The 71471-nt window shown below is 36.4% G+C and overlaps 12 protein-coding genes and 2 non-coding genes across 14 annotated transcripts in view; 6 read left to right on the top strand and 8 right to left on the bottom strand.

The window, feature by feature from the left end:
- EV154DRAFT_364 (uncharacterized protein) overlaps positions 1-2923 on the bottom strand; it is a 5116-nt gene extending 2193 nt beyond the window's left edge. Inside the window, exons 1-8 of the mRNA XM_051595017.1 lie at positions 2809-2923; positions 1932-2747; positions 1814-1876; positions 911-1756; positions 799-855; positions 588-749; positions 434-532; positions 1-357 (exon numbers count right to left, since the gene is read on the bottom strand). The exon at positions 1-357 is cut by the window's left edge and continues 881 nt beyond it. Of these exons, the coding sequence (XP_051463588.1) occupies positions 1-357; positions 434-532; positions 588-749; positions 799-855; positions 911-1756; positions 1814-1876; positions 1932-2549 (2202 nt within the window). The 5' untranslated portion in view covers positions 2550-2747; positions 2809-2923. The remainder of the gene's footprint in view (positions 358-433; positions 533-587; positions 750-798; positions 856-910; positions 1757-1813; positions 1877-1931; positions 2748-2808) is intronic.
- Positions 2900-5585, bottom strand: EV154DRAFT_489225 (P-loop containing nucleoside triphosphate hydrolase protein). The gene is made up of 7 exons (XM_051599273.1): positions 5502-5585; positions 5369-5445; positions 4664-5318; positions 3520-4614; positions 3422-3458; positions 3219-3365; positions 2900-3163 (listed from the first exon to the last, which is right to left on the bottom strand). Exons 1-7 carry the CDS (start codon positions 5547-5549, stop codon positions 3081-3083), a joined length of 2142 nt encoding a protein of 713 aa, XP_051463587.1. The 5' UTR covers positions 5550-5585; the 3' UTR covers positions 2900-3080.
- Positions 5586-5735: 150 nt separating this feature from the next.
- EV154DRAFT_475498 (uncharacterized protein) lies at positions 5736-6473 on the bottom strand (the record flags this gene model as incomplete). The annotated part of the gene is made up of 3 exons (XM_051597980.1): positions 5736-5887; positions 5986-5995; positions 6246-6473. The coding sequence occupies 3 exons, from the start codon at positions 6471-6473 to the stop codon at positions 5736-5738; spliced, it is 390 nt and encodes a 129-aa protein (XP_051463586.1).
- An 8392-nt stretch (positions 6474-14865) lies between these two features.
- On the top strand, positions 14866-16077 carry EV154DRAFT_597570 (uncharacterized protein). Its single transcript, XM_051606999.1, has 4 exons — positions 14866-15127; positions 15184-15504; positions 15558-15746; positions 15832-16077. Exons 1-4 carry the CDS (start codon positions 14891-14893, stop codon positions 15982-15984), a joined length of 900 nt encoding a protein of 299 aa, XP_051463585.1. The 5' UTR covers positions 14866-14890; the 3' UTR covers positions 15985-16077.
- A 13538-nt stretch (positions 16078-29615) lies between these two features.
- Positions 29616-30611, top strand: EV154DRAFT_557493 (uncharacterized protein; the record flags this gene model as incomplete). The annotated part of the gene is made up of 2 exons (XM_051605433.1): positions 29616-30190; positions 30245-30611. 2 exons carry the CDS (start codon positions 29616-29618, stop codon positions 30609-30611), a joined length of 942 nt encoding a protein of 313 aa, XP_051463584.1.
- A 126-nt stretch (positions 30612-30737) lies between these two features.
- On the top strand, positions 30738-31938 carry EV154DRAFT_597569 (uncharacterized protein; the record flags this gene model as incomplete). The annotated part of the gene is made up of 3 exons (XM_051606998.1): positions 30738-31029; positions 31085-31504; positions 31613-31938. The coding sequence occupies 3 exons, from the start codon at positions 30738-30740 to the stop codon at positions 31936-31938; spliced, it is 1038 nt and encodes a 345-aa protein (XP_051463583.1).
- Positions 31939-37436: 5498 nt separating this feature from the next.
- On the bottom strand, positions 37437-39210 carry EV154DRAFT_557490 (uncharacterized protein; the record flags this gene model as incomplete). The annotated part of the gene is made up of 2 exons (XM_051605432.1): positions 37437-38876; positions 39205-39210. 2 exons carry the CDS (start codon positions 39208-39210, stop codon positions 37437-37439), a joined length of 1446 nt encoding a protein of 481 aa, XP_051463582.1.
- A 1324-nt stretch (positions 39211-40534) lies between these two features.
- Positions 40535-41835, top strand: EV154DRAFT_475493 (uncharacterized protein; the record flags this gene model as incomplete). Its single annotated transcript, XM_051597979.1, has 7 exons — positions 40535-40694; positions 40739-40975; positions 41048-41220; positions 41283-41355; positions 41458-41496; positions 41548-41584; positions 41712-41835. 7 exons carry the CDS (start codon positions 40535-40537, stop codon positions 41833-41835), a joined length of 843 nt encoding a protein of 280 aa, XP_051463581.1.
- Positions 41836-45096: 3261 nt separating this feature from the next.
- EV154DRAFT_t1 lies at positions 45097-45168 on the bottom strand. Its single transcript has one exon. It is a non-coding gene; the product is annotated as a tRNA-Asp (tRNA).
- A 1461-nt stretch (positions 45169-46629) lies between these two features.
- Positions 46630-47208, top strand: EV154DRAFT_410077 (uncharacterized protein; the record flags this gene model as incomplete). The annotated part of the gene is made up of 1 exon (XM_051595381.1): positions 46630-47208. A coding segment is annotated over one exon (579 nt), but the record flags the coding sequence as incomplete, so codon positions are not given.
- A 1420-nt stretch (positions 47209-48628) lies between these two features.
- EV154DRAFT_394239 (uncharacterized protein) lies at positions 48629-49036 on the bottom strand (the record flags this gene model as incomplete). The annotated part of the gene is made up of 1 exon (XM_051595160.1): positions 48629-49036. A coding segment is annotated over one exon (408 nt), but the record flags the coding sequence as incomplete, so codon positions are not given.
- Positions 49037-49186: 150 nt separating this feature from the next.
- On the bottom strand, positions 49187-49600 carry EV154DRAFT_398925 (uncharacterized protein; the record flags this gene model as incomplete). Its single annotated transcript, XM_051595244.1, has 1 exon — positions 49187-49600. A coding segment is annotated over one exon (414 nt), but the record flags the coding sequence as incomplete, so codon positions are not given.
- A 2584-nt stretch (positions 49601-52184) lies between these two features.
- Positions 52185-54134, bottom strand: EV154DRAFT_572975 (uncharacterized protein; the record flags this gene model as incomplete). The annotated part of the gene is made up of 2 exons (XM_051606374.1): positions 52185-52738; positions 53699-54134. Coding segments are annotated over 2 exons (990 nt in total), but the record flags the coding sequence as incomplete, so codon positions are not given.
- Positions 54135-63398: 9264 nt separating this feature from the next.
- Positions 63399-63470, top strand: EV154DRAFT_t3. The gene has a single exon. It is a non-coding gene; the product is annotated as a tRNA-Pro (tRNA).
- Positions 63471-71471: the final 8001 nt, after the last annotated feature.

The raw sequence follows: 71471 nt of genomic DNA, 5'->3' as shown, positions 1-71471 counted from the left end.
CACGGCATCAGCTTGATGATGGTTGTTATGCTTATTCACGCGAGGGGGCAGTTGAAATAATTGTTTTGTCGGCGGGAAAGCTGTATCCCGTCTTTTTTTTTTCTCGACATTTATAGGCTCAGCTGGAGTGGCCGCTACTGCAGGTTCTCGATCAAAAATTGTGATTCCCTTACTAAGTGTAGCGATAACAGCTTTATAACAGTCGCAATCATCTATTATCCACTGACTGACAAGGATCCACTTCATCATGCAATCGTAAGCTTGTACGATTAAAGGATACGTTTGAACTAGCTTGCCTTGACTAATTAATGTATCGACGTAGCGACTGAGAGCCAGTACAAGTTCCCTTGCTACATTCTAGATTAACTTTTTTTTAATACAACATGTATGGGGGTTTACCATTGGAGAGGAAATAAGCATATATGCCATATACCTTACTGTCCCGCTTTACAAAATCATAAAGGTCTACAAAATCCATCAACACATCAAAAGCTACAAGAGTAACATCAGCAGGCAGCTGCATAGTTAAGATCTACAAAATAAAAGTAAATTCAACAAAAGACTTTACGCGAAACATTTAGTCTAACCTTATCCTGGATCAGTTTTACAACAGTCCCTACTAAACCGGGGCAAAAAGGTACATCTTCAATAACATACACATTTATAAGATGGAGAATATATCTCATATTATACGATGATGTTTCAGTACGCAATGACATTAAAAGAACCTCGAGTATATAAAACTTGAGCTAGTACAACGTATCAGCTAACGTAATCTCTATATTTGGGGCAACTTACAGATAAGAACGGATGATCGGAATCACCTTCTACAGGCTCAGCATAAAGGACACGAATCTACAGTAGTAATTATATTGATAAACTTGTTACTATTCGATAACTGGGGACTTACTAATTGAGTGACCAGCTGCTCTTGCTCTCCTACTAGTGATACATTTTCAGACGAAACATTTTGTTCAAAATCCCAACCTAGTTTGAGCTCTACTCGGTCGAAATGATTCGGTAGACACATTATTGTGCTTAATACCTTAATAGCAGCTAGTCTTAGGTTATCAATAGAAACATTTGTTTTACAATCAAAGCGCATTTTAGGTAAAACCATCCTAATAGCCGAAATAAAATCCGGAACCAGCATACGAACACCTTCCAAATCGGTGGCAAATAGTTCTGTACATGATAGTAATATTGTGGGAAGACATGACTCTGATTTTAATCCAACTGTGAGCGCAGCGTAAAACCTTTCGACATATGTACGCAAAAACGGCTGTCTTCTTTGAGGTTTCGAAAAAATTTTACATAAGGTAGCTAATGATTCGGCACATCCACACTGTGATTCCTGATCAGCGTTAGCGGATTGGGATGCTGCATCAAATAGATAAGTACTAAACATATGCAAGATTGTGTTCCCGTCTGGATATTCTGTGGGATTAATCTCAGGTTGAATATTTTCCGTCGCATTTAAAGTATCTATGAGGTTTCCAACACCAAGCATAGCTAATGAAAAATTACTTGGTGGTAATTGCAATGGATGAGGTATCAGGTAGATGACTCGATGCCAGGCGTAATAAACAAACTCCGAAGGCAAATCCAATTTAACGTTAGGTCCATTCACATATACCCCGTCTGTTCCTTGTCGATCTCCATACATTAGGTTTTGTATTCTTTTTGTCAATGCTAACGAAGTAGAATTCCACTGTTGGATTGCTTTGGATCGATGTGTCCAGCGAGTAAAACAGGTCTGTATTGATACAAATTAATATACTCCCCTAAACTAGGATCCACACATGTGATTTACCTTTAGAATATCCCACATTTCGACGTCCATTGTTGTTGACTTTAACCATAGCTCAAATAAGACCTGGCTCAATCAAACTATTAGTTTTTTTTTTTTATAAAATAAAATAAAAATGTACCTGCAATAAACTGTCGCATAGTTCATCAGCCATGTTCATAACGCCTAAATTCGACGATTCTCCAGTTGGCTCCTTCAATAAATAATCAGTGACGCCTAGCATAACTTTCAACAAAACAGCCCAAGTCTCTGTTGAAAGTACTAAAGTTCGCCCAGCCATTGCGAGGACTTTGAGTGCCTTTTTACATAATTCAATGTGACGTTGCACTAACTGAGAGAGTGTCTCCTTTAATGCAGTTGTTTGTAAATTGTTGCCACTGTTATTATGGCTGCTGCTTGCATTATTATTGCCAGTAATTGGTGTAGCTGAATTAAATGTAAGAGGCACAATGTGATTATGTGCGCTTACAGGTATGTTTATATGGAAAGATGCGTTGTTTCTAATGTTGTTGTTTGCTGTTGAGGTAGAATTAGATTGACCGAGCCCAGATGAGCTTAAAGGGACACTTGATACAGCAGGTGTAGTTGGAGTGGAGGTGTTTCGAGCGATGCGAGGTTGAAAAAGTAATGAAAATTGATGAAAAATAATTTGGTAAAACTCTTGCTCTAAACCTTCTTTAGTCACCGAAGCAGGTCTAGTATTTTGTTCGAATAACCATCTAGCATATATCGATGTCATCGTTTGTCGTAGCCATGTCTTCTAAAGGTAAATTGAATCCTTGTCCAATGACTTCCATGAACCATTTTACATGGGCAGGTGAGGCGAATATACTTGAGTCAGGTGGTTGTTTTCCTGAAGCTGGATGAAGATATCCTGTAATCTCTGAAATTAATACTCTTCTAATAGATAAAGGAAGAGAACCAAGAATATTTGTTTCTAAAATAAAAATATTAAAAAGAATTGAGTTAAAGTTACACCTGGCTATTCAACTATTTACGTGAGTCATGCTGCAGTAATCGAAGTTGAGCTATCCAATCTAAAAACATCAGATATTTCTACAATATTGTAAAAAAAAAAAAGCGTTTTTTCAATAAAGAAGAGCAGAAATTTGATTTATGCGTTTCCCTCAGGCCAATACGAGATTGACCACGTCACGTGGGACATATCGAAAGGGAGAATACCAATGTAAAAGATCGAACATGTACTAATCTCTTAAACTATCTATCAGGGGGTTTATTTTACTTGTGTAATATATACTACTTTTTGTTGTTATTGTAGGCTTTCGGTACTGACTAACTGATTATGAAGTCTAAAGTAAGTGGATTGATTATCCATCAACTCAAAATGTGTCCCTAAATATATTATATAAGTACAAAAAGATTCAAGCGAGACTTTTGAATTTGTTACCTTTCTCAAGAATATTTCCAGGAGTTTTACCCATAACAACAATCATGTCTGCTTTTCTGATAGTAGACAGTCTATGTGCAATGACAAGAACTGTTCTTCCGTACATTAATTTATCAAGCGCATCCTGTACCATTTTTTCGCTTTGAGCTATAAAAAAACAGTGTGTCAAACTTTTTTTTTCTTATTTCCAAATATGTACTTACTATCTAAGGCAGACGTGGCCTCATCCAATATAAGAATCTGGAAATAGCATTCTTAATGTCAGCATATTGATAGATACAAATATAATAAAATACATTACCTTAGGATTTTTTAAGATGGCACGAGCAATAGCAATTCGCTGCTTTTGACCACCAGAGAGTGCAGCACCACGTTCACCGACAATTGTATCATAGCCATCTGGGAACCCTTCAATAAATATTTCGGCGTTTGCTTGCCTAGCTGCCTCTTTAACTTCTTCCATAGTGGCTTCAGGACGTCCATAACGAATGTTTTCTAAAATAGATGTAGCGAATAAAACTGGTTCTTGATTGATGAAACCAATATGATGTCTAAGCCAAGAAGGGTCTAAAGTTTTTAAATCTTGGCCATCAAGAAGAATACTACCATCAGATGGTTCATAGAAACGTTCCAAAAGAGATGCGATTGTGGATTTTCCGGAACCAGAGGGACCGCATAAAGCAACCGTACTGCCCTGAGGCACAACAAGATTAAATTTATCCAACACAATTTGATCAGGACGAGTAGGATAGCTGAATTCGATATCCTTAAAAACAACATCACCTTGAACATTCTTTAGAATTAATCCGCCTCTTAAAGGTACATCAGGATGTAAATGGATGAATTCAAAAACGCGATTGGCAGAAGCTGCAGCTTTAATTGACTGTCCAAACAAAACACCGAGCGAAACTAAAGAGTGTTGTGCAGTTTGGGTAGAAAGCATATATGACATAAGATCTCCACTTGTAAGTTCATTTTTTACTACGAGTGAGCCACCATAATAAAGAACAGTTAACACCATACATCCAACAGAGATATTAGTCAGACCTTGGAAGAGTCCAACATGAAGTCCCATATTTTGATTCGAAACTGCAACTTGGTCACATGCTTCTCTGTAAAGCTCCATTTCACGGTCTTCTGAAGCAAAAGCTCTTACAGTCCGAATATTAGAGATTACTTCACCGGCTACGCCGCCAGAGTAACCATCCAATTGCTTATTATGCTTGCTTAATTTTCTTAAATACGCTCCGTATAAATTCAAAAGAACGTATAGAATGGGCATTGTGCCAAGCATGGTTAAAGTCAAAGAAGTTGAGATCTTAAATAGCTGAATTGAAGACCCAACAGTTTGTGCTACTGATTTGAGACCTTGCGTAACAAGTTGTTTAAATGTGCTCTAAATGGGCGTTATTTATCGTATGAAGGTATCGCTATTATATACTTACTTTGAATTCAGCCACGTCAGCTGTGAGACGACTAACAAGTTCACCACTGCGGTGACAATCAAAGAAAGAAATATCCTGTCTAATAATAGCATTGAATAATTTTGCACGAAGCCTCTTTGCGACATTTTCACCGAAAGTAGAAACGAGAGAAATGTGAGCAAAGGTCAAAAATCCTTGAGCCGTTAAAAGTCCAAATAACTTTAAAGCAGGCCCATTTAAATCACGAATTGCTAAAGCCCCTAATCCATCAGCAGCAGCATTAACACTCATCGACAATACATTAATTAGCTGTCCCGTTACCAGTGGTGTTTGAAGTTGAACAATAGCTGCACCAATAGCTGTCAAAATAATAAATCCAAGCAAAAACATGTCAGGTTTCACTAAATCCCAGATATCACTGGCGATCGTCGTTGGTTTTTCAACAGGTAGTATCTTGTTTAGTACTGTCTTTTTTGTTACTGCTTCTTGAACGATAAAGCTTTGTTGTGGAGTTTGAAACTCGCAATAAACTGTCTTCATTTTAAAAAGCTCAAAGGAGTGTGCAAATTTAAGTCCTGCTGCCAATGAAAATATGGGTAAGCCATTAGCTTTTAAGGATTTCATAGTTCCAAGAATCGTTACTGATTTCAATTTAAAATTGGATTGCTTTGAAGTACTGCGACAACATTAGGTTAAAAATAGATGAAATGGTCACTGGATGTTTACCTCAATTTCGTGATGAGTTGCTCAGTTGACAATGTAGAAACTTTCCTCATGTTTGGTGACCGAAATACAGCAGAGACCTATATTCGTATGTATTAAGGCGTGATTCAAACTAGGTATATTATCATAATTTTACCACATTGCTACAAGGCCGAAGCGCAATTCTAGCTAACAGCAAGGGCATAAATATTTATGGTCGTGGTGCAAAAAGTAAATTAAAATGAGAAGCTGGGATAAGATAGCTGGGGGTTACTCAGACCTTTGGATCCCGCATTGGATATTTACAGTTTCCGTACTTATAAAATCAGTTTTCAGACTAAGTTAAGAAAGGATGTTTTTATTTTACCTGCAGGTATATTTAAGTTATCACCTATAAAGGTACAAGAACTACATCTGGGGTGCTGCTTTGTCGTTGAAACACATTTGGTCGACTGTTGTCGTTCCAAACGGAGGTAGCCATAGAGTCTAAAGGACACCACTTTAATACCTGATGGATTCTGTGACCACCACACTTTAGATTATCTAAGAAAACCAGCCATTCCAGACTCGGTTAATATTGTAGTAATTAGGGCCAGAGAGATGTGCCAGCACGGTAAAAAAGTGAAACAGTTTCTTCCTACCTATCAAGATCTATTATAAGTGGCCTAAATATATGTTCAATCTCTTCACTATTGAAGTTATTTAGCGTAAGAGTGACTTTATCCTAAAATGAACCAATGGTTTTTTTTCCCTCAAAAAGAAGACTCTACGCGTATAATTATTTCGGCATAAAAACTGCTTGTCGTGTTCTTGCAATGGTAGTATTTCTGTCAGCCTTTTAATGCTGAAAATAAACAAGTTGCATATGAAGTAAGAAACAAATAAAATATTGCAGGCTTACCTCTTCATTTGATGTTGAAGCATACAAAGAAATATCTTTGTGTAAAATGAAGTTGCATCTCTCCCTGTTCTTGGCGGATTCGCTTTTCCAAAATCTCTTGTAGGTTTCGATTATAAATTTTAATGAATCGCTATTGTAAGCTTGGATTTGGAAAGAAACTAAACAGCCTTGGTGACTGAAGCCTTTTATTTTTATCTTTATGCTTAGCTTCTCATTCTTTGAAGACATTTTTTTCTTTTCGGATCTTTTCTGTGACTTATTTGAACGTGTAATAATTGCGAATAAAAAGGGAAATTAAAATGGAATACAAAGCAACTTTTATTGTAAATTGGTCCTTTTTATATTCAAAATTTCTTCTGGGCAGATCCAATTAACAGCTTACCCAGAAACTGGAAAATCAGTTACATATGAAACATGGCTTATTGTTATATGAACTCATATCCGGCACTTCTAGGTGCTATAAATATTCAATAAACAACAGAATCATCATCAAAAAAAAAAAAAAACCAATCACGTACCTTTTAGACAAAGAGATAATCAAGCGTGTCCCAAAATACCTCGAACTGTAAAGAATTCTTTGGGATGTTGAGCCGTTTTGCGGACTTTGCTGTCAACACACCATCCTTTCACTCAAGCTCATACATATAACCACTGCTTCCTGAATACAAGCTTGTAAGTTCTACTGTCTTTTGATATTAGATATACTTCCTTATGAAATCAATCGCCATGATGTGGTCAAAAGTGATATTTGTTTTTTAGGATGTTGCGAAAAATTGAAGAATTTGATAGTATATTTTTAGTTTGTTGCTTCAGGTTTATGGCCTCAGAGACTTTCGTGCGCTTCCATTCATTAGCACACATTACAACCTTACCCTTATCGTATTCTGTGGTCATGATTAAGTTAATCTTTCTTCCGTGTCCAAAAGTTCTTCTTCGGATATGTATCCATTTTTTTTTTTTTTTGCCTAACTGGTTCTTCATGTTTGCAAATGCGACTAATGCTCAAGGGTGTCGAGCTCCGAATCAGTAGCTACAACTACCATTTAGAAACACAAAAGCAATTTGATGCACCGATGGATGGCAGCAACAACAGCTAGACTCATGTCTTGTTAAGAAAAAAAAAAGTCGAACAACCTAAATAAACGTCAAAGAACAGCTACATTCAAAGAGAGTGTTGCCATTAACCAAAGTTACAGCACATTGTTAAAAAAATACTTTCATCGCTTACTGATTTGTCAAGCAGATATCTGGAATGAATTTAGCAGCAGTAAGGTCGAAGAATATGACGGTAGTTTTTAACAAGTCGGGGGAAGCGAGTAGGGCGGACTAAGAGGATGAGAAAGAAGATACTTGTGCTGAAGAGAAGATCGAAACCAGTGCTGATCCTGCCAAAGCCAATGCAGAAACTAAAGCAGACATGTCAAAAAATCAATGTCAAGGATGAAGCTGCTGACACACTTTTTCAACTTTTAATGATTGGATTAAAGGATGTAAACGCTAGGAGTAAACCTGCTTTGTATAAGTTGCTCAAGTTATCTGAGAAGAATTCAATAAGGGACAGATTGCTAGTGTTATCCCGCTTACTGTAGAAATAATTTTTTTGGATGGAATTAATAGTATATCCTGTTACAGATTATATTTTGGGATGGGTTTTGCATATATGCAATAAGAAAAGTGAGTGAAGCATAAATTTTAGTTGAAATTATCACCAGCGGTGGCACTTATTCTGTAAAATAAAGCTTTCTCGCCTCGAGCAATGACAGAAATGTTTTGTTTGTCTTACTCAATCTAACCTGATCTAACAGTTGAGCTCGAATGAAGAAAAACATTCTTTCTCCTTCTTCTAGGAAATAAACAATATTACGTTCTTATGAAGGAGATGTGATCTGATTTGTTAATGCTTACCATGATATGTGATATACAATTCTGACTATTATATTCTTATTAAGCAATTCTTAATTGTGGGAACGGTCCTCGATAGTATCAAGTAAAATATTATGGCGAAAACGTCTACAAAGGCCTGCCACTTCTTTTCTATGCCTTGTACAGATATGTTCTTCACTTTGGCTGCTCTTACATATAATTGAGTATTGTTTTGTGTAAAATAATCATGAAATCATAAGATTATTCCTTATAAAGAAGAAAATATGCAAGGACTGTATCTTTCACAAGGCACCCTAAATTGTTCGTTTTCAAATATATCCGATATCTTTGGCTATATTTCTATCCATCCTAAACTTACTGGATAATGGTTTACCGTAGTAACTACCACAGCAAAAAAAATATGTCCGATATGTCGTATAATGGTATTTTGATGTCTTTTTGATGTCATTTTTGTCAAGCGACATAAAAAATAAGTCTCTTTTATGGAGGAGCACAAAAAATAATTTAATAAAATAGAAATTCTATGTCGGCCGCAAAAAGAACATGTGTGATATGAGAATTTGATGACCAGGGACATAAAAGTAATAGTAATATTATGATCGCTTTCAAAAGGACACAAAATATATGTCTCTCATACGTTCTTTACTTATATGTTTTTTTTTGAGGCTGTATAAAAAAAAATATTGATGGTATATATTGTTCAAATGATAATTAGAGCCAAAAATATGGAAATCTACTAAAGGCTTTAACTTTTGCAAGGTACTGTGCTATATGTATTACAACAGGTTAATCATAGTTAAGGCATACTGTATATTCGACGAATTATACAAAACTAGTGAAGGGCATCAAGAATAAACGATTGATCATATTTGAGTAGGCTTTGGATTAAAATTACAGAACAAGATACTTCTTTTTCGGGAATGATTCGATAATTGTACGCAACCTGATCTATTAGCCTCTCGGTAGTGTCCAAAGTTCGACATATTTTTATGTGATTATGTGAATCAGTTGTAAAAGGGATCTCTCTAACAAGGAATATCGTTGTCTCGTTAGATCTCCAAATGCTGTACACCACACCAACTTTTTTTTCAGTGGCCCCATCGAAAGTAACTATTCTTGAACTACCCGATTGATTTATATTTATCCTTAATTGTCGAGAATCTTGTAATCGTTTGTATCCTCCAAACAAAGTAACCAGCATATTCATATCAAAATCTTGGCCGTAATACTCAAAAGCAGCTCTTTTTTTATACGCGTTGTTCCCAATAATATCTTTTAGATTGCAGGTCTTCTGTTTTAAGTAGCATGATCCTGATTCAAATTTATCTTCCAGTTGAATGTTAGCTGTTTTAGTATATTTCGCCTGTATGTCCTCAGCCACAAAGTTATTGATGCATTCAGACGGCTTCGATGATGATCTGATTGAACTCTTTATCATTCCAATGCTCCTTTCTAAACACCTCGCGCTGGTATAACGCATGGGCCCTAACTCTCTGATCGTATCAGCGACATGATTTAGATAATGTTGATTGATAGTAAAAACATTGATGTTTTGAGAGAAATTAACTTTTAAAAAGTATTGCCATTCAATAATACAACTTGATAAATATTTAGTACTGTATATGTATCAAAGGCTAAAGATATGTACACGTACTTTTCTATCTCTTCAACGTCTAGATGTGAGATCGATTTTTTTAAGCATAAAAAGCAAGCTCTTGATATTCTACTTAACGCTTTTTTTATACTTAAGTTCTCTTCATTAAAACGTGTACCAGGGCGTTGCTTTTCATACATTTCTGGCAAGATGGTAGGCACAACATATAATAGAAATTGTATCCAGTCGACACCTCTGCTATATCCAGATTTACAAGATATATCTACACAATATCATTAATTATAATTTATACTTACTTATAAATATGCCATGTTCGCTTACCGATAAATTTGCCTGTCAGCATTTTTGACTCAGAGATCTGTAGCTTTGCCATATGCGAGCCTAATTCAACTCTAAATCGCTTCTGCAAGAACAAGATATTTTTCCTCCCGTATTTATAGTTGTTATTTTCAATTACTTGCCATATTTGCCTGGCAATATTATGACCAAAAAGATGTAGCTCGTCTATACTGTAAAACATTGGCCCATGGAATGACTTAAGAATGGTAAATGGCGACGGATTTTTGAGTCCTTCACGCTAAATATAATTTCCACAAATATTAAGTCACTTATTAATGCAATAACCAAGTATATCTTACATTGTTAGCCAGTTTGTATTCCTCGATGGTTCTTAGCGGTGGCATTTCAGACATATTTTGAGGCGGGGGAAAGAACATTCCTACTTTTTTCATAGTGCTCTGGTCTTCTGAGTCTTTTTGGTGACTGACCCCTTCCATAGGGCATATTCTACAGCCATATTTGCTAGTATGGGATGAGCTTAAGCATAATTCGGCCTGACCCGGAATGTCTCCAATACAATTTAAAACGTGAACGTTAATCTTGTAACTGGTATTTTCATTGATAATTATCATTCCCTTAGATTCTAAAACTAACAGTTCCTTAATTAAAGGAGTCAGATAGCTGAATATATCCGCCTTTTTTGGTCCAGGAGTCACACCCAAGATCAATAGATTTTCTTTTTTATATCTAAATGTGCACATATCAGTCTTTCAATAATTATAGCGGATAACTATACCGGGCTAGTAATACCTTATCTCTGGTGGAAAGTTATAAATAACTGCCATTATTAAAGTCATTGACCTTCCATTTCGTTTAAAGGGTGCAAACCCATCCACGCATAGACCAATAGCTATGTCATACGGATTTTGAAAGAGACTTGTTTTCAGACTTTTGTAAGCATTTCCATCAAATATATCTTGCAACTCCTCGTGTGATTCAGCGCGATTTGTACGGTATAATAATTGTCTTCTACGTTCATTGCACTTGAAAAGCATCGCAATCTGTTGGTGTAATGGAAACATTATTGTTTTACCTTCATGATGAACCCTGCATTTTGTGTTTTTACAAGAATCGATCCCATCTGTAAAAAGGGTGCAACCGTTTTCACATGTTCTATACCCCATTGGAACTATGGGACAAAGCTGCTTGATCAACTTTTTGCCTTGGTATTTAGACATAAGCAATCTGTTATCTACGTTGCATTAGTGGGAAGTCATAAATTTACAATATGGTTGGCCTTACAAAAAAAACTTACCAGGACTAAGCAATGTTATATACTCGTTCATTAACGTGCGCAAAATTTCTTCATCAGCATTGCTTATGTTTGAGGTTGCCAGTTGTTGTTTTATTTGAAGGTCCTTATTTTCCAGCACAGTTAGCTCTTCTTGATTTTTGTCATTTAAATTTATTTTGAAACATTCAGCAATACGAGATTTGTATCTAGTAAACAAAGCGAAATATTTATCGTATACATCGTTATCAAGGAAACCCGAAATATCATCTTCGTAGTTCATATTTTCGTCATCTTTATTAATTACATCGTCTACAAACTAATGGTATCAATAGTCTAAAAAAAGCATAAGTCACGAAGATATTACCTTCATTCAAATTTCCCGAATGGGAGACAGTATAATAGAAGTTGTCAGTAGTTGGCATATCCCAGATAGTATTATCAACATTTTCGTTTGTCTCAAGTAAGCTATCGCCAATGATATTAATCTCGTTCCGACTCATTTCGTTATTTAAATGGTTATGTATATCATGGACAGAGCTGTTGGTTTCATCTGTATTATTCGTGGTATCATCCACTTTAATACTTATTAGTATATTGATTATCTTTTTGTATGGCCCATGGTTTATACTTTTAATGCTCATATTGTTGTTACTCCCATCATAATTTGGATTATATTCATCGAAGGTGTCACTTGTGTTATCGTTTGAGTTATCATGTGAACCACATACTATAGAATCGGTCTGATTAATATACATATTATTCTCTATATGGTTGTCAAAGTGGCATGCAGTGTCTTCTTTAACATCCTACGTGTATGTCAGCACTGTCAGATCAATAAATTCTGGATTAGATTATAATTATTTTTAACCTTATTGTCTTCACCCAGGATAATCCTTCTTCTTCTTTTGGAATCATCTTCTTTTATATGAGCTTCATAGGCTCTTTTCCCTTTGATTGTAATTTTGCAATTTTCACAATATTTCATTTTTGGAGAAAAGCGTAATAAGCAGCTTGGTGCTGCAGAATAGAATTTATAGATGTGACTTGACATCTTGCAGATCAGGAATAAATTTTGTTCACACACCTTGTTTTAACTTTTTGTTTTTTTAAAACCTTTAACAGAAATGACTAAACACGACGAACTTGTTAACCTTATAACTAACTTAAAAGAACAGAATAGCCAAGTTTTACAACTAAACCGAGAGCTAAAAATCAAAGTGGAGGCACTTGAAGCAAAGGTGGACTCATTGGCTGGCGCAAATGATATTTTGAACGCAAGTCTTTCCGAGTGTATAAACAGAACATCGAACAGTAGCGATGACAATTGTGCAGGATTTGTACGTATACCTGAGCCATCCGAGTTGAACAAAAGGGAGGCAATAAGACAATTGATAAAAAAGTATGTAACTGATGACGAAGCTGTATACCATTTTATTTTAAAAGAATGTCGCCAAAACATTACGAGTATCAAGGCTAAATATCCAAATACTAACTGGGGGGAATTGAACGTAAACATAAAATATTCTTTAATAGCAAAAACCACTGGCATTATCGTCGAGACAAATGCAGAGTTAAACTTTCTGAAAAGCTGTCAACGCTTATGGCCTGTAAGATTCATTTGTCAACAGCACTGGAGCTCAAAATCAAGCAAGTTCAGACGCAACAACAAAAATAATAATAATAGTGCTGATGATAACAATACCACTCCTCCGAATGTTCCAAGTTTAGAAGAAGAGGTATGCTTATATTGATGTTTTTTTATAAATGTCATTGCTTACTATTTTTTTTATTTTTACAGCAGAATTAAGCAGATGCATGTAAGAATTTTTCTAATAAAAAGACTGGTCCTTCATTAGCTGGAGCATTTTTGGTTTATAAAATGAAAAAAAAAATGTGAATAAATGGGAGGGGCGATGGGAGGAGGGGAAATAGCGATACCATAAAATAAATCCAAAAAATATTACATAAATATAGGACATAAAAGTATCATAATTTACATGGAACTTACGTATACATAACTATATTGTAAAAAATATGGTAAAATAATGGTAATAAAAAGACATCAAAATTGACACTTTTTACCATATTTCTGAACATAAATTTATGTTCTCAAGGACATAATTTTTACAGAAAAAAGCCATATTTTTTTTTGCTGTGTACTATAAAAAAAAAAAAAATTCAAATGAAAATTTTTCTAGATCCCAGAGAGGCCTTTTTTTACCCTGAATTGCATGCAAATCTTGCAATCATTCAGAGCCAAAAGCGGGAAACCCGATCTACCACACTTTTATAGAACTCCTGCCTTTGTATCTAAATAATAAGTTCTTTCTGAATGCATTGTACCTCCATTTGGAGATAGTTTAGGCACAATTTTGGGGCTATTCAGGATTAAATTCATACTCATTTGGATGTTGGTCAGGTTGAATTTACTGCTGATTTTGATATAGTTCATGAAAATAATCAGTGCTCTTCAGGCATAAATTTACGTCACTTTTGCCTATGTTAAAGATCGTACATTCCCTGATATTGGTATTTCTCAGCTATTTGAGTTTCCATTCATTTGTTTTAATTTAATAAATGAAACCATGGTAATGATTCGATTTCTTATGATCAATAATGAAGCTTCGGGCCTTATTAGCTTGATATTTGCCTTATTCTTTACACGATGTTGCATTATTGGCTATTCTTTTGAAGATTAAATGACATTATTTTTTATTATTGGTTCATTATTAGCGCAAACAAGGGTATCAGTAATATAAAGCGTATCCGGCAGAATAAAAATATATGATTTATAGTCTAAAAAGCAAATTTATTTCATAGAAACAGCGTCGGCAATTATAGACTTGGCAGCAGAGTGGTCTATTTAAAGAATGAGTGAAGGCTTCATTTACATAAGTAGTTCAATAAGCTATACCTGAATTTTATAGCATGAAAGCCGTATATAGCGCGTAGCTGTATGTTAAAGAAAGCATGAGAATAATTTCTGTCAATAATTGAAAAGAAAGGTAGCACTCTTGTAAATAAACCAGGCTTGAGCTCATTCGGTAAATTAAAGCATTTTGATTAGGAATTGGGCGGCTTCCTTTACAATTGGAGATTAGAGACTCAACACGCTTCGCATTTCCAGAGTAACCCACATAGTAAAGACTTGACAGAATAGTAAGGTGAATGAACAATCTCGTTGCCTATAAAAAAAAAGGGGGAGAGGGAAATAGAAATCCGTCCAGACAACATAGAATGAGTGTTAAATTTTTTCGTTTACTTGAATAAGCTGGGACTAGTCTACATAACGCCTGGTTGTAAATTAGAGCAATGTCATTTGAATGTAAACATACAAAAATATATTTGAACTTACTTAATTCTAGAAATGACACCGAAAATTATAAAGAGAGGCGATGAAAAATAATAACAATAATTAAAAAAAAACTGGGACCTGAATAGAGTTCAAAATAAGAGATTGTTATGATGGAGTTTCCTTTATGAGTAAAAAAAGAGGTCCCAATGTCAAAATAAATAAAAATAGACAAAAAATAACTTTTTACCCCTTATTTTTTTTTTTAAAAAACAGTAACAATGTCAAATCAACAAACCCCCCAAAGCCAAGGGGTCAGGCGCTTACCTCCCGCCGTTAAAACTGGCACTACTAGACGTACACCAAGTAACGGTTTTACACCACCTAGTAAACCATCAATAGTGGATACCATGGCAGAAGAACTGGCTGATCTCCGCGAAAGATTGGATCTGCTTGAGAACCCTCCTGTTGCCGATAGAAATGGCCCAATTACAACTGGCACTGATACTGAGATGTCTGTAAGTAAATCTGACGTGCACAAAAAAAGAAATGTCAATAATCATATTAGACATAGGCTGCTATTCGTCAACATTATAGGGACTATATCACTGAAAATGGGATTTGTGGATGGGACTTTTCGATGTCACTTATGAATGGGGTTAATCACCTTATTCTAAAGTACATTTTGAGACAGTTCGAACGACAGGAAATTGCTCAGTTAAATTCCCTTCACCGTCTCCATAAGATGTCCATTACCAAGGAAAAATGCATCAAGCTGCGTGTCAGACGTAATTTCGAAGGTCAAAAGCGTGCTTGGACACAGGCCAATACTCTGAATGATGAAGAGAGACGAATAATTAGTAGAGACAGAAACCAGAGGTCTAGGTTAACTGCTGTAAATATATTGTGTAATTACCAGTGATATACATCTAAAATTACCTTCAATAGAAAATCACAAGGAGAAGAAAAAACTTCCGGTTGTTCGAGGCAGACATTGTAGAATTGTTTCATCCAAAGGAAAGTTGCAAAGCATTTCTTAAAAAGGAGTACATGTCCGAAGACGAAGATGATCAGCTGAATCGCCATGGGCAAACCATCTCATACACCACTCTTCGACCCAGTTGGAGATCCACCCAGGTAAATATACATATATAAAAAAATGCACATACATACATACATACATACATAGTGTCTAATATACCCGTTGTCAATTGTGCCCTAGTTGAATAAAATGTTCGAAGAGCTGGATTCTCCCGCTGGGCGGAGAACTGCTGGACGGCCTTTGCCTCGCAACATCCGAGAGGTCGTATCGTCCTTACCAACTGAAACATTGGCTCGTTTGCCAAGTTGGGGTGTACGACATATGATTGAATGAATAAAAAGCTTTCTTCTCTTCGAAATGTCTATAGTTGTTTTGCATGGAGAACAAAATTAAAAATAAACCAAAAGTGATAATGTTAGAACTTGGATACTACTTTATTGTGGACGAAAAGAATATAATTAAAAAACGTGTTATAAAAATCTATACAATTCTTGATGGTCAATGAGAAAAACTATGGATATTTATATAAGGAACTGGGATAGTTCTAGGGAGAATATTAAGAGCCTTATTGGATCATGATGTAATAATCTGGTGATAGTAAATAATCAGCATGTCTTTAAATTTAGCCCTTCTGTCGTATTTGGGTACGATTCACTTAAGAATAATTAAGCAAATCGTTTAAATAAATAAACTATGAAATAAAACAACCTTTGATGTTGCATATCAGCATACGCTTGTATACTGCTATACAACTTCTCCTACTTCGAGTACATACTTCTATATAAAAGATTGCATGATTGGCCTAAATACGATATACGAATGACAGTTGGATACAGAATGCTATACCACTGAGTTACGATATCACCGATCGAGAAGAGAATCTTCTCAGATCAAATCAAGAATTATAAGATAGAGAAACTTAATGTTAATAGTTCTCTCAATGAAATAGCTAACCAGAGAGAGAATAGAACAGCTATTAATATAAATGGTTCATTTACTTATATATTGATATAATTATACTGCTGATAAAGAGTATAAAGAAATAGTGTATGAATTAATGGATACCTATCCTCTAAAACCAAATATACAAATAACGATAAGACATTTTATATTTGGGATCGTAATTTATTCATTACAAAGATAATGAATAAATGATCAACTATTATGTTCTATTGCCAATTACACTTGACAAACAAGTTTGTGTTGAGGATATCATAGATATAATAATAAAGTTAATTGTCACATCACCTTAAGGATGGATAATAAATATAAAAGTTAATCATGAATCACACATTACCCCGCTTGTTCTCATCCTACCGTTGGAGTCTGTACACAGGGCACATACCTGTGGCGAGTAAATATTTATTCTGCAAAAGCAATACAATCGAATGGGCCTGGACTATAGAATATTAATAGATCCTGAGCACAAATATTACTCTTGTCATTTGATGTTCAACTGTTGATCCCTCTGACTAATATTTATATACTCACTATGGAAGGGCTAAATTTAAAGACATGTTGATTATTTACTATCATCAGATTATTGTACATCATGATCCAATAAGGCGCTTAATATTCTCCTTAGAACTATCCCAGTTCTTTCTGATAGACCATGAAGACATTTTTAATACATTTTTGATACGTTTTTAATTATATTTTTTCGTCCATAATAAAGTGGTATCCAAGTTCTAACAGTATTACTTTTGGTTTATTTTTTATTTTGTTCTCCATGCAAAACAGTTTGCATCTTTTACAGTAACCGTTGCATGATCTGATAAATAAGTGTCTCGTAATACTAAAGATTTATTAGAATACTCATGCTCCCGATCCACTGATATGGGACAACATTAACTGGAAACAATTCTAACGAGTAGTGTTCATTTGACCCAAGGCGGAAAACAAAGTATAGATCTATTCCAAAACTAGAAAGGTTGACTCATCATTAAAACTCAGGAGAGTTGCGCAATATAAAAAGGATCAATTATTTCATAGCAGCAGAGTTCTTTTAGTCTATTCTTACCCCTAATAAAAATATACTTTTATCTCATTACTTTTCTATGTAATATTTTGTCAAATACCACAGCATTGATAAGCCAATGGAAACAGCCTCTGATAGAATTTTTGATTTTGAACTCATTCATCCCGATCTAGTTCATTCCACGTTGCAGTATAATAATCATCAATTCCGTTTTCAGGATCATCACAATTATTTTCAAGTAAGTTTAATTAATAATACTGAAGAACCTATTACAATTGAACTGAACACCCTAAAATAAATCAGCGATCAAAAATACTATAGTTGACGTAGACGAGTCTGAAAATGTGGTAAATGCTCCAAGAGCCACGCTTTTATTTTCCTTTTATGTAATATTTATAAAATAAACTATATAATCTAATGTAACTTTAAAACTGCCTTTCCTCTTCATACCTTCAAAAGGCACGCTTGTTATCAATTTTTTGTATGTGTTATCAATTTTAAGGGTGGGGATTCAGAACCAACTTCTGTACCATGGTGTGGGATTTACCACATTTTCAGACTCGTCTACGTCAACTATAGTATTGTTTGTCGTACCTTTAACAATCCCTATTGACTCCGACTCGTCTTCCAATGTGGTATGGTTTTCAGACATGGAAAAAATTGAGTTGACTATTCCTGTGCTTGTAGATTGTTGAGCTGTCGGCTTATAGTAAAAGTCCTCAAATGTAAATGCTTTTCTGCTCCAATTTGCATGTTGTTTTACTTCCTCAATTGAAGATCCTTTCTCTACTGCCTTTGTACTAGATGCTGACCTGATAGAGTGAGGTTTGTAATCCGAAGTATTAATGCCTGCTTCCGCCATCGAGTTCTTTATCCAACCAGACACTGTTGATGCACGTATAGACCCAACTTTGTTGTTATCGTTGATGTAAGCTAGGAACAAAGTATGTTCTTCTGGTAAATGTTGTCTAATCTGACTCGATTCTGACATAAACCATGCTAGGGTACGCACTGGACATAAATTTTCCTCGTCGATCAATCCAAGTTGGGATGACTTCACATTGGTTTCTTTTGCTTCTCGAAAAATAATGGTTGCTGTTACTATTTCATTGTTGTAAAATTCAAGATGTACATCTCGATGTTGTATACGACCTATGTCACTTCTTGGCCTTCCCATAGTACTCATACACAGAAGTAAAAGTGTCTTAATTTGCAAATCGTATAAACTAAGGTCCTTGGTGTTTTTCAACTTTTTGTTAATATAACTAATCAAAATATTTATATCCCAAGTAACTAATTGACTCTTTATTGGTATCTTAATTTCTTGGTGTCTTTTGGCTTTGAAAAATTCAATGATAATTGGTTGATTGGCCAGTGGCATTTTCTCTGGGTGTAATGTTTTGAATGTTGACGCTAATGCTGAACGTATCCCATTTAGGTGACTGGAAGAAAGATGTTTATATTCCATTAAAAAACGAAAAACTTGTTGTACATCATAATTTGTCGGTTCGATGATTGGTGTTTGTGTCTTGCACCAATTTACCCACTTTTTCCAACCTCCATTGTATACCTTTGTTGTGTTAGTACGTACTGATTTTTCCAGGAAATCTAGAGCGTCTGAACCTATCCCCTCTTGTTTCCTTTTTTTGCGGATAACAGCCAAGCGTTCATCGTCCATCCTTTCAGTCGAAACTGTTGCGGTGGTTGTAGTTGGTGTAATTGTGTGATCATCGGGTACCAATGTTGTGTGGGCCAGTTCGGTGTGATTAATACTACTTTCTGAATTTTTTGTTTGTGTATTTGTTGAATCACTTGAGGGATCAACTTCCATGGGGGAAACAGATACATTCCTTTTTTCAACCACTGTTGTGCCAGTGCATCCGTTGCTGATGCTGTTGGGTCTGGTTGTAGACTCCAGTACAAATTCAGCTGGTTGTTTGTTCTGGACGCAAAGGCGTCTATCTTCAGAGGTCCCCAATGTCTGTTGATTGTTCTGAAGATTGTTTTCGGGAGAGTTGCTTCGTACAATGGTGATTGATGACTTTGACGGCTTAATGCATCGGCCTGAATGTTTTGGATACCTGGTATGTGTTGATACATTACCTTGAACTGACGTTGATTGCATATCTCTTGTATCTCCACTGCTATTGTTTGCAGGTGAATCGACGAGGTCCCTCCTGATTTCGTTGTGTACTTCAGCGCTGTCATATTGTCGGTGAATATTTTGATTACAGATCCTTTCTTCACACATGGTGTATGGAGCTGTAGTGCAAATAGAATTGTTTTTAATTCCCTCACATTGATCGATTGTGAAAGCTCCTCTGCTGTCCATCTCCCCGATGTTTGCATCTGTGGTGATGTTACCCCCCATCCCAGGTCTGATGCATCTGTGTGGATGGTTATTGACGGAGTTAGGTATTGTTTGTGAATCGGTAATCCATTCTTGTGATTGATCCAATTGTTCCACCAGTTTAATTCCGCTATACTGTTTGTTGAGATGGTATAACTCGCCTCCCAATTCTGATGATTTTGGTGAAGACTGTGTGCCAAGTCTCGTTGTAGATACCTGATATGTAATAGGGCTTCTCCTATTGCTGGAATCATCGCTGTCATTTTTCCCATCAAACTTGCAAACCATCGACATGTTCGTGTTTTGGTTGATATTAAGGCTTGGTTTATGCGACTCTTTAATTTTGCCACCTTTTTCTCTGGGACTGAAATCTTCATCGTCTTCGTGTTGAATGTAAAGCCAAGGAACTCCTGAGTTTTCAATGGGGTGAGGATACTCTTCTTCCTGTTGATCAAAAAACCTAAATTCTCTAAGTGAGTAATTACCGTCTTTGTTACTTGATTCATTTTTTCCACCGATTTCTCTAGTATGCAAATATCGTCCAAATAATACACCAAGCGAATGCCCTGTTTCCTCAAAGGCTCCATCACGTGTCTCATAATTTTGCTGAAAATTCTTGGACTCACACTCATCCCGAAGGCAAGTGTCTTGTACTGGTAGACTGTACCTCTGTTCATGAATGTTAGATATTGTCGTGAGTTTGGGTGTATCGGAATGACTACGTAAGCGTCTTTCAAGTCTATCTTGCAAATATAATCTTCCTTTTCCATGATCTCGCGGAGAGCTGGAACTCCTTCCATTTTGAAATGCTGGCATTGAATAAAATGGTTGAGTTTCTGGCAATCTAAAATTGGTCTCCGTTTGTTGGTTTCTTGAATTGTGAAAAAGTTCGATAAGTAATTTGTTGACTGTGATGGGGATATCTCTATTATTCCTGCTTGCATGAATTTGTCTATCGCTTCGTTGACTGCTGTTTGCTCCATCTGGTTCAGGGTTAAATGTCGAATCCTCCATGGTGATGGTTGGCGATAAAATTGAATTTGGTATCCCTGGTTTACGATTGACAATGGCCAAGTGTGTGTTGTCATTTTTTGCCATTGTTGGTAAAAGTGTTGTAGGCGTCCCCCAGGGAGAATGCCGTCCTCCGGAATTGCGTAATTGGAGGGTTCTTCTATCTTCTTCAGAACAGGAGAATGAACTACTGTTGTGATTGGGTGTTGTTTGGGGTTGAGTTGTTGTTGTTGTTGTTGTTGTTGTGGTTGTGGTTGTGGTTGTGGTTGTGGTTGTCGTATTGACTCCCATTCGATCCTCCGCCCCTGGGTTGGCCTCGTCCAAAAAAAGATCCTCTACCGTATCCATTTCCTCCTCTTGAGCCACCTCTGGGCTGGAATCCACCTCGAGGTCCACCGCGGACATAACCTCGTCCTCGGTTGTTGCCTGCTTGTTGGAGAAGTCGTTGTTGGAATCTTGCTTCTTCGAGTTGTTGAAGGAATTGTTGGTCAAAGGCATTGTTTGACCTTTGGTCATCATCGTCTGTGGACTCCAAATGTTTAAGGCTGTTTGGAAGTCTAAGGGCCTTAAGTGCCATGTCTTTGGCTTCTCTTTCTTGCTTTTTGGCTTGGATGAATCCATAGACTGCCAGTTGTCTGCTCTGCTCTCTACATCTAAGGATGATTGATTGTACTTCTGCTTCTCCCAAAGTTCCTGTTGTGAGAAAATTGAGTTGTTCGAAAATCTCTGCTGCAATTTTGGCTTGGAAACGAGTACTTTCTGTGAGTTTGTATACATTGTTGACAACTTGGGATGTTTCAACGGTATGTCGTTTGAGCTCGGGGTAAATACTTTTGTTGATTTTCTCAGGTGTTGTCCATTCATCGAGGAGGTACCTGTGGCTTTCTCGTTTAAACTTTTTGAAGTTTGTTTCATGTTGGCTGGAAGATAAACTCTCCAACTCGGTAACGATTTCCACTGGTAGTGGGGTCTCGTTTGACTTGAGTTCATCTTTAACTGCGAGTCTTCTTTCGAATTCTTTAAATAAGGCTTCAACTTCTGACTGAGTAAATGTTCGTTCATTGTTTTCTGCCATAGTCTATTCCACGAATGCGCGGCTTTTGAAGGTATGAAGAGGAAAGGCAGTTTTAAAGTTACATTAGATTATATAGTTTATTTTATAAATATTACATAAAAGGAAAATAAAAGCGTGGCTCTTGGAGCATTTACCACATTGGAAGACGAGTCGGAGTCAATAGGGATTGTTAAAGGTACGACAAACAATTGAAAAATATCGCAAACAAATTAGAGCGGAAATAACGATCTTTTTTTAAAAAATATCGCGATTGGCGATATCGATAAAATTTTCTAAAATATCGTTATTGGCAATATCGATCAAACTTTCCAAAATATCGCGATTGACGATATCGATCCATAAATCAAAAAAACAAAAAAATATCGTTGGATGGGGTAAAAAAAAATGGGGTAATCGATAATCGATATAATATTACTTTTACACCCCTGCTGAATCAGGATACAGGCTTAAAATTGATACGTTTGTATATATTGGAAAAAAAAATTTATTTATAAAAAAAAACTAAATAACGTCGAATCTGACCATGATGAACCTCTTCAAATATGGAAAATGACCAGTAAAATATGACCAGAGACAGACATAATCAGAGGAACTACGATAGTGACCACACGAAGACCTCAGAAGAACAGCAGTATCACTTACCTGCAAAAATATGGTTTACGTTAATAAGAGAATAAATTATCATGTTTAGCAATGTGTACCTTTACAAAACCGTGGGATGTACGAGCCTCAAATAAACAGTAATATCAATCAGCTTTAAAAAGTTGGGTTAACTTAATAATAAACAAGTATACCAAAGTCAAGTTATTTACCTTTCCACAGGTAATCAATGTATTGATTCCTTTGGCTATAAAAATGCGCTAATAGATATAAGAAAGTAGTTAGAGTTCCTTACCGAGCAAAGAGCATTGGTCTGATCCTAAATTAGAAAGTGGATGACTTCCAAAACGCAAAACAGAAATTAAATTAACTTAAAATTAACTACGGAAATTCTATTTTCCGAGGTTAATTTCGCATGCCTTCCAAAACGCACAAAAATTAAGATTAATTTTTTTTTTAATTTTATTAATTCAAATAATTCATGATTTCTTGCTCCCTTTGCTTCCAATTAGCGTAGTAAACCGTTCTGATTTGGTTTACACCAACGGTTCTTACACGGAAGTTGTGTAACCTCCATACAAGGGTCAAAATATCTCTACGCTGTTCCTTATCAGAAGGAAGTTTTGCATGCAGCCTTCCAAATGACCCTTGTATGGCTCTCATTCCCCATTCTACTTGTGGTATTTTGGATAGTAGAAATTCAGAACAAAAGGAAATAAAACAAAAGTAAGAATACTTTGAGACTGTTGGTATGCTTTATTTCAGTTAAAAGAGAATTAGGGATTATCAAGGTCAAAGAATAAAGGATATATATAAGATGTCTGAATTTAAATTATAAAATTATTGCATAATGGAAGTACACTATTTTAGTGCGGTGTCTTCTTGCACTATTTTAGTTAAGGACTTGTAGAGACTAAAGAAGTGTATTTGCTTTATAAAGTAGTGATGCTGAGATATTAATATTTTAGTGTTAGATATATGATGTAAGTGTATCTGATGTTATTTTTATTATGGTTTTTATCAAGAAGAAAGTCAGATCATCACATTATCCCCACCCAGGTATTGACTAATACCGGCAAAATTTACTTATCAGATCGTTTGCTCCTTTTGTTGAAGGAGTTGTTACAATCTTCACTTATTCCTGCCGATCTTTTTCTTGTTACTGGTTCATGATTGGGAGTGATTCTTTGATCTTTTACGGCTTTCAATGTTTTCTTGTTTGCTTTGTTAATAGCTTTAATACTTTCAGGGATTTCACCTATTCTTCTCCAATATTCAGTGATAAATTTTGGATCAGTGAAGTTATCGGCAGGTTCCCATGTATCATGCGAATCATCATAATTTAACCATCTGCATCTATACAAGTATTGATTTTCTGGATCTTTCTTGTGACCAATAATAGCTTCCACTTCATAGAAAATGTCATCTTCAGGCATAATATCAGCTGATGTTACTTTTAATAAGGATGGAGGATAATTTCTGGGTTCTATAAAACCTTTTTCATTTTTCAGTACATATGTTCCAGCAGCTGTTTTTCTGACTATTTTATAAAATCCTTTATAATGTGGATCAAGTTTATTTTGTTTGTCAGTTATTAAAATCATTACTGTTGATCCTGCTGGTATGTCGATCATTTTGTGGCTTTTATCAAATATGGCTTTTTGTTTATCAGTGACGCGTTTGACTTGTTCGTATACAGCAGGATAGACCACTTCAGTCATAAATTTTATTTTATTTTGTAATTCCTTATTTATTTTATCTGAAGTTGGCTTGTCCTTTTCTTTGCTAAAATCTTCAAAGTCATTAGGATTTCTACCGAACATTAAGGAAAACGGTGTGCTTTTCGTACGAACATTATATTTACTATTAAGGAATAACTGGGTAGGTGCCACCTTCATGTCCCATTCCGCGACGTTACCAGTTTATTTGTTTCTTTATAGTTTTAACGGCAGATTGTACAGCTCTTTCACTTGCACCTATTTCCCCTAGGGTGATATTGTGAAATTAATGTGTGGTTGAATCCCAAGTTTTCTTTTATGCTGTTTACAAGGCTATTGATGAACTCAGATCCATGATCACTTTGAAGCTTACGCATAGGTCCGAAGGTGCAAAGGACATCAAGGATTTCAGTGGCCACACTTATAGCAGATTTATCAGGTATAGCTCTTAAAATGTAGAACTTGGAAGCTATATCGATCATAACTAATAAATAATGGTTTCCCCTTATAGATGTTGTGAATGGTCCTGCTAGATCAATACCCCAACTGTCACCAGGAAGAGTAGCTAAGACAGGCCTTAATGGGTTATATCCTTTTTGTATGATGTTGTGGCGTTGACAAGGTACACATGCTTGTAATAATTCATTTGCATCTTTTTTTAAGTTTAGCCAGTAGATACCGTTTCTTTTTGATGCTTAGTAATATCGCTTCGACACCAAAGTGTCCTTTACTATGTTCATGTGACAATAGTTTCATACGTTCTTCTGTGTTGGAGGTGTAAAGTATTCACCACTCTCAACTTTTGGCAGTTCTTCTTGTACTTTGCGTGCAACTCTGCTTCTCATGATGGATTTATCCCCACCTAGTTCGTTTGACGGTTCATAATCGGTTTCAAAGAGACGAGATAAGGCATCCGGAAGGATATTGGCAATACCCGGCAAATGAACGATTTTAAAGTCGTATTGTAGAATGGTGTTCATCTATGACATCATCATGAGATTAGCAACGCGTTGAGTATGTAGGCAAGTTAAGGCTTTATGATCTGTATATAAGGTAAATGTAGAACCGGAGACGTATTTATGGAAGCGTTTTAGAGAGAAGACTAGAGCAAGCAATTCTCGTTTCGTGGCAGAATATTTTCGTTCACTTTTAGACAGGCTTTTTGCAATAAAAGATATGTACTTTATTTTACCATCAATTTCTTGATACAATACAGACCCAATTCCAGTGAGTGATGCATCACAACTTATAGAGAAGGGGGAGCATTCATGTCAGGATATGAGAGAACAGTATCATTTAAAAGAGCTTTTTTAAGATTGTCAAAAGCTTGTGGATGTTGATTAGTCCATAATTTGTCAAGTGATTTTGCATGGCGCAATGGGTCAAGAGGACTCATGATAGTAGATACATTCGGAATCAAAGTTCGAAAGTCGTTGATCAGTCCACAATAGCGCATAATATCTTTGCCATTTTTAGGTTTGGAAAATTCTAAAACATTGGCCAGCTTACGACGATCCATACTGATACCTTTGGGAGAGATATGAAAACCCAATAGATAAATCTCACTTTGGAAGAATCTACATTTATCAGGGTTTAATTTCAGGTTTACATCAGTTAGGCGTTGAATGACTTGTTTTATGTGTTGTTTATGTTCTTCAACTGTTTGACTTGCACATACAATATCATCTACGAAAAATCGTACAAAGGATAGCCCATCGATAGCGATGCTCATGGTTCTTTGGAATTGAGAACTGACATGCTTTATACCAAATACAGTACCTATGGGTTGATATTGAACACCTCGCCATGTGAAGCTCAGTTTGTGTGCATCTTTAGGATTTAATTTTAAAGAATTAAATGCAGATTTTAAGTCTAATGTTGAATATATAGAGGCACCTTTTAAATCTTCAAACAGATCACTGATGATAAGTAGAGGCATACGGTCGATTGTTTTTAAGAGACTATTGATATGTCTCGGGTCATGGCAGACTCGATATCCTTTTACTTCACCTTTAGCATCAGTTTTCCTTACCACGGTTAAGGGTGTATTCCATTCCGTATTGGCAGGCGCTTTCTTTATAATGCCATTATTTAATCATTCCTTTATTTATTCGTCAACAACTTCCATCATTTTTAAAGGAACAGGATATGGTTTCTTGTAGGCTGTCACATTTGAAAGAGTGTCTAGTGATACAACACTCTCTGGAATTGTGCAAAATGATCCTTTTGCAATATTTTGGTTGGCATTAATATATGGTTGAATATAATCCATAGCTGATTTAAATTCATCAGGTTCGCATGCAGGACAATTCTCTAATAGTTTGTTATCTGCTTCAATTGATTCGAGGAGTTCACTAGTGTTATTGTAGCGTCTTTCGGATTCCATCATTTGCCCAATAGAATCATCATCGTCAAAGTTCACAGGTAAACCATAAATGCCTAAACCCAAGGACGCCATATAGTCAGTGCCAATGCTGATATGATATATATCTTCATCATCATCGGTTGAATTCATAACTTCAAAAGTACGTTCAATGGTCTTATTATTACATGTTGTGCTTAATACACATGTTCCAATTCTTCTAATATAACTTTCTTTGTCAAATGCTCTTATATAGTATTCATATTTATTTGTTTTCGTAATTAGATCTTTATGTATGTGATCGATGAAATTTATATTGATTTTATGAGTTAAACAAAAATTATAGTCTACAGAACTAATCGAGGCACCTGTGTCCAAAAGTGAATGAGTTCTGATAGAGTTATTTATAAGAATAGGAAAGATTCATTAGTTGGTTTATTTTTAAAATCTCGTGTTATACTATCTTTTTTAGGGTAAGACTTACATGCAAGAGATAACCCCAGCAATCTTTTCTCATTCTCATCTTCTTCGTCTGAATTCAGATTGTCCGGGGTGTCGGGACCATGGTTTCTTTTTTTAACCATGCGTGAAATTCTTTGCTTTTTTCTTTGTAAAAAATCTTCACAACGATGACCACGATACCAAGGCTTATTACAGTATTTACATTGATTGACGTTATTGGGTGCCTTATTAGACTCGAAAGAATCTTTATTGACTGATCCTGTCAGAAACAGAACAAGAACAGAAAGAAGACTACTTGGTGACACGAGAGTCAGAGTAAAAATGATAAATAAAGAAGTTTATTTCAGAGAAGGGGGAGGGGTTAGGACTAAGATCCAGAATAACGTTTTTCTAATAAATAACTAGCATCTATTTATACTATTTCTTATACATGGGAAAAGCTACGATGGGTTTAAATTATAGATTAACAAGGGACTTTACGGAACAGATATCATGAGCAGATTATTTGACAAGGATGAGTAATTGAGATTCGACGAGTAATAGCAGGCTGGATTTAGTTGACATTGAATAATTAGATGGTTCGGGGAATATCTCTGATTTGACACGGGCGGGAAAACTGGATTGGGATATGAAGTAATAGATGATCGGAAAAAGGTTTACTAAGGTTGAGTCAGACAAGAGGCGGGAAATATATTGGAATACAGATTGGTGGTAGGTTTTACAAGGAATTCAGAAAGCGGGCAAGATATACAGATATGATTTTGGGTACAAGGTTTTACAGGGAGTTTGGTAGCGGACAAGGTATACTGATATTAGATTTTAGGGCAAGGTTTCACAAGGGTTTAAAATCAAGGCATGATCTAGGACATGATGAAATGAGTTCATGACAGATCCCGTGTAGTTGGAATGGTGTTTCAGAGAACGTTCATTTTCTTTGTTTTCACCAAAGCGGTCCATTAGGTAGATGCCCGAGTCGTTCGTAGCCGCAACAACAATGCCAAAGATTGACTCAACGTTATCCGGAAGCTTTGTACCATAGCGGGACGAGAGAGCAACAGACGATGGCTTACGCACCGTTTCCAAAAGCGAGCACCAAAACGAAAGAACCAAAGAAAGACCATCTTCAAGACCTGCTTGTCTTCTAAGCTTTTGGAACTTGGCAGCATATTCACGTACAGGCTCACCAGGGGACTGCTTCAGTTTTCAGACTTTAACCATCATCAAAAATTTACGATATGGCGTATCAAAATGATCCATCAGAATGTTCTCAGCTTGACTCCAATTCAGTTGTTTCTTCTTCAAAGCTTCAGCAAACCAAGATCTATTATCTTATTCATTGACATAGGGAGAAGACGTTCCCAGCTTTCATCCAACGAAAGACCATGAGCTTCAAGGACTGTCTTGAATTGCATGCAAAAATCATATACGGACTCGAAAATGTCAACATTTTTCTTCCAAATGACAGTATCTGTTCTTAATTGCAGATAAGGGAGAGAATCAGAAACATAGGTGGCATTCTTGGATGGTGCTGGTGGATTGACCGAGAGGAAAACGAGATATGCATCACGTGTAGCTATGAGTTCTGTCTCAACTTCTTTATAGACTACCGAGGCTTCCTTAGTGGCGGTTGAACTTGCATTCTCATTCTTGCACTTGATCCAGTGGCCATAGGCAAAATTATACTTGCGTTGAACGATTTCCAGATTTTCCTTGGCTGACTGGAGGATTTTCTTACTATCAATGGGATCCACTGCGTATTTGGATTTCATGGTGTCGTGATGAAGATTTTGAGGACCTTCCTCCATGACTACATCATCATCCTCAACAATAACCGAGTCAGCGTCTAAAGAGCGTGTTTCCGAGACTAAGAGAGGAGAGGAACCAGGAAGAGAGGAACCAGGAAGAGAGGGACGGTTGTTTTGAGACATGTTCAACAAAATTCAAAGTAAAAAATGTGGTGTTTTGGATAGTATAAATTCAGACAAAAGAAAATAAAACAAAAGTAGGAATACTTTGAGACTGTTGGTTTGCTATATTTCAGTTAAAAGAGAATTAGAGATTATCTTGTTTATGAGTCGAGGATATATATATATAAGATGTCTGAACTTAAAATATAAAATTATTGCATAATGGAATTGTACTAAATTAGTGCAGTGTCTTCTTACACTATTTTAGTCAAAGAAGTACATAGACTAAAGAGGTGTATTTGTTTTATAAAGTATTGATGCTGAGGTATTAATATTTTAGTGTTAGATGTATGATGCAAGTGTATCTAATGTTATTTTTATTATGGTTTTTATCAAGAAGTAAGTCAGATCATCACACAACACTTATCCATTCCGGACAATACCCTTTGGCCTTTCACTGAGTCCAATGGTGTTTTCAAAGGTACTAAAACCGGTATTGAAATGGGCACGACACTCAGGGATAATACTCTCAGCTTACCTCAACGATTTATTGGTCATCGGCAAGTCAGCGGCGGCAACGTTAAAGAACACGACCAAGGTACTACAAAAACTAACGAGTTTTGGTTTCTTAATCAACCACAAGAAATCACAACTAACTCCTGTTCAGTGTATTCAGCACCTAGGATTTCTGATCAACACGGACACCACGACACTAACGGTACCAACAGCCAATATACGAGACATACGACGAGCGGCCCAATAGCTACTGCATCAGTCATCAGTCAAGTTGACGGCTTTGACATCATTCGTAGGGAAGGCTCTAGCAACATCATTAGCAGTGTTTCCAGCACGTTTGCACACCCGTCAATTAATACAACAGGCCAATATATTGCGTCATTCGAAACGCCCATCCATTACACTGATACCTCCAGCCAAGCAGAATTTACTATGGTTGATTCAACACCTGCAGCAATGGAATTGTCATTCCTTCATCCCGTAGAAAAGTCACCACGAACTGTACACCGATGCGTCTATGACCGGATGGGGAATAGTAGATGGTACCAGCGTTATGAACGGTACGTGGCAGCCCGAAGATCAGCAAAAACATAAAAATTATCTCGAACTATTAGTAATTTATTTCATCGTCCACAACCCAAATTACCATGGGCAAGCAATTCAAATCTATTGCGCCAATTTAACCGTCGTGTCTTATATCAACCATTTTGGCGGAACTCGATCCCAACCGTTACTAGACTTAACACAGCGATTATAGCAGGAATGCTTGAAGACCAACACCCGTATCAAAGTGGACTACGTAGCAACGATGTTCAACCCCGCGGACACGCCATCACGCCAACAACTGGACCAAAAATTGAAGTGGAGCTTGACACCCACCATATTTCACCAATTAGACCAACTTTGGGGACGCCACACGATCGACCTCTTTGCTACTTGGCACAACAACAAATGCTTACAATTCGTGACCTGGAAATTTGACCAATTGGCAATAGCCACCAATGCAATGTCCATTCGTCGGACAGAATTCTAAAACCCATACCTTTGCCCGCCGTGGAATCTCATACCTCTAATTTTACAGAAGATACAAATGGACCATGTAAAGGAATGCACAATCATCACGCCGAACTGGATGGGAGCCATCTGGTATCCCCAATTGCAACAGTTATCTCGACAGCATCCACCAACTTTGATTCCGAGAGTTCAGGTTCTAGCGGCACCAGGCCAATCTCAATCGCTTTTGGTGAAGAACCAACACTGGCAGTTAATGGCATGGCCTGTGGTTCAATAGACTCCACTAAACAACACAGGACAAACGAGCCTTCAACTCTCAGTGAGGAATTCTCCTCTCTTATTTTCAACCCTCACCGAGTCACACTTAAACCAAAACGATACAATGGTACACAACAGCGGTTTTTTAGACTGGGGTAACCAACACAACCGTAATGTATTAGAATTCGTTAATGATATTGGTATCATTAACTATTTAGCATATGGCCGAGTACATCACAACTGGTCTTACGCCACTATTTTACAATACAAACAAGCAATCTTACAATTACATGAACAAACTCAACGTGATAGTATAACAACTAATCCTGCTTTCATTGAATTCTTTTCCGCTTTGAAAAGTAACGCTATTCTATTTTTTGATTTTCCTATGATCAATTTACAACCAGCTATAGATGTCATGCTTTCTTGGGGTGATAACTGCGACATGGCTCTTCTACAAATAACACAAAGACTTTGTTTTCTTTTCGGTATCACCGGCGTCTTACGTCCATCTGATATTGAACGCATCGACGATAGCAAGACTTTGGTGGTCAAAGACGCTCTCCGTTTGGTGGTTTTGGCACCTAAGGAAAAACGGGCTGGTAGGCCAATCGAAAAAGTAGTGAATATTTCTGCCCACTCAAACATTATGCTTTGTCCGGTTACGTAGTATACACAATACAAAAATCGCTTCGCTTCTCTCCCCCCAGTTATACGTTCACATGATCGACTTCCACACCTTTTATATACGGCATTGGTTCGCAACATTACCGACCACCACAAAGCAATCGGGTCTGAACGCATTAGCAAACAAATCACGTCCATCTTGTGTAGAGCTAGCACTACATTTACAGCTTCCACTTCCAGTCCTAAGACAATTAAGGCTTGGGCTATCGGTTCCACACGAGCCATTCTTGATGGCGCTAAACTGGATGATGTGCTCACCCATGGCTCCTGGGCATCTTCTTCGATCTTTGATACATACTACCGCTTGAATAGGGCCTCCGCCACCAACTTTACGGATCTTATTCTGTGAAGTAGAGTCGCTTTACTCTGTACACACAGCAAGAGCCTCCGACCTATTGGAGGATAATAGTTACTTAAGTTCGAGGCATAGCCGAAGAACTAAACTTATTATCCGAAGGGAGGAGACTTTTGTTGTCCCACCCTTATTTATTTATTTTATTTTTTTTTCTGCATCGATAAGGTTTATAATTACTACCAAATGATCATTTATTACTATAATTGTTTTTTCTGAATATTCGAATTATTTAAGAAAAGATGGTAACAAAACAAGAGTCTCCTCCCTTCGGATAATCGGTTTAGTTCTTCGGCTATGCCTCGAACTTAACACACCGACTGATGTTTCTGAATTTTAAAAAATCAAATATGGATTAAGGTTTGGTGCAGAAAACCTTCTAAATTAAGAATAGGCCAGTTTTTAAGCAGCCGACTGCAAACATTTACTTTTTTTTATTTCTGTTTACATTATACAAAAAAGGAATACAAACATATTTTTATGTGGAAATGTATTTTAAAAAAATAGCGTGTTTTATTATTGTAATAAGAGAGAAATGAATAAAATGGGGAAAAAATAGATATATCTATGTATATTTGCTTGTAATGGAGTTATGATTGCAGGATTTAAAGAAAAACAGCAGATAGAAGGAAAATCTTACCTGTAATTATAATCATACATTAGAATTAATAATAAAAAAAGCGAAAGAGGACATACCTTTATATATATTTATGAACAATAGACCTATGCTTACGCCAATAGACCACTAAAGAATGATAAATGTTATTACTCTTTTTATAAGGCGTATACTTTAAGACTTACAGTATATATAGTCTCATTATCTTAAACATAGGATCAACGATGGAATGGTGCATAAACCTTGACTGATAGCCTTGTTAAGGGTACGTTATCATGCTATATATTAAACATTGAGTGTTGGATAATGGTCTATCTATAATTTATACCTAGCTTTCGTTTAAAAAGTGTTGAAGAAAAAGAAAGAAGAAAATTCAACTATATCAATGGAAGCCTATTTTGGTGGCTACAAAAACCAAGTGCCTTCTGAAACATAAATAAAAAAAAACTGTAAATAAGAAATTTTCGGATGATCACAATTGTTGTTGTTTGTAGTTTGTAACTACAACTTTATTTTTTATTTGACCATCAAGTATTGGCTGAACTTTGAACTTTATTTTTTTTGATTCAAAAAACCTTCCAAATATGGATTTTTCTTAGTTGGTGTGAAGTAACTACTACCGATGATTTATATGTACCACACTTAACAAATAACTTGGAAAGTCTCAAGTCGCGTGACAAAGGAAAAGCTCGTGATTATGGGAATACATCTCATATCCAAGACAATGTGAATCATCTATTGACATCATCATCGGCCGATATAGGACCTATTCGTTCAACCAAATTAAACAGTATATCCGAAAGCTCGATGCATCCATTTTTTTTAGAAAAAGGAATACATCTATGTCGTCTAATGGATCAGAAATTGTATTTGGTTTAATGCGCCGGATGTTACATATCCTGATTCCATGAATAGTGATCATATTTCTTACGGTAAACTATAAGTCTTGTTTGAAAAAAAATTCCCTCTTTTTAACGCAGTATTTACAAATCAAGATTCCTCTCAAACTAACCCATCCAAAAAAAGAATAGATTCTCCGAATGATGCAAAAAAACAGTTAAATACATTGGTTCGTATACAAACAAATGGATATATCAAAGTTGTTTTAACCATATTCACTTGCAGGGTAAACGAGCAAAAATGAACTATCCAATACAGCTACAAAACGAAATCAATGATGTGGCACAACAGCAAGTTAAAAGGAAACCGGGCAGGCCAAGAAAACAAAGCGAAAGTTCCCAATTACCAGCTCCTGAAAAAAACTTAAGTGACGTAAAGAGAGGAAAAGGGAGATCATCTAAAAAGAGTGTGGATGCTGAGTACCCAGAGAAACCAGCAGGAATAAAGCGCTTTGGCAACAATTTAAATATGACTATATTTATTAAATAAAAATGTCTGACATTCACAGATTGCTTTTCATATATTAAAATATGCGAAGTGTAAATATGTATTTACAATTACATTACATAACTACCAAGTGCTACTCATTGAAACAGCTAATTTTATTCATCATAACAAACTTCGTTTTATTTCTTATTTGAGTATAATTAATTGTTTGGACATAACTTCTCATGATTGCAAAATGTGTGCAGTTCATTCTCTGGTATTGTTTTGATTTCCTATTGATGATGACACACTATCAAGCTTCACAATTTAAATAACTAAAATACATGCTTAATTTATTATTATCAATAAATTCATATCGATCTAGGAAGATTGAAATTAACTACGATATATATGGCCAACTTAAGGCTTTAAAATAATTTGATATGGTAATCACAGTAGTTCCCGGGTGCGCCGTCAAATTGTATGCATGTAAAAAATAAAAACAGTGCAAGTAATAACCTCACGTGAGTAAATTCAATCATTGAAAATGTAAGAAAGAACTATTTTCTACATACTGATACAGATACGTTTTGACTTTAGTTACTATGGTCTAAGCTTAATAATCCATCACAGATTTTGTGCGTTGTACGGGCAAAAGATATTCATAAAAACGCCCTCATATCAGAAATGTTTCCATTTTGATAAAGTTGTAATACTTTGGATACTGACGTTTAAAAACATACCTTCTTACATCAAACAGGATTTTTTTTTTTAATTTTTTACGAATAAAATTTATACAGGAAGATACTTGAGTACATTTTTTTTGTTACAAGCACAATTTTGTTTCTTAATTTGTTTCGCTAAATATAAAAGAATCAGCCTACCAATAATTAGAACATCACGTTAACGTACAAAGAAGCATTAATAGCATAAGTTCCTCTCTTCTTTTAACACTGTATTTATTTGTTTGACAAACGCTCACTGATTTTAACATTTTAAAGACATGGAGATTTTTAAAAAAAAGAGGCCTAATTTTTTTGACACGGTATTCTCTATTCATGCATGACATTATTAACAAAGCATAAAGCATAATGGAGAAAGTCAACTTCCTAAGTGCGCTTAAATTCTTCTTCTTAAAAAAAAAGCTTGCTCTTTTTGTCTGTATTAGCCATAACAAACGAACGGATAAATAAGCTAAGCACTGTTTTACTAATGTAAAATGTGATAGACCCAAGTGTGATTTAAAATTTTAACAAGTACGTTTGTGTGTTCAATGACACACGATTTTTTTTCCACGGAATATAATGTAAATACATTTCATTTGTTTTTAATTCTTGTAGTTACGTATCAGTAGTTATAGTTTTTGATCCTGGCTGAAAGACATAGTATAACATCTCTGTATTAGTATCAGAGGTAAAAAAAAACATTTAATGTTTCCACTTTTTATTTAGACATCGGCCTCCCTTCAAAGAGCATACTTTAAAAAAGCTAAATAAAATAAAATAAAATAAAATAATAAATAAAAAATAGAAAGATAGACAAGACTTGTTGATAATAGCATATTCAAATGTGAAGCCCACAATATAGAATGATCACTCATAATACAATGACACTTATTGGACGGAAATATGTTTTTCCTCAAGCTCTAGGTAACATTGCTTTGGAAACTTTGAAAAAATGTAGCACACACAATAATGAGTGAAAATAATATTTTTTTGGATATATCAACGAGAATATATGTTATTAATTATAAAAAAATTGTCGCATAGTTTTCACATTTTTTTTGAAAACACAGGAGCTATATTTCTCCATTTCTCGAAAAAATAAAAAATATTTTGTGTAATTGGGTCACAAAACGACAGAAAAGGTAATTTTTTTAGGCGGTATTTTTTACTTTAACTAATAATATGTTAACACCAGCTACTCCAGCAATCCAATGGACGAACACCGCCAGATTGTTTCACGTTTAAACACTACCAAAGTCATTTACTCCCTTCGAGATGAGGAAGAGGACGAAAGCTACGAAATGTTGAAGCAGCAGAGACTAGCAAGAAAAAGACGACTTTACCTTAAACAAAAAAAAGAGAATGACGAGGAGAAGTTGAACAAATGTAAAATAATTTTGCAGCAACGAATTGTACATAATGTTATCAATACCATTCAGATTATGAACTACGATGTCTTATTTTGTATTTATAACGGTGGTATCCAACATATGGAAGCTACTTTGGTCAGAAGGAGAAGTAATGATGGTAGAACGGAGAGACAATGGTGAACTATCGTGCATCCTAGCTTGACGGACGAACCTCTTCTCGACAGCAGTGGTACAGCAGTAAGAGAAAGTACGTTTAAGGAACACTATCGAGTTACCTTAAGTACATTCGAATTGCTTGTTAATGAGCTTAGCGAAACTGAACAGTACGCGAACCTTTCCGAGCGAGATACCACTTGGCCTGTGTGGAAGCAAGTTGCTGTTGTTATGTGGAGATTTTCCAACAGTCATTTTGGATATCGAATGGCGAAGGAACAGTTTGGTTGTAGTCACGGTAGCTATAACAATTTCACGGACAGGTTCATCGGCACTATGAGTACCGATAAAATGAACAGAGTGATTACATGGCCTACAACTGTTCAAAGAACTAGATCTATTGCGAATGGATTTGCAAAAGATACCCAGAAGGGACACCGAAGATTGGAAAAAGTCATTGGTGCTATCGATGGAAAACTTTTTTCGATCCATAAGCCTTCAAAGACCAATGACGGTGATAGGTATGCCGATCGTAAAGGTGGAATCAGTATGAGTCTTATGGCAGTTTGCGATGACCAGAAACGATTCATCAATATTTTAACAGGCTTACCAGGTAAGTTTACAAAATGGAGTGTGTACGTCTTACTTAATTATCATGATGTGTTTAGGCAGCTTTCACGATGCACGAGTATTTAAAAGAAGTCCTCTTTACGACGATCTAATCTTCCGTGGAGCTACCACATGCTTGGAGAGAACTTTTATAGTTGGAGGTACATACTTTTACATTATTGTTAAGGATCTCTCTAATTTTTGATTAATTGGTTATATGGTTTAGATGCAGCGTATCCTGTCTTGCCTCAGCTGCTAACTCCCTATATCGCCTCTCGCGTCAGGCAGTCATCACGCGGGCTCACAGCTAGTCAAAAACTTTACAACAAAATACATTCCACAACAAGACAATTGATTGCAAATGCTTTCTCTGATCTGGTGATGAAATGGAAATTTCTCTTCAAGCATTTGTACTTGAAAGACGTAAACAGATGTTGTAGAGCAATTTTGACATGCTGCGTTTTACACAATTTGTGTATAGATGACGGTGAAATGCTTCACGGCAATGATGGAATGTTGGATGCCTTTCAATTATCCGATAATAATGATGGTGCCGAGTTCACGATCAGTCAGCTATCTGAAAGTGACTTTAGTGAAAGAGAGATGATTACACTTATGCGAGAACTGAAAAGAAAAGCTGAAGAAAGACGTACGGAAGTCCGCAATGAACTTTAATAAACTAATATAATTGAACGTTTATTGTTGATTTGATCTAGATTCGTAGATGTCATTTGCTCTTTTGGCTTCGGCAAGCAAAGCATCATCCCGGGATCTACGATATAACATATCTTCTCGTCTTTCTCTGTCTTGTCGACGCAGCATTTCCATCTCTTCTTGACGGTCTCGTTCCTGTCGACGAATTATCTCCATCTCTTCCTCTTCTCTAGCTCTCTTCAGGGCCCTTTCCTCGTCCGATCCAAGAAGGGCTGCAACAAGTTCCCTAGTTGAATTCTGCAATTCTTCTCTCATCTGCTCATGAAGCTCACGAATGTGTGCCAATGCATCCGTATAATCTACTGGTTCATTTCTATTTGTCGAACCTGTTGCTGATGAACAATGAATTGATGGAGCTGGGGTTGTTTGTCTATCAGCATTATTATTGGAATCAACGTGAGCGCGATCATTTCTGCTGTTCGGGATGTTGGTGCTGTCGATATTGTCGATATTGTCGGTGTTGTCGGTGTTGTCGGTATTGTCGGTGTTGTTGGTGTTGTTGGTGTTGTTGGTGTTGTTGGTGTTGCGGGTTCGGTTAGGGCTGCTGCTGCTGCTGGTATGTGAATCGATCCCTTCTGAAACCACCTCAAACCGAGCCTCTCCTCTTAAACAAATGTTTTCTCGAACTACAAACCCATTTCTCGAAGAAGTGGTAATGCTACCACGTGTAGATGCTGAACCGGAGTTACCGGTGACAGGTGGATTGAAACTGGCATCGTTAATCAATATTGCTTTAAGTGATTCAAAATGAACCCAATTATCAGTGTTACGACTACCCCCACGTCCAGTTTCGCGCGATTGACGATCAGCAAGTGACTTATACTTATTTATCAACTTTCGATAGTTGGATGAGCATTTGTTGCTATCAATTTCGTTTTGAAATTGACGACTACATTGCCTGAACTGAGGATGTTCTTTCAGATCTTCCACGGTTTGCGACCAGATACTACCCTTCAAGGTGTTGTTCTTTCCGGCTCTTCTGATTTTATTATGAACATCCTTTTCTAGAATAACGCTCAGAAGCAATTTAATATGAAACTCTTCCCAATGTAGTAATCCAGCGCTGTTGGTGGTATTACTAGCGCTTGTAGAAGGGATATCCTCGTCATCGTCGCTGCTGAAATTTTCACCCTCTCCATCTTCACCCTCTCCGTCTCCAACCTCACCGACACCTCTCGGCTCTGGATCAGAATCATAATAGCCGTCAAACCCAAAGTCCATTTGTTCTATTTCCTCAACTAAAACATGACGTCTACGTTGGGATTGAGGTTGTTGATTCTCTTGCTGCTGGCGCTCTTGTTGTTGTTGAGGTTGTTGAGGTTGTTGCTGTTGCTGTTGAGGCTGTTGCTGTTGAGGCTGTTGCTGTTGAGGCTGTTGTTGTTGAGGTTGTTGAGGTTGTTGCTGTTGCTGTTGAGGCTGTTGCTATTGAGGCTGTTGCTGTTGAGGCTGTCGAGGCTGTTGTTGAGGCTGTTGTTGTTTCTGTTGTTGTTGCTGTTGAGGCTGTTGTTGTTGTTGCTGTTGTTGGGGCTGTTGAGGCTGTTGTTGAGGTTGTTGAGGCTGTTGTTGTCGCGATTGTTGCTGCTGTTGTTGTTGTTCAGGTTGGGTTCTTCTGAAACTCTGCTCACCGGGTACGTAGGAAAAAAAATTGTCGTTGAACATGGTTTACAGGTACGTTTAGTTAAGTGTAAGTGAAAGTGAAAGAAAAAAATAAGAGATGGAAATTCATATCCAAAATAAATAAAATAAAAACAATCATTTCTGATGTTTCGTGAAATAAGTTTTCCTTTTTGAGAACCGGGTCGAAGTGCAGGACATGGACGAGAGTCGGTCCTGCACTTTTTGGTCGAACGATTTATTTCTAAATTGAGAATCTATAATAGGAAATCAAAATCGTCCGGACGGTAAAAAAACCGTCTGGACGGTCTTGGTGTGAAGGCCTATTAATATAAATGGTTCATTTACTTATATATTGATATAATTATACTGCTGATAAAGAGTATAAAGAAATAGTGTATAAATTAATGGATACCTAGCTTCTACAACGAAATATACAAATATCGACAAGACATTTTATATTTGGGATCGTAATTTATTCGTCACAAAGATATTGAATAAATGCTCAACTATTATGTTCTATTGCCAATTACACTTGACAAACAAGTATGCATCTTTTACAGTAACCGTTGCATGATCTGATAAATAAGTGTCTCGTAATACTAAAGATTTATTAGCATACTCATGTTCCCGATCCACTGATATGGGACAACGTTATCTGGAAACAATTCTAACGAGTAGTATCCATTTAACCCAAGGCGGGAAACAAAGTATAGATCTATTCCAAAACCAGAAAGGTTGACTCATCATTAAAACTCAGGAGATTTGTGCAATATAGAAAGGATCAATTATTTCATAGCAGCAGAGTTCTTTTAGTCTATTTTTACCCCTAATAAAAATATACTTTTATCTCATTACTTTTCTATGTAATATTTTGTCAAATACCACAATGCCCTTATCGGTAAAAAGAAAATTCGGCGCTGACAATGATGCAGTTGAAATTATCAGAAATCAAAAATCAAAAATCTAAGCAGGTAGTTCTTTATCGACTCCTATCAACTCATATCAATCTTTTATATATATATTATCCCAACTTAAATTATTTTTTCATTGCATTATATTTATACATATATCTTAACCAAATATGCTAAAATAAAAACCTTATAATTATTCCCCTTGAGACAGCGCCATAAGCTTTATAAATGTCCATCCTCAATAATTGTAAGTATCATAAATGGTAATGGCAAGCCACTGGTAGAGCATAGTCCACATAAAATCAAACTATTAGCTCTTTGATAACCTTACTAAGAATCCCCGATAACATACAGAGTTAGGAGAAATAGCCCAAGGAATGAACAGGTTCAAAATCCGTAGTATAGTCTCAAAAGATAATCGTCCAAACGCTTTTATCTTTTTTTTTTTTTTTTTTTGGCTGATTTATCCTTAATTTATCATTGTATTCTGTTCGTCCCTTTAATTTGAACGTTTAACTTATTAAGATGAATAACAATTCTAGCAGAAACATCATGTCAACATCCACAAGCGATGATATGGTTAGGGCTGTCTTTAATGAGGTAATTGAACTCAAATCATCAGTTTTGAGATTGGATGAACGGTTTGCTATTCAATTTTCACCTGCACCGAATAAAGAAAATGTAACCAATTTTCACGCTTTCGCAACTGCAGGTACTATTTTTTTTTCAAATTAAGTGATAATTATGTGTAACAAGTGGTCTCTCAAGGTATTGATTCGGTAGCCAAGGAAAGAGAGATGTCCAGAGTTAATGCCCATCCGGATTGTCTTGGTGCCCGATGTATCGTAGCTACCTTGCCAGGGGCAAGGATAGGGTTCCAGCCAACGCGCACCAACAAAACACCTTGCGCTAACGCACGTATTGATGCATTGATTGTCTATCTGTGGAAAAAGAAACACAGTAACTCTTCCGCAGAGATCGGCCATGCAAATTGTAAGGAAATCAGACTGCAGTTTGGGATCATCACTCGCCGCTTACGATATTAAATGATTCAGGAGGGTACAGTTGCCACCAGTTGGGGAAGTCTCTCACCTCAAGGGAGAACATACTATGCCTTGAGACTTGAAAGCGATATCTTCGATTACGGTTATCAGATCTACAAGTGTAACAAGAAATGGGCAGCTAATCTACTCATTCAGGACACAATGAAGGGGCAACGTCAAAGTGAAAGACGAAGGGTAAGCTTACTTTCAACAGTTAAGTGAAACCTTTTAAATCTCACAAATGGACATAAAATTAGTTTGGGGTTTTCCCCGTCGTAGAGGCTCCGGTAGAAGAACTTGAAGCACCAACTGAAGTTAGAAATACCAAACGTAGATAACATTCCTCTAATTTTTTATATAAATTTAAAAACTTTTTAGCTTTGAATTCTGTTTTCTTTTCTTCCTATTTTATTTTATTTTGTCTCTTATAAGGTAGAAATGCTATTGATCTATGGCATGTTCTGCTAAATGGTAAGAAATTTTATTTTACATTTCCCAAACTAATAAAAATCGTTTGTACAGTTACACCAGCATCACAAGCAGACTTAGGCACAACTGCGTAACACTTGCTATAACTGAATCTGTAAACTAGACTTTTGTCAGAATAGATGTGATTATGAGTACTCTTGATTTCTTTTTTTCTTTTTCTTTTTTTTTTGGCATATTAATGTTATTATGTGTTTTAGACCTCACCCCATGTTTTGGCCTTACGCTTTGACTATTGAATCCGCAGGATCTCATTTTCTGTTTAAATATCTTCAGGGGTGCATATGTAATTTTGCACATTTCCTAAATTCCATTCCAGGTTGATAATTATAAAAATGCATTCCAATTCCCAATTTCCGAGGGGCTTTATATTATGGACGAGCATTCCAATCAATACATTCTTTCATTTTCAAATTTTAATTAAATAAAATACGTTGCAGACCTATAATGTGCATCTGATATAATAATTTTTTAAAAAACAATTGGTAGTTTTATCCACCAATTTCTTTAAAATTAGTAGTTTTTTTTCACCAATTTCAAGCATCAATGCATCTAGACACCCCTATTTTGTTTGTTTTTTCAAATAAAGAAGTCCAATCGTTGGTCCTCTATTCCTGTTATGTTTGCGCACGTCATATATTATATCCAATTGGGACATGGGAATATCAGTATTTATTAGCGGAAAAATTACCCTGAGGATAAAAAGTGCCAATTATATTAGTATGTATTTGTCAAATAATGTGAAATAAACACCAACAAAATTGCGGGAATTTGCTCAAAAGGAAGAGAAACTACCAACAATAATAGTGTATTTGTCACTGGTATGATGGAAAAAACTACCAAAAAAATTGGTATCAAAACCCCCGTTTGGTAGTTTCACAAGCTCACATCCACCAATATATTTGGTTATGCGTAGGGTGGAAAAAGCAACAATAAACAGTAAATTGGTGATAAAACTACTATGCTTCCATTTATAGTGATGTATTCTTTCGCCAATAGAGGGTGCAGTTGTAGCTTTTACAACTCGTTTTTTTTAAGGTGATTCTGTCAATGGAAGATCAGTTTGTCAGCTGGCCATCACCTGAAGAAAAGTGGTTATCAAAACCATCAACCAGTCATATCTGGGTTTCCCGGACTGTCTTGGGTTTATCGATGGCAGACATATTTGTTTGGAGGATGCACCTGTTTGGAGACAAAACGAATTTTACAACAGAAAGGCTAGTCACACCATTCAAACAATGGCAATTTGTGACCATAAACGAAGAATCCGGTACGTAGAGACTGGTTACTTTGGAAGTTCCCATGACATGCGTGTACTTGCCAAAAGTGATATGGGAAAAAACCCATCAAAGTATTGTGTTGGAAACGAGTATGTCTTGGGTGACGGAGGATACTCTCCTACAAACTACCTGGTACCTGTGAGCAAGATGCCAATAAATGGAACGACAGCCGACGATGACCAGCAGTTCAATACATACATTTCTCAAATGAGAATTAAAATTGAACATGGTTTTGGGATTCTAAAAGCACGATTCCAAAGCCTTAAGCAACTAAGATTGAAAATTAAGTCAAAAGATGATGTCGTTTATGCCAGTGGATGGATTCGTGTTTGTATTGCTTTGAATAACTTTCTGATCGACCGTGAAAGCGATAGCTTTACCGCTATTTTGGAAAAGCAATTTGCTGAGAAAGAAAGATTGGAACTGCAACAATTAGAAGATGGAGTTCAATCCTCTTCTGATGAAACCAGCAACAATACCGATATCACCGAAAGCGGAAAAGAAAAATATCAAGCAATCAAAACCATTGTTTTGGAGGAGATGAAACAAAGAAAAGAAATGAGAAGACGTAGTAGTTAAAAAAAATATTTATTAATAAAGTTTATGTAATTTAGATATCATCATCATTATTATTATTATCACCGAAAATCTCATTTTGCAACTTTCTGATGGCTTCAGTCAACTCATCAAAGCCCCAATTCTTAGCCAAAGCAAAAGCGTTTAACCCATCCAATCCTATCTTGAGAATGGCGGCACGAGTCTTAGCATCAAAAAAACGATCTGTTAATTTTTGAAATGCTTTTTCTGCATCTTCCCGGATTGCTTTCGTGGCTGTCGAGGAAATCACCGACTTGCTTCTCTTTCTCTTCTTGTCAATAGAAGAAGAAGATTCCTCTTTTTTGAATACTTCTACCTGTTTAAAATCTTCACCCGAAGAATCAATTGCGGAACTGACCTCTTCGTCATCACTTACGATTACCACCGCAGCTCCCCGTGTACCTGAGAAAGGAAGTTGATAAGCAGAGCCATTAGGGTACGCAGACTCGGTATATCAATCACCCATGATCTCCTTGATACGATAATAATGGGGACAAATTTTGTTCAATGCATCTGTTGAAATGAAACGATAATTTTAATATCTCTATGTCGCTGACAATGTATAATGTATATTTTTTGCTTACTTTCGAATTCCTTCTTTTCAAACTCGCCGGTGTTACCCATTGCGCCTTCGCCACTTTGCGTATCCTTCTTATATGCATCACGATAGTTAGACATGATCTTACGAATTCTTGACCGGATACTAGAACTTGTTCGACATAACACATTTCGGTCCAGAAAGTACTTCACATACCGAGAAAGAACAGTCGCTGGAGTCTCACCATCCTTTCCATGGTTGGTCCCATCCTTGTTGAAGGATTTAGTCGATACCAAGTACTTGCGCATATTGATCCCTCCGTCTTTAGAGAGTATATCAATAAGTCTGTCATCTCAGCTAATGTTATCGCTGCAATGCTTATCAATTGCCTCCCAAGGATGGTAATTGGTGACAACAGCTTCGTCCATGACCGCGATTAAGGTCATGCCGGTGTTCTTGGCCTCGGTTTCCTTGCTACCAACCTCATTTGTGACCTTGTCATCCTTGGGCTCTTTTTGGCGGTTACGTGATCCTTTATGCCTACCTCTACCTTTCTTGGCTGTCACCTTAGTGGTAGTCTCCTTGGGCTTCTCATTGTCATTGATTTCGCAAACGGTAATGACTTTTTTGCCTTTACCTTTGTCACCTGAGACACCAATTGTATTTTCAGAGTATTGTTGCATGTTATCAGAGTTCATTTTAAGTTTATTGTTATAAAAAATGTATAAGCAGTGGCCTCAAAATTGTTCACAAGTTAATAAGCTTTATATAAGAAGTCAAAATAAAGTTTGTCAGGCACAGACTGATGTCATATTTACGTCATTGATGAAGCATTAAAACTCAAAATATATTTTGGGGTCCTCATTCGTAAAAATGTAATTATATTTATGATTGGCTAATTATTTTTATTCAAAAAATATTATTTTTTAAAACCTCGACGACTGAGGACCCCTACTATTTTAAATATTAAACTACTTGTGTGACCGAAGCCACGACAGTGTCGTGGGACTTTTGGTATGTAACAGCCAAATATATAAAAGTATTATTTAGAGGATCAAAGATGATTTTATTATGGTTGACAAAAAAGCCTATTTTAAATATCAACATATTTGTGTGACCTAAGTCACGACAACAGTCGCCTTTCGACAGCCAAAAATTTTAAAAAAAATTCTCTCCGACTGGGAATTGAACCCAGGTCTCCCGCGTGACAGGCGGGGATACTCACCACTATACTATCGAAGAGAGAAGATAGTTTTACCGCGCGTTAAAAATGCACTTTCTTATACACTTGTTTTTCGACTAAGCCACCCGTTAAAATCAGCGATAAAATCAGTTTGACCAGAAAAGGAACTAATTAAAAAACAAGTCGGGCCGTAGATATCACCTGCACAAGCAAAGCATGTCACAAGACCCTACGCCCAACATTCAGGAGGTTACGATAGGTATCCCTTATTTATCGCCAACCTTAAATGAAACAACAACAGTTAACAGAAGCACCAGAAAAAATAATAAGAATCAACAAAAAAATGTGAAAACAACAGAAACATAACACAAAAAAATACGCCATCAACCGCTTTAGGTATCATGGATATAGAACAAGATAACCAAAAACCAAACAGCGATGCAACAGGGAAAAAAAGGAGTGCACCGATCTCCCCTGGAATAGGAACAAATGAAGCATTGGATACAATATATTTAACAAACAAAGAGCATCTAAACGAACAACAAATAGAATTCATCATCAAATTCAATAAACATCAGAAACAAATTGAATGCAACAAATGTAAAGGGGCATGGATAAACATAAACCGAATTGATTACATTGAAATTGGAGAAAAAGGATATGCAGAAATAGTACTATCCTGCAAAAAATGCACAAAAAAATACACAATGGACGAGGCACAGGAGTTGACATTAAAAGTAACAAAAGAAAAAAAAAGACAGATAGATGATACAAGAACAACAGGGAAGGACAAAAAAAAAGGAGGGGAACTAAAATTCACAGCAGATGTAGAAGCCATTATGGAACAGTATGAATTAGCTAGAGAAAAAATAGCATGCAACAAATGTGGAACAATTGGAACTATACAAAAAAATGGAAGAAACCAAGGAAAACCACCAAAGCCACAATACAAATGCAAACACTGCGAAAAAGGAACAACGTTTGCGGAGATGAAAACTATTTTAAAATATGAAACAAGAATAACAAACAAGGAACAGATGGAAATAGATACAGAAGATAAAAGTGAATTTGAAGATGACAACGAAAATGATATTTCAGATATTACAGACACAGAGATGGAAGAAGAGGATGAATCAACAGGAGAAGTAAATGTCTGGAACGAAATGAAGCTGTTAAAGAAAAGATTAGAAAAAAACAGAAAAAGAAACAAAAAAAATGCAGGAGCTGATTAGGGAGAACATCAACCTGAAAAAAGAAAATATTGAACTAAAAAAGAAACTGCGAGAAATGGAAGAAGAAAATGAGGCAGAAGAGTACAAGGAAACAAATAATAACAACATCAAATATCAAGCAGAAAAAATAAACCAAAGTAACAACCAGAACAGTAACATGAACTCACAAAACGAGTTCCCATACTTAAAAGCAACGAAAAGCAATATAGCACAACAACAAATCAACAACAACAACAACAACAACAATTGGACCAAAAAAAGAAAAAATCAATTTTTCGACAAAACAACCCAACCAAGAAACAATTGGAAATAGCAACAAGAACATTCGAGGAAAAAAAAGAGGAAAACAACTTTATAAACATACTAATACCATGCAAAAGACGAATGAAACCATCCGAAATTAGAAAAAAATTAGCCTTCGTAGGAATCGACAATATTCAAGTACTTGATACATACTGTCCAGATTGGGATACAGTACTACTATTAATACACGAAAAATATAAAGACACAGCAGAAAAGAAATTAGAACAGGCGGGTATATTCACAAAGGAATATAACTACCTACATATTTCACATTTAAGAGACAACAAACTAGCAGGACTATCGACAGAAGAAAAAATAGCAAAACTGGAGCAAATTAGGAACAACTGTTCAATGAGAGCATTAGAATTTATTAGAGAGCCGGTAAAAAAATCAGTAGCAAGATGCTTTTACCGCCAAAATATTATTACCGAAGACCAACTGAAACAAATATTGACAGGAAGAAATATGAACGAAGCAATGGACATTTTTCAGGAACCAGCAACAAAAGAACAACCAATCGGAGGTAATCCAGAAGGATCTCAAAAAACACCAGCAACACATTAAAATTGATTATTCAATCAGCGAAATTAAACCCTGAAGATCACCTGTCAAAATAACAACAAATTCATGCAACATTCTCCCTTTCCCAGTTTTAACTTTTTTCCTTCATCACATATGAACTTTTTTAGACACACCTTTACTTTATTTTATTTTTTACTATATTTTCATTATTTAAAACGAAACATAAGAGGGAGTAACTAGTACTCATCATCCTCACCAATAAACACTTAAGTTATACTATCGAAGAGGGGCTTTGCTTGAAATGAATCTGATTGTCTTTATGTTTATCTTGTATAGAGTAATAAGAATAAACAAATGTATAGAATAACAAGAAGGAGACTGTAAGACTAATTGTTAAAGAATACAGACAAAAAGATATAGATTTGCACTAGTAAGCTTTGAAATCTGCAAAGAAGTAAAGATAAATCACAAGTGTTTAAAAACAAGTAAAGTTTATCAGAAAGAAAGAATTCGGTGACGTTTATTATTATAAATCAGACAATCTTATATAGACGTTTTGACAGCTGTCAACTATGGTACAAAAATAACTAATACGAAAATGGAATAAAATAATAAAGGGGTACGGAAAAACTATGATGAGAACAATACAAAAATAGAGTAAATAAAATAAGGGTACGGGAAAACTATGATGGAAATAATATGAATAATAAGAAAATAAAAGAACTAAACAAAACAGGAAGGTAATAATAAAATAAGTGAGATACGAGAGAGAGCGACGAAATAACAGTAAAAATAATTGTAACTGAGAAAGAAGAGAATTTCACGAGTAACCGACTAAGATAATTAACAACCTGCCAATTTTAGAAAAGCAGCAAAAAGACGCGAACTGAACCTTCGGAGAAAGAATACCAGAAAAACTTCTAGAACACCAAAAATAGTTTCACCGCAATATTATTTGTCGGGTCTTTATCACGTATTTTTAGAAACTCTTTTCTCACCGCCAAACTCAGTACCTAGATCTCCATTTCTCAGACAAGATTAACGCGCCATTCCACAAATGAGGGAACCAGAACCAAGAAACAAAGAAGAATAACCAAAATAATATTACCAAGCCACTTTTAAAGTGAACGAAAGCGATATTATTACCAAACTGCGCACGCATCAGAAAGGTTCGGTTTCTTGGTGTAGGTTAAGAGTTTTATTAAAATTACAATACGAGATAGCAAGAGTAATATTCGGGTAAGGTGCTATGTCTAGGACGTGCGTAAGTACTAATTACTTCCCCCATTGTTGTTGTTGTAGCAGTTGAATCAAAAAAATGTCATGTTTTGACAATAAAAGTAGTAGAAAATTAAAATTAAAAGTGGGTTGGGCTGTCAAAAAGATGACGGAAAAGGAAATTGCGGGGTAGTGAGCTGTCAAATTAAGGTTTTTATCCCAAAATTGATGGTAGTGCTGAGTTCGACCTGGAATAAATCCAGTCTATGAATGGTTGGTTGTTGGAAGAGTCGGGATTAATGATCTCATCTGGGGGAAGGCAGATGGATTCAAGTTGGAAAAGGAAATCAGAGAGCACGATCCAGCGTGTCTTGAGGAAAAATTTGTAGGCGGAAGATTTTGGTGGTGTGGAAGGGAGTTTGTTGAGGAATGAGTCAATGTACATGTTTAGATTAGCATCTATTTGGAAACATTCGTTGACATGAGATCGTGTTGTGAGCGCATTAATTCGGTTGCAGTTGGTACAAGGTTTAGGTTTTCCAGGGAGCCAGCCCATTTGCCATCGTAACAATCTGCTTCTTTCAAAAATAGTCATGGGTATATACATAATTGGGTCGTTACCTATTATCGGTCTGCATTTTCCAAGCAAAACAAATTTGGATTGTTTGAGGTGTAGTTGGGAGAGAAGGTAAGATTTGATTTTGCGATCGAGTGTCTCGATAGGTACATCGACGCGTCGGTTTGAGCGGGGTAAGGAAAGTGGGGTGATAATTTGTTGCCAAATGGTGTTTTTTTGCTGCGGCTTTTTCCAATAATAGGTTTGGGCATGCAGGAGTTGTTCGATAAATAGGGAGAGTAGTGATTCGTGAGGGAGAAGATGGGTGCGCCTAACGTTTTTTGCACATAAAATAACCATACGATCCGCCATATCGGGAATCTTGTTCATGTGTTTAATGACATGCGTTGAAGAGGTACGAGGACCATTGACTATTAGACGGCATGCATTGTCTTGTGCTGTTTCTAAAATTTTAAATACCTGTTTGGTAGGGGTGAGTAGTGGGAGACCATATTCGAAAATAGGTCTAATGAAGCATTTGTAAAATTTAAACGAAAGAAATTTATCAAACCCAGTTGCATTTGCACCAAGAGATGATAATATTTTCATAGCTTGGGTTCCTTTGGTAGCGTTGTGGTGGATCATAGTTTTGTTGTCAATTCCAGTACTGTTGAAGTAGACACCGAGGTATTTGAAACTACTAACAACTGGGATTTGCTGGTCATATAGGGTGAAAGGGGGAATTGTTGGGGCATATCGGGATTTATGTGGTGGGTGGATGATGGCGGATTTGAGAGGGTTCCGACGATAGCAAAGAGAAAAGGAATGAGATTGGCATATATCGAGAAGTTTTTGGGTACTTGATGCTGAGCCTAAGAGGACAACATCATCGGCGAAGAGGAGAGAATTAATGGTGATGGAGCTAGAGGAAGGGTTAGAAGTAATGGGGTCAATCGGTTTAACATGAGCATAGGTAAGTTTGTCAGAGGTGTCAATATCACGCAGAGCGGATGCAAGTGAATTAATGTAAATAGAATACAGATGAGGGGAGAGCGTGGAGCCTTGCAATACACCAGTGACGGGATTGAAGGGTGATGTGGAAGTGATACCTTTTAAAAGAACTTGGATTTGGACATGGTTAAACATGAGTTGTAGCATAGTAAGGAGAGGAGAGGAGATTTGGTCATTATTGTTTTGTAAAGCTTTCCAGATTATGTCACGATCGACAGTGTCATAGGCGCTTTTGATATCTAAAAATGTTAGTACCGGGTATTTACCATTTTTCTTTTTATAATAAATCATAAGTTCTTGGAGGCATAAGGCTTGATCTAAGGTGCTGCGGGAATGACGAAATCCACCTTGGATGGGATCAAGAGGAATGGAGTCGGGTATAAGCACGTGTGATAAACAAACTTCGAGGATCTTCCGGAAGACACAAATCAAACTGATTGGCCGGTAATTGATAGGGTCGTTGGGGTCACCTTTTTGTTTGTGGATTGGTATGACTTGAGCAATATTCCAGGCGGAGGGTATAATGGCGAATTGCCAGCAGAGAGAAAAAAATGTATACAGAATAGGGGATATGATGTCTGAAATGGGTTTTAGCATTTCTGCCTTGATGTGGTCGTGTCCAGGCGCTTTATTATTCGGTAGTGAACTAATAGTATCAGCGATGGACTCGATGTTGAAGGGAATTCCAATGTCGAAACCTTCGTCAGGAGGGGGGTATATAATATGTATTTTTTCGTTTTCTAAATTTAAATTGTTACCGCTAAAAACGGTTTGCCATGTTGAAGTGATATGGTCAACAGCTGCTTGAGGTCCATCAATATGTTGAAGAGTACTCGTCATGATCGATTTTCCTCTTCTAATACTTCTGATTTTGTTTGCGGCTTTGCTGAATTCATTGGTGGCTAATTTATCACAGAATTGTCGAAAATATTTGTTGCGTAATGATTGGATAAGACGTCGTACAACTTCAGCAGCTTCTTGGAGTTGATCCCAGTAAAGCGCTTTATTGATGTTGCGTGCTCGATGCCATTTTTTGTATATTTTTTCCCGTTTTTTTGTTGCATCCTCCAGATCCTGTGTCCAGAACCATTTCCAATCACGGTCACGAGGTTCTTTCTTGCCAATAGAAGAATCTAATGGATCATAAATGATGGATGTTAATTCCACATGCATATCGTCTAGATATTGTTGCTGTTCTGATGCACTAAAATCTTGAAAAAGAATTGGGTCTAATTTTTCTTGCAAGGATTGTAGTGGGGATGAGATGCAGCGGCGGTATTTACGAATGGGTCTGATATGGCATTTTTTGGGGGATGCTTTAAATTTATGAATATTCCAAAGTTGGCGTGGATGGGGTATAGATGCAGTTGGTGGATTAAAATCATGAGTGAATGAGAAATATACAAGTTTGTGGTCAGAGTTTAGATGAAGGTCGTCTCGAATTTCCATATACGGTGTAACGGTAAGATCATCGTTGGATGTAATAAAAAAATCGATAATGCTAGAACCTGTGTTGTTAATGAATGTATGTTTACCGTATGCAAGGTCAATGTTTTGGATGGTAAGGCCATGATGGGTGATGAAATTAAAGAAGGGAATGGAACTAGAGTTAGTAGTATTGTTTTTTTCTCCAGTGATGTTACCTAATCTGGCGTTAAAATCACCAAGAAGGATGATATTTTGATTTCGATATTGTTTATGAAAGGGGCAATAGCCTCTTCCATTAAATCAATAGCAAGATCATCATCCATGGATGGTGGGAGATAAAAGCATAAAAGGACATAATGTTGAATTTGGCAGGCATAAAAGAATTTGGAGGTGAAGGGAAAGGTAACGACGGAGTAAGGGAATGAAGGGCTAGTAAGGAGTGAGATACCGTATTCGCCAGAGTGACGATCTTATACTTTGGATCCATATAAATGTGATTGGTGCCATGAGTTGGGTATAGTGAGTGATGCTGGAGATAAGAGCCAGGTCTCGGTGATGAAAAGTAAATGAGTGTCAGGATGAATATTATGCATAAGGTGATCAATGGATCCAGAGCGGATACCACCAGCGTTAAATAAGGAAATATTAAGTGTGTTTGTATCACTCATTATAATAAAGGAGAGGAGGGGGTTGGTGCTTCAAAACCGGACTGCTGATTGTGGTTGTGGCTTTGTGAAGTGGTAAAACCGTCAACGCCTTTATTATTACGACACTCTTTCAAAGTTTTTTTCAACTCATCGAGTGTAAGGTGACCATTACGGTATAATGACTTGGCTACAGAATAGTTAACAGGGTAACGAATATTTTTTATGCGGTTGATGAGGTAGTTAGTACGAATTTCTTTTAATTTTTGTACCTTTTCCTCATTAGTCAATGAAGCTAAACGAGAATCACGAAGATGGACTGGATCGGTAAAATCGTAGTCGAGTGTTTCCACACGAGCAGAACGAAACTTGGAACGCAATTCATCGACATAGTTTTCATGCACGAGGAATTCAGCAACATTGTAGTAAGGACAGTGAGCGTCAATGACTCGGACATTGTCTGCACCCAAAAGAGTGAGACGTTGTCTTAATTCACTGGGTTTCAGACGGCGGTTGCAAGGAAAGTGAACAAATTGATAGTCGGGTGGGTTGGTAAGGATGCTATCATCAAAAGCTTTTGAGGCAATTTCAAGCTGTTCGGGTGTAGGTGTGTTGAATCGGTAAGTTTGGTGTGCCATTTTTTTCTTGATAAATTTAGTTTGGACTTTTGGGGTAGAGGCTTTGGAAGCATACGATACAGGAGGAGGAAGGTTAGCTTGTAGAACAGAGGCTTCAGGGAAGTGAATATTGTACAGCTCGTTAGAGTCTAAATTGCTGTTGGAAGGGGTAGAGGTGTTAGTGTTAGTATATGATATGTTATTTTTTTTGTTTAAGTAAATTTTTTCTTTTTTTTGTTCTTTTTGGTTATTATTTTTTTCATTTTTTTGGTGTTCAATTGAATCTTTTTGGCTTTTGTGGATTGAATCAATCATCCTTTCCTTTTCTTTTTTGTATTGGTCAGTTAATTTGCTGAGGTGGTCTATTTCCCGTTTTTGAACAATGATTTCGCGCTGGAGACGCTTGTTTTGATCCATGTGTCATGAACCGCTTAGGTTTCAGTTGTATATTATCATGCAAAATGTCTCAGATCATTATTGAAACCCAACTAGCCCATTGTCCCTGTTCCACCTGTTCCACATGTTCCCTGTTCTATGTCTCCTGTCACACATGTCACTGTCAAACATCACTATTGTATCCTGTCTAACGTCTCTGTTCCAAATAATGTATCTCCGTTATCCCTTGTCCTTGTCAAACCCATTTAACACCCGTTTCCTTTGTACCTCTGCCTTTGAACTCCCTTGTAAAACATTAATAATATCAGCCCATGTTATCCTCTGCATCTATCCCCGAAATTATCTGTATCTATGCCCGCTTCCCCAAAGATGTCCCAAACTCAATATGACTAATAATCTGTCTCTGTATATCTGATCCCCGAACCCTTGTTTACCCGACCTGTCAATTAATATAAATAACAGCATGTTTATTTATTCTTATTTCTGTATTCAAGATCTTATCTATTTTTCCTGTTTCTTTGAATAAACCTTTTTTCTACCTACATTCCTTTATATATATATTAGTACTAATAGATATATAATTTCTCTTTGCCTTGTCCCTCACCTTAATAATCATTCTGTTCTGCTCTTGCCCCGCCCCGCTCCTGACACCATGAGTCCACTAAAGTTTACAAATTGCTCATCATGTCTAGATAATTGTTGTTTCATTTCATTGATTGTTTCAATTAAATCTTTGATGATGTTGTTGTTGTTTTGCGTGGTGGGAATATCTGTGCTGGTGGAGAAGGTTGAGAGCGTGGGTAGTACAAGGCTATCTTGCATAAGATCGTCCTCATCCAGTCCTAAATCCAATTCAATCTGTTCAAATTCAATTTCATCGTCTTCAACAAGAGGTAGACTTGATTGCGATGTTTCGGGTAGTTCATACGCGTCCATGAGGATACGTATTTGGTCGGTGCTATATGTTTTTCCACACTTACAGATAAAAATGGGGCGTGGTGGTACGCTTTTGTTGTGTCCATTTTTATTAATGGTTCCAGTTTTATTGCACGTGGTACAGGTAAGAAGGTGTCGAATGGTGTGGTAGTTGGATAGTAAAAGCTTATCGCCTTCACTAATCAATGATTCATTTGTACCTGTTAAAGCAGGTACGATGGTAATTCTGCGGTCAGTAGTATCCGTTTTTGTTTTTTTGTTTTTTTTCAGGAGAGATATTTGTGTGCTAATGACATATTGTGATACCTCGAGCTTACACACGTTACAGGTAAAAATGGCCTCGTTTTGTTGAACATTAGTAACAGTAACACAGCTGGAATTGTTACATTGGATGCATTTGATGACAGAGCGATGATTGCGAAAATCAGCTAATAATTCAGTGGTGGCAGTGGCAGTTGATTTTAATTTGAAAACAGTGGCGGCGAGAGATGATGAGGTTGAAGTAGGGCTGTGCTTACGCTTATTGCTGACTGGAGAGGAAACACTGGGTTGCATGCTGGGACGAGCCAAGACGAGCGCGAGGGATTGACCTGTTTTGGGAGTAGTAGTAGCTTCTTTTTCTATTTTTTTGTTATCTTTTGTTTTTTTTGTATTTTTTTCTGTGTCTTTTTTGGTTTTTTGTGCACTAGATGTACTGATACTCATGCAGGTGTCGCCTTTTGCAGGTGCTTGTTGTCCTAATGGGGAAGGTTTTCCGTGTAAAGGGGGAACCTCGATGGGAATTCCATTACTCATCTTAATTAATAAAAATGAGAAAAAATGGGGGATTTTCAAGTTTTGGAGAGTTTAATATGGCTGTAGAGAGCGTAATTTAACAGAACAAGAAGTGAGATTTCGTATATAGAATAAGGAGATAAAGGGCTTTTCAAACATGCAATAACAACTTTTTGAAAAAATGTTTAAGTGAAAGTATCAGTCTTGTAATAGGTTTAATAGGGTTAAGATTCAACTCTCAGTGGTTAATCAGTTAATAAGTAGATATATACTTAAGATATATAAAATAGAAGATAATGTTTATTTGATACAAAGCTAGGAGCTATTTATACTAGTTTGGGGAATATATAGAATGTGATAATAATGTGATAATATAATGTTGATATGTATGGTGATAATATAATAAAAGTATGGTGATAGATATAAAGATTGATTGTGATAAATATAAGTAATCAGGTTATTGAATGTAGAAGTAGTGTTGTGATATTTATAATAAAGTGGTGTTACTTCTTTGGCCGTTTTCTATTGGCATTGGTTATCTTGGGTACAAACTTCCTTTTTAGAAGTTTAGCTTTCTTTAATCGTAATTGGATCTCCAGAGGCATTTCAACGTCCATGGTAGAGTCCGGGTCGGGTTCAAGAGTCCGGGTCGGAATGTGGCTTAGAGAAGCATCAGAACCATCGACAATTGTGGGCTTGACAAAAGTATCAGTCTTGTAATTGAAAAATCCAAAAATCCAAAATAGAAAATAAGACAAAGTATTAACCAGATTGCAAAAAGGAACTAAATTTTATTGAACATAAAAATAATGATTTCTTTTATACATAATGAATACAACTAAAACTACAAGCGGGACCCTGCCATCGTGGGTAGATTATATCCAAATATTGTTCAAGCTGTCAATAAACCCGCAAGGAGCAGTAAGGAGAATATAATAAACAACCCGTACTTGAATAGGCATTTGGTGTTACGTGAACTCTGAAATTACCAGCTGACATATGATAAATATGACAGCAGTGAGAATACTTCAATCGTCGTAGCACAAGCGTATTACCTTAGCTAAGGTGTATTCACAGCTCGCATACAACAGTAATAGGTTTAATAGGGTTAAGATTCAACTCTTAGTGGTTAATCAGTTAATAAGTAGATATATACTTAAAATAAATAAAATAGAAGATAATGTTTATTTGATACAAAGCTAGGAGCTATTTATACTAGTTTGGGGAATATATAGAATGTGATAATAATGTGATAATATGATGTTGATATGTATGGTGATAATATAATAAAAGTATGGTGATAGATATAAAGATTGATTGTGATAAATATAAGTAATCAGGTTATTGAATGTAGAAGTAGTGTTGTGATATTTATAATAAAGTGGTGTTACTTCTTTGGCCGTTTTCTATTGGCATTGGTTATCTTGGGTACAAACTTCCTTTTTAGAAGTTTAGCTTTCTTTAATCGTAATTCGATCTCCAGAGGCATTTCAACGTCCATGGTAGAGTCCGGGTCGGGCTCAAGAGTCCGGGTCGAAATGTGGCTTAAAGAAGCATTAGAACCATCGGCAATTGTGGGCTTGACAAAAGTGATAAGGATCTGTCTGTCTTTTATGTTTACCTTGTGTAGAGTACGAGAATAAACAATATATAAAGTGATGGTTCAAGGAGACTGTAAAGACTTGATATCAGATTATACAAACAGAGAGAAGGGGTTAAAATGCACTAGTAAGCAATGGAAAGCTGCCAAAGAAGTTATGTATCAAAAATAATAGAATATAAAAAATATAAACTAGGAAAAAGATAACGTTTATTCACTGTCAATAAAATAAGCTTTTATAGCTGTCAAAAAAATATACACAAAAATATAAATACAAGATCAGATCAACCATTGTCAAACAAATAAATCATAAGTTAAAAATACGGATAAAATAAATGAAAGTATAAAATAAAATAAGGGAATGAAAATAAATCAGATGTCAAAAATTCAAATAATAACATCCAAGAAATATTCAATACGACAATAACTCCTCTTTTAACTGCGACGACTAGCAAAAACCAATTCTCTGGATTTATCAAAATTAGAAGATGGATTTCTCAAATTTGAAGTGACTTCTAGAAAATTCATTCGGACTTTTAACACCAGATCTTCCAAGCGCAACAACAACAAGAAAAACAATTTATTCCTTAGACACCGCTGAACTTCTTCCTCGCTCATTTCGACATTAACCTTCATAACACCTTCCAAAATCTTTAACAACTCTTCTCCTACTTCTTTACAATATATACTGTAAACCAAACACGTGAAAGTCACGTGTTTTATGACTTCAAGCGAAACACAAGACCAAAATACGACCGTATCAAGTACCCCCCGCCGAGCTTGAAGTCCCACCTTTCAAAATGAAAGGTCAACAAAGCCAAAAGTATTAACACGAGAGTTCAACCACGACTGCAATTGTTCATTTGCCTTTGACACACCGACCTGTGGCACCATATGCTGAACCTCCTTGTTATACGCCTTTAATAAGTCGCCATTCACTGCATGCTTCAACCTTAGACTATTCTTCCCAGTCAACCGGTAAGTACCATTTTGATTCACCTTCATAACAGTATACGGTCCTAACCACTTATCAGAAAACTTAGTCGTTGGGACTACATCCTTCAACAAAACTTGATCACCAATATCAAACTTTTTACGAAAAACGACACGCCCATCATAACGCTCCTTAGCCTTCTTCTTTCGCTCATCTGACCTTAACCGCGCAATTTCACGAACTTGAGCCAATTTTTCTTCAACCAGAATAATTCTTTCACGCAATTCCTCCTCTTCTTCGCCAATGACAAAATCAATGCGTGGAGCCACCCAAACAGCAGGAGTTCTCATTTCATACCCAAACAACATATAACTGGGAGTATAGCCAGTAGCAGAGTTCTTGGAAGTACGAATCACCATTAACGCCATGTCTACATACTTATCCCACTCAGCCGTATTTTCTCGATCTCTAGCAATCTTCGCTAACACCGAAACCAGAGTATAGTTCAAACGTTCACACATACCATTACATTGAGGTCTATAGCTCGTCGTCATTATATTCCTACACCCAAGCTGTTTCAAAAATTCATGAACGTAAGTAGATATGAAATTCTGACCTCTGTCAGAAAGAATCCAACGTGGAACACCCCAATCCTTAACAATACTAAATAGAAATTCCCCCGTTGTTACTTCATTTATATCGGGTACAGCAACTGCAACAGGCCACCTCGTCAAGTAATCAATACCAGTCAAAATATACTTGTTTCCACGCGTAGTAGATTGAAGAGGACCAATAGCATCAATACCAACCAAAACAAACGGATCCTTAGTAGTTTTGAATATGACACCCGGATTTGTACGAACATTCTTGATACGAGCACGAAATTGACAAGTATCACACGATTTAACCACAGACTCGACTAATTTACGACCATCATGCATCAAAAAATTCTTTACCACCTTATCCAACGTATTTGAGATTCCCAAATGACCTTCTTGATGTATGTCAGTTATTTTCTGTAAGGCGTTACCTTCATGTAACAACTCTCTTCCAGTTTTCTTTTCAATCAATACACCATCATCACCGATCATCAACAAATTTGCACGATAACGGATTCTTCGAGAAATATCCTTGGTAGCATCTTGCGGGTAGGACCCATCAGTCAGAAAATACAATAAAGCCAAATACCACGGTAAAGAGATTAACCCCATCACGACGAATACAGAAATACAATTAAACAACACCAATTTAAAGGGAGCTTTAATCCAGACTAGAAAATGAGAATATCTAGACAACTTGAGGGATGGATAATTTAAGGGAAAGGATCCAAAGTAAGAAGGCAAAGTGAATATAATATTTTAAAGAGAAGAATAAAGATAAATTTTATTTTAAATAAAAAATGAGAACTATTTATACAATCTTAAATTATAAGATTCATTTCCAATTTTGATCGTGCCATTATTTTTTTTGTCAAAAATAATCAGACCACACAATGTTTTGACACATTATACTATCTTAATAATATCATCAAGATTACCAATCTCGAGATCCACAATTTTTCTTGACAAAGGATCTGCCGGATTTTGCTTCCCAGGACGATACCGGATCTCAAAATCATAATCCATCAAACACGCCGCCCATCTTGATAACTTGGGAGTACCCTTCGGATTAGCAAACACGTAGATCAGGGAGCTATGATCTGTAATCAGGATAAACTTCTTGCCCTTTAGCCAATGCTTGAAATATTTAACACCACAAACAACACTCAACGCTTCCAAATGGTGAATCGAGAACCTTGTTTCACTTCCATGAAGACCACGAGAACCATACGATAAAACTTGCTCATTTCCCAGAGTTTCCCAGTCATCTACTTGACTCGCAATGAAAGAAATTCCCTTATTTGACGCATCACAAGAGAAACATTGTACTGCCGTACGGAGAGGTGAGGATAGAATAGGAGCCGTAGCCAGAGCGTTCTTTAACTGATCAAAGGAGGATTGTTGTTCTGGACCCCATTCGAACACACAATTTTTCTTGGTCAATCGGTTCAACGGTTCAGCAATTTCACCATATCGATGGACATACTTACGATAATATCCACTCAAACCAAGAAAACTTCTTATATCCGTAGCATTTTGAGGTTCAGGAAAATTTTTGATTTTGATTACGTTCCTTTCACCAGGACAATTTCCACTAGCACCAAGAACATGACCCAGATATTCGACCTTATCTTCGCCAAAATGACATTTCTTCCTTTTTAATTTCAGATTCGCCTTAGAACACGCCTCGAACAACAACTCCAGATGTTTCTTATGATCTTCCAAATTTTTCGAGTAGACCAAAATGTCATCCAAAAACACCGAACAGAAAACACCAATATATTCACGAAATATACTCGACATCACACGTTGAAATTGGCAACAACCATTCGTCAAACCTTGAGCGAGCCTCTTGTACTGAAAAGCACCTTTACTAGTAACAAAACCAGTCACCTCAGCGCCATCCTTGTCAAGCTCCAATTGATGATAACCACTGGTACAATCGAACGTAGAAAATACCTTTGCATCACCTACAGTTTCTATAAGTTCATTTACAGTAGCCGTAGGAAAGTTTTCCTTAATGATCATTTTATTTGCAGCTCGAAAATCTACAACAGGTCTCTTCACACCAGTTTCCTTTTTGTTCACCAGAAACAAACAACTTGACCACTCACCGTTTGACGGCTCAACAATACCAAGATCCAACATTTCCTGCACGTGAGCATCCACCAATTCTTGATCAGACCAACCCAAACGAAAAGGACGATGACGAACCGGAACCGCCTTTTCAACAAGTCGTATCTTCGCCGAATAACCCTTGATGCATGTAAGTCCAGAAACTTCAGAAAAGCAATGTTTATATTTTTCAACAACACCTTTCAACGGCTCAATGACATTAGTAGAAATGTTGTCTGCATTGTACTCAAAATTTGCATTCTTGTCATAACCTAAGTCACCTTCTTCAGCATCAGGGATCAAATCATCCTCCAACGTGTTACAATATTTTTGACTTGACGCCACAGAAAAGATCTCTTGTTCTTCCTTGGACCTCTCAACACCACGAATAATTCTCGAGGTACGACCTTGAACACGCACAATACCCTTGGAAGTAGGAACCTTAATCTGCGAGTTTTGGATATCCAAAGAAATACCATAGGCTTGGAACCAAGGAATTCCCAGAAGACAAATATCACTATCGGTGTTCATTTGAACTGCCATATGCTCAGGACGAATCTTGCCCCCAATACAGATAGGTACGTTCATAACCACATTTGACATGGAAGGAGTATTATTATTGTTGAAACCGACCAAATGCAAGTTATCACCATTAGGTACCAAACCCAAAGAATTACAAATATTAGATCCTAAAATGGAAACCGAAGCACCCGTGTCAAAAACAGCCTCTAGCGATTTACCATTTATTTCGATAAAACCTCTCAAAGGCGAAGTAGACTTCATACGTTGCAGATCATAAGGATAACCATATACGGACTCTAACTCACTGAACTCCAAATCAGACACTCCACCAGAAAAAGAAGACGAATCATAATCAGACTCTTCCTCCAAATCAGAACCTGACAAATTACTTTCAGAGTCGACTTCATTTACAAACACCGTATTATCCACAGCTTCGCCAACGTTCGTTACATCATGGACACCAACATCCATCGCATTATTAAAACTGATATTTGGACCAAAAGGATAATTAGCATCTCCAACAACTACACCAGCACCAGGAATAGCATTAACACCACCAGAAGCACCAACACCACCAGAAACACCAACACCACCAGAAACACCTACACCACCAGAAACACCAACGCCACCAGAAATACGAACACCAGAAGACACCTTCTTCTTTACTTTACTTTCTTTGAGATAGCGAATACCATCAATCATTTCAGCTGCAGCTTCTTATCTAATGAAAGCCACTCAGCAACAGAAATTCCTGATTCAGTACCCATCAACTTAGCCCAAATTTTTGATCTCTTGAATTTTACTGGGAGACGCCTAGCCTTCGGACGAGTCCTTTTCTTAACTAACTTCTTATTTCCAGTCAAGACCACAGGAACAGAAGGATTCACCCCAGGTTTCTCCAACTCAGAAGTAGCTCTTCTCTTCACACCATTCGCAAGAATTTCATTCGTAACGATACCACTCTTCGCTACTACCGTCTCCACCAGTTGTACTTCTTGGCCACCTTCTTGATTTATTGATTGAGGATTTAAATTTGTAGGAGCAACAGTCACCTCGTTTACTGTTGCTCGTTGCCTTTTCCCGCCTCTTCGGTACTTCCAATGGGAACCGCATTGCTACCAGTAGCAGGAGTAGACGAAACTTGATTTTGATCACGTAAGTACTTGGGGCATTCATATTTCTTATGTCCATCATCACGGCAATAGAAGCAAACAAAATTATTTCTTTGAGGAGCAGAACCATTTCCAACATAAGGAACATAGGGCTTAGGAGAAGCAGGCTTGGACGTAACATTTTCATTCAACTTAACAAGATTGATGCTGAGTTGTTCTAACTTGGCCACAAGAGAAGACATATCCGTGCTGGCAACACTAGCGGTATCCGAAAAATCATTTTTGAACGTATGATTTTGTGAAAAATCGGTTTTCAAATCACCAACAGGACCCGAACCAACAGCACCAAGACGAACAGGATCATACTTCAAGAAACTTTTCTCAATTTGCTTAGCCTTAATCTTAGCCGTTTCGAAAGAAACAGGAGTACCATCCTTTTCGACTTCAAATCCGATATTTGGACGAATAGCAGATAAAAATGTGCGAACTTGAAAAACTTGACTTTTGGTATCCAGCAACTCAAACAACTCTTCCATCTTCAAAGCAATGTCATCGATACTATCTTGCTCGCCTTGTTTCATGTTTTGCAAAGAAAACCACCATTTGTCTTCTTGGTCAACTAAATATTGTTTTTTAAACAATAGGACAAATTGGGACCAGGAAGTAGCCTTAATACCAACAACATTAAACCATGTTTCAGCCTTCTTTGTTAGATGATCACCAACCACGAAAAGAGCTTCTTCATCTGAAAGTTTAACGGATTTCTTATAGCGTTCCATTTTCTTCAGCCAAACATACGCTTCGTTTCCCATGTCTTCACCGACAACTGAGACACCCGAAAAATCCTTTGGCTCGACAATGCGCCAATTTGGTTTCTTGATAATTTCTACTTGATCAGAACTTGGAGGAGCCATTACAAAAATAATAAAGAGTACTATAAAACTTGAATACGAGTCAATAACCTTCTCTGGTAGATCGGACCACTTGATAAGGATCTGACTGTCTTTTATGTTTACCTTGTGTAGAGTACGAGAATAAACAATATATAAAATGATGGTTCAAGGAGACTGTAAAGACTTGATATCAGATTATACAAACAGAGAGAAGAGATTAAAATGCACTAGTAAGCAATGGAAAGCTGCCAAAGAAGTTATGTATCAAAAATAATAGAATATAAAAAATATAAACTAGGAAAAAGATAACCTTTATTCACTATCAATAAAATAAGCTTTTATAGCTGTCAAAAAAAATATACACAAAAATATAAATACAAGATCAGATCGACCATTGTCAAACAAATAAATCATAAGTTAAAAATACGGATAAAATAAATGAAAGTATAAAAATAAAATGAGGGAATGAAAATAAATCAGATGTCAAAAATTCAAATAATAACATCCAAGAAATATTCAATACGACAATAGCTCCTCTTCTAACTGCGACAACTAGCAAAAACCGATTCTCTGGATTTATCAAAAATAGAAGATGGATTTCTCAAACTTGACGTGACTTCTAGAAAATTCATTCGGACTTTTAACACCAGATCTTCCCAGCGCAACAACAACAAGAAAAACAATTTATTCCTTAGACACCACTGAACTTCTTCCTCGCTCATTTCGACATTAACCTTCATAACACCTTCCAAAATCTTCAACCACCTTTCTCCTACTTCTTTACAATATATACTGTAAAACAAACACGTGAAAGTCACGTGTTTTAAGACTTCAAGCGAAACACAAGACCAAAATACGACCGTATCATAAGCATATTGGTTTCTTGGTTTAGTGGTATAATTCTCGCTTAGGGTGCGAGAGGTCCCGGGTTCGATTCCCGGAGAAGCCCATTTTTTGCAATTTTTTTATTGTACCTTGACTGCTTTTAGATAGTTATAAGTACAGTGCGTCCGCCTGTCGTACTTATAATTCATATCACCTCCGCTCACCTATAAAGTAGAATCAATAATTATATCAAATAAAGTCATCTTTTATCTACTCTACATTTATTTTATATACTAAAATATTATAAGAACTATCACGACAATTGGTAGCACCAGATTCAAAAACTTAAAATTACAATACATTCATTAGTGGATGTCATTACAATTTTTAGGGGATACACACATTAAGGAACATCAAAAAGTGCACATCGTTAAGGCATCAAGGAATCACTTTAAGGACAAACACAAGCAACAGCGTTTTAAGGATTTTCTTTTAACTATTGGATTCAAAGAAGAACATTATACTTATAAGGAACAAGAACAACTATCTTACGAAGAAGAGAAACACATACGACTTGTATTATTTAAACTTTTGAAACAATTTCATAAGACTCGACCATTTTGATCTGTCAATTTAAAAATGGAAGATCAACAACGACAACAACAACAACACGATCCGTTTGGATCACAAGGGAACGCTGCCATTACTAGGGATGATCTTGCCCAAATTTTGAATGCATGGTTGATCAACAATAATAATCAACATGAGCCAGTTTCCCGGGTTCAGATTCCGTTACCGCCCCATTATGATGGTACTCGTCAAGTTGCAATCATTGATAATTGGTATTCTGCTGTCGAAAGATACCTTACATTCAACAATTTCGATGAAACAAGATGGATTGAGTATGCGGTATCATTACTTTCTCATCGAGCTCAATTATGGTGGAATCGAATTAATCGACAAGGTACCCTTCATTCATGGGATGGTTTCAAAGCGGCTCTCAATTTGGAATTTAAACCGCAGTTTTCGAATAGATCCGCCAGGGATAGATTATTCGAACTGAAACAAACGCAATCGGTTCGTCAATACATCCATCAGTTTCAGGACATTTTATTAGTGTAGTAAAAGTAGACTTTAAGAGAGAATAGTTTTACAGAAAAAAATAGATAAAAAACAAAGAGAATACAATTATAAGTCTTGTCGATTTATTTGTATAAAAATTGATTAAGAGCTAACTAGACGGGCAGGTTTGCCCTGATATTTATAGAAGATTGAAGATATTGTGGCTTGTATTTTTGACAGCTCAGATCCATCGTAGTTTTGTATGATGGACCATTCATTTGGTTTATTGAAGATCGTAAGATAGCTGTCCTTGATTTATTATTGTTCCTTAAATTCTCTGATCTCTCATTGGTCGGAGCCTAGAGTTGCGTTGTAATGAAGAAATTTCCATAAAGCCGGGTTACTTATTCCCGATCTTTTATCCGTGAAACATCTTTCCTTTTGTAGACAGTAGCATTTATTATGTGGTTTTAGCACAATTAGAATTGTCTATCACCAATGATGAAGCGATCGACAAGTTTACCCGAGGATTAAAAGACCGTGCGCGTACACATGTATTAATGCAAGAGCCAATCGATTTGGAAGCTGCTTATCAATGTGCTACGGCGTTTGAATCGGCAAGTGAGTATGGCACCGGATATCATCGGATTCAAGAAACCGCAGCACCAATGGGTGGTCCCACTCCTATGGACTTGTCAGCTCTCCAAGAACAGAACAAATTATTACTTAATTTAGTTCAACAACGAGGTGGTTTTCACAACAACATGCAGCGTGGTGAAATTCGCAATTGTTTTTATTGTGATAAACCAGGTCACTTGAAGAAGGATTGCTACAAGAAAAAGCGAGACGATGAGTATAAGAAGAAGAAATTCAGCAATCCCAGAACCAATCACAATGGCTATAACAACAAATTCAGACAACAATTGAATGATTTATTGGACAAATTTGATACTGTCGATAATGATGTATCTGACAATAATTCTTCACATGATAATGACTTTGATAATAAAAATTTAATTGACTTGGCCTTTGGTAGTCAAGATTCTTCTCGTTATTCTGATTTGCCTTCGAATGATTCTTCAATTCCTGAAACCGATATCGAATATCTTAATAATATCAATAAGATGGGTCCTAGATTACCGATGTACAAGACGTGGGGATGTGGCGGCTATTGACAAACGGGGTGTCTCTAATCTGCGTCTTGCAGTGGGAGGTTGATCTTGTTCACCGACAGCAAAGATCTCCTCGAAACGTACATTACCTGCTGTTGCAGGTTGGGTATCCACAGTACGTAATACATCGTCTGCAGTGTTCGTATGGGCAGTATTCTGGCTAGGACCACCAACAACCTCAGGCTCCAAATTGTCATCATCCTCAGGAGCATCTTCAATTCTTGTTCTGAACTCCCCTGAAATTGAGGAATAAGTGACAGGTGGAAAATATGAAGGTAAGTCTTTCAGAATGCTATATAATTTGTCATAAGTGATAGAACGAGCGGGTGTTGCTTGTCCAGCAGAATTACGGGTGGCGTAATTTGTTTTGAAATCCTGCAAAAGATTTGACCACCGGCTTTTCAACTGTTCGTCGGTCCGAGGAGCACGTTCAACATTTGCTGCATGAAATTCACTCGCAAGAAGGTCAAAAATTTCATTTTTTTTCCGCCAAGCTTCTAGCCAAATTCATAGCATGGAAGTGCTCATTATACCTTTCAATAAGGAACAAGGTCTCCGCTTGTCCCCATCCAGATCCTCTGAAGCGTTGTGAGCCTTCGAAATCATCTTTATTTTGGCTTCCACTTCCACTTCCACGTCTATTTCCACGTCTACGTTCACTTCCACTTCCACGTCTATGTCCACGTTCACGTCCAACAACTCTATTCTGGCTGCTCTCAGGCTGACCATCAATAGGGTAAGAAGCATTATTTTGGTTGTTCATTTTTAAAATAGGTAGAGGCAAAGGTAAAGTATGTTAATTTTGATAAGATTACAAGAAAGAAATAAAATAACATTGTCCTCTGTGCCATGTACAAATGACAGTTTAGCATTTTTCCAAATTCGAGTTGTGTTTTTTGTGACTTTTAATTTTAATTAAAGGATTTATTTTAAAATTTTAAATAATTTGCTTGAGAACACCCAAGACCTTTTTATTCTATTTTATTTAACTGGATCGTTACCGTATATATTTACTATATATTTATATAAAACAACGTGGTGCTCACTTAGAATTGAATAATCAACTACAAACGTGTATTATTCTCCGTCTACCTTACTGTCAAAACTAAATCTAACCAATTGTCAGATATAATTTTGTACTAAGCTCTGTACAGCTTCAATTTAGATATAACCATTTCACAAAACTATAATTCAATTAAGATCTTTTATTTACTATACTTAACTTTACATAAGCACATCTATTAAAATTACTCTGACACAATCACTACTACTCACATTGTATTGTCGGGTCTGATATAAGTGTTAAGCTTAGTTATATATATTTAAGTAGAGTAGTAAAAGAGTTGTCGTTTTATTGAATGATTGATCTGACATATTTATAACTATCTAAAAGCAGTCACGACAATACCCCCTTCCCAAAAAGAGCTTCATGTACGGGAAAAAAAAATTTATGAACTCATAATTTTATCTTTTGCTCTGGCAGTGCGAGGGATATACCAAGATTTGTCGATTGTGTTGCAATCATATTTTACTGGATGCAATCTATCAGTGTGGACCCAAGAAGAATATACTTTTCCATCCACTTCCTTGATTCGATATGTATTGAAATCAAGGTTGCATTTGATAACTTGATATGGTCCCATCCAGTTGAATTCGAGGCCTTTTTTGCTTTCATGCCTGAGCATGACATAGTCATCAATCTTGAATTCTTGAGTTTTCTGATTTTTTAATGCACCATCCCACATTTCTTTGTCTTTTTCAGCCTGTATTCTTAGTCTATCTTCTGCTTGGAAACGATTTTCGCGAAGATATCGCAAATGGGTTAGAGCATCTTCAGCTATCAATTCCGGGTCTTCTTCTGTAAGCGGATCCATAAAAGGCCGAAGTGGATCACCAGGGAGAATAGGATCTACGCCATACGTCATATAAAATGGGCTGAGACCAGTAGATGCATGCTTACGTACTCGACACGCAAAGAGAGCAGTTTCCATAAACTCATCCCAACTGTGAACGTCTCCTTTCACGTATTTGGTCAACATGTGTTTAAATGTTTGGTTAAGACGTTCACATTTGGAGTTCGTACGAGGATGAAACGCACTGGTAAAAATATGATGAGTCTTGATCTTCTGCATATATTGTTTCAATATCTTTGACATGAAATTGGCACCACGGTCAGTCACAATTTCTACTGGGCAGAAAAATCGCATAACAATTTCTTCATAGATGAATTTGACTATTTCAGAAGCAGTGGCAAATGGAAGAGCTTTTGCTATAGGCCAGTTAGTGTTGTAATCGACTGCCATGATTATCCATTTGTTGCCATTTTTTGTGAGGGGCAATTCACCAATAAAATCCAGATGCCAACGAGAAAAAGGCGGAGGTACTTCCAAAGGTTTCATAGGAGCGTGGTGAACATCTTTTTCTTTTCTAGAATGCAGTTGACATTCAGGACATTGCGACAGCCAGTTAGAGATATCCCCTGCCATTTTCGGCCACCAAAATCTTGTTTTCATCAATTGCGTAACGGTAAGTTTCCCTTGATGGCCTAAACCTCTGTAAAAATCTTCTACTAAGTCGGCTCTTCGTTTAAAAGGAATGAATTTCACCAATTTTTCTAAGGAGTCCGTTGAATTTGTTAATTTCTTCCAAACATGATTTTCTTTGACAACAAAATTATTGTGTTGATGAATCAGCTGTTTTTGGATATTTTCTGGCCGAGAATCTTCATCGTGGAAATAGAACAGTGGCCAGTCTTGCAATGGATCGGTAATTAAAGGATCATCAAATTGACGAGTTTTTTTTAGATATAACAGCAGCACAGACTTCGGGTGAATCATATAAGTAGCGCGGCTCAAAAGACTTGTCATTGGGAGTGCAATCAGGACCTTCCTTTCTACTTAAGCTGTCCGGAACTATTTGCTCAATACCTTTTTTGTAAATAATTTTTGGTGAATATTGGCTCAACTCAACCATCCATCTTTCAAGTCGAGGAGATATCTTGGCAGAATCGTTGTAGTATTTCAGAGGTAAATGGTCATTATAACACAGCGGCGCACCAAATGGTAAAATGTTGCTAAAACACAACAAAAACACACCATCATTGATTGCTTAAATGGCCGATTTAAGCAATCAATGATGGTGCATTTTGTGTAAATTCACAATGAATGATTGTTAAAACTCACATTGAATGGTTGTGCGTTTTCTCATCCAATCGTAGTTTTTTACCGTTATACGCTGCTTATTTATGCATGTATATGGACCTTTTACCAATCGTACATTGCATTATTATTCGCACAGATGCATCCCTTTTACAAATACACACTTGATATTCAACACTAGTTTATTAATTGTTCACATGGATATGGTGTTTACATAGGAAATATGGTTTAAAAAGACGTTTAAATTTTGTTTAAAAATGATTTATTTTGAGATTTTAAACTGGAAGCAATTTTAAGTATACTATACGTCATCTCTAAAAGCTATAGGGAATTATTCGCGTGTAGATATTTACAGTACTCAGATACTAATAACCTGCTAAGAAAGCAACAGAATCGCCTGACAGACTTACATGTATACAGGTAAAGAGCCATATAGTTCTTAGAAGTAACCTAAAATAAACAGCCTACGATAAAATTCGGCCTAAAATAAAAAAAAAGAGCCTAAAATAAAAAAAAATAGCCTAAAATAAAAAAAACAGCCTAAAAACAATTAGCCTTATATTTTTTTAAAATACCTAGTTATTGACAGTGAAGTGCTCAGCATCTATACAACATACAAATCAGAAAGACGTATTAAACTTCATAGGCAACCACAATTACCTTAGATACATCATGTTTTAAACATTTCTTGGTGAATATACCTAACAATTCTTAATAAGATAAGATGGGTACACTCACTAGCATTGTAAATTTATTCAAGTTTACCACCTATAACTTATGTTCTTGTAGTGTATTACATGAATTAAAATCTAAGAATTATTTTATCGAAAGTGAAAAAAGTGAAAGTGAAAGAAAGAGAGGAACAGAGACAGAAAAAAAAAACGGGTTTATGAATCTCATTATCACATTATTTTAAAGAGCGAATTATTCTTCTCGTCTTCTTTATTGCAAGGCCCGCAACAGCCACAGGACGATCTACTCCTATATTTGTAGCGGCACTAAACATTTCTTAGCAGTTTTGGGGGGTATGAAGCAGAAGTTTCACAGTTATAATGTTGTAACTTTGACTTAAAGCTCTGTAGGTGAAAAATACAGAAAGTAAGCCCTGATAACAGTAAGCGACATTCTTTAAGCTGTTGGTCTTGTCCAGTACTCGAATTCACTGAATATCTTTAAGGTTGTTTGGCCTCCAGCTTTCTCTCTTCGTGAACTGTAGTCGGTTGCTACCTTTACGTTTTTTTTTTTTTTTTTTTTTTTTTTTTTTTTTTTTTTTTTTTTTTTTTTTTTTTTTTCCCTGAAGAGGGGGTAGTAAACGATGACTTGTAAATATTCTTGTATTCAAATTGAGGAAAAAAAAGGATTTAATATATTTTTTTTTGATTGTGTGTTTTTACAGTCAATTGAGTAATTTTACATTTGTATGTGTAAAATATCAGCTGAGTGTGTATTTTCACAAAACCGTGCGCGGCTGTGATAAGCTTCATAATCGTTACCATCGATGAAACAACGCCATGTGCGAAGACAGTGCAATATGGCTAAATATTCTCTTTCTTGGGCTGGATATGCTCTTTCCGGAGCACTGAACTTGTGAGATTCATAAGCGACAGGTTTCCATTTGTTATCATCGTTAGGGTCTTCTTGAAGTACACCATCACACATGTAGTCTGAGCTATCGCATTCAATTCTCCATCCATTTGTCATACAAGTTGTAAGTAATACAGGAGCAGATGTGATCATTTTTTTTTATATCTTCAAACGCAGCTTGACATTCACTAGTCCAATTTATACCTCGTTGTTTATGACCACCACCTTTGGTAAGATCGGTGATTGGGGCAGCAACACCAGCAAAAGAGGGCAGAAAACATTTATAGTACTGACACATACCAATAAACTTGCGAATATCTTGTACAGTTTTTGGGATAGGCCAAGATAAAATAGCTTCCACTTTTCTTTTGGACGGACTTATTCCTGCATTAGCAATAATATCATAACCAAGAAATGTTAGTTGTTTACGATTGAACTTGCATTTGTTTCGATTGACCACCAGACCAGTGTAAGAAAACATTTTAACCAAACATAGACATTAATTAAGAGCTTTCAAAGTACGATGGTTACACCATTCAGTAAATCTCGAGATCCTGTACAGTAAGCAACTTTCTTTTGAATAGTAACATACGTACTTTAAACAGTCTCAATAAAAACTCTTCTATATCTACTTTCTCTTTTGTATAAATATATCAGAAAAAATCCTTATCTGGAACCATTCTATATATTTCTGACCTTGTGTGAACACCTTCTATTATTTTCTATAATCAGAAACAGTACACACTTTACTCCGTCAAACAAAATCATTTACTTTTATTAAAATTCGTTAAGAAACATCCTTAAACGGAACCATCATAACGTAATTAAGACCCTGTATAGTAAAACAACTCTCTTTTGAAGTACCATTACATACTTAAATCAGTCTTGATAAAAGCTTCTCGTTAACTTAATAACTCCTACAATATAATCATTGATTCTTTTACGAACTCTTGATTGTTCCTTTCTCTTTCCCTTAATAACAATACGATAACAAAGGTCTAATCAAAACCTATTAATTGATTTGGTGCTCACTTTAAACTCAATCAACCCACGTCTTTTTTAAACTCTACGGAACATCCATTTTATAATACCAGCTTCGGCTAATTTCTTCATCACCATGTGCACATGCTCCTTATGAACTTTGATGTC

This window comes from Mucor mucedo (genome assembly GCF_025094135.1).
Source record: "Mucor mucedo strain NRRL 3635 chromosome Unknown EV154scaffold_1, whole genome shotgun sequence".
Lineage (NCBI taxonomy): Eukaryota > Fungi > Mucoromycota > Mucoromycetes > Mucorales > Mucoraceae > Mucor > Mucor mucedo.
This window is presented reverse-complemented; position numbering and strand designations above follow the sequence as displayed.

Bases quoted from the DNA above. Each gene is read 5' to 3' on its own strand.
- EV154DRAFT_489225 (XM_051599273.1), bottom strand. From the start codon at position 5,549: ATGCCCTTGCTGTTAGCTAGAATTGCGCTTCGGCCTTGTAGCAATGTG. The intron at 4,615-4,663 runs GTAAGTATATAA...ACGCCCATTTAG, and splicing joins CTGACGTGGCTGAATTCAAA to AGCACATTTAAACAACTTGT. The intron at 3,366-3,421 runs GTAAGTACATAT...GTTTTTTTATAG, and splicing joins GGCCACGTCTGCCTTAGATA to CTCAAAGCGAAAAAATGGTA.
- EV154DRAFT_597570 (XM_051606999.1), top strand. From the start codon at position 14,891: ATGTCAAATCAACAAACCCCCCAAAGCCAAGGGGTCAGGCGCTTACCT. The intron at 15,505-15,557 runs GTAAATATATTG...TACCTTCAATAG, and splicing joins AGAGGTCTAGGTTAACTGCT to AAAATCACAAGGAGAAGAAA. The intron at 15,747-15,831 runs GTAAATATACAT...ATTGTGCCCTAG, and splicing joins CCAGTTGGAGATCCACCCAG to TTGAATAAAATGTTCGAAGA.